The sequence below is a fragment of the Amblyomma americanum genome, chromosome 1 (assembly GCF_052857255.1).
Source record: "Amblyomma americanum isolate KBUSLIRL-KWMA chromosome 1, ASM5285725v1, whole genome shotgun sequence".
NCBI classification, from domain to species: Eukaryota; Metazoa; Arthropoda; class Arachnida; order Ixodida; family Ixodidae; genus Amblyomma; species Amblyomma americanum.
In genome coordinates this window covers 103,841,841-103,895,864 of record NC_135497.1, presented here as the reverse complement: position 1 = coordinate 103,895,864, position 54,024 = coordinate 103,841,841, and the positions used below count along the sequence as shown (strand labels likewise).

General features: G+C 48.8%; 2 protein-coding genes and 1 pseudogene across 2 annotated transcripts; 1 reads left to right on the top strand and 2 right to left on the bottom strand.

Moving 5' to 3' along the window:
• Positions 1-1,153: 1,153 nt before the first annotated feature.
• On the bottom strand, positions 1,154-4,670 carry LOC144116205 (uncharacterized). Its single transcript, XM_077650931.1, has 2 exons — positions 4,200-4,670; positions 1,154-1,186 (listed from the first exon to the last, which is right to left on the bottom strand). Exons 1-2 carry the CDS (start codon positions 4,668-4,670, stop codon positions 1,154-1,156), a joined length of 504 nt encoding a protein of 167 aa, XP_077507057.1.
• A 20,021-nt stretch (positions 4,671-24,691) lies between these two features.
• On the bottom strand, positions 24,692-26,919 carry LOC144134722 (uncharacterized). The gene has a single exon (XM_077667570.1). The coding sequence runs from the start codon at positions 26,801-26,803 to the stop codon at positions 24,782-24,784; it is 2,022 nt and encodes a 673-aa protein (XP_077523696.1). The 5' UTR covers positions 26,804-26,919; the 3' UTR covers positions 24,692-24,781.
• Positions 26,920-28,922: 2,003 nt separating this feature from the next.
• Positions 28,923-31,765, top strand: LOC144116165 (uncharacterized; annotated as a pseudogene).
• Positions 31,766-54,024: the final 22,259 nt, after the last annotated feature.

Here is a 54,024-nt window from a genome sequence, read left to right as displayed (position 1 = left end):
CAACCACGCTGAATTGCCTCATATTTGGTTATAGCAGTGGTGTACAGCTGGCGTGGGCAGAACTTGTTCTAAAGTTCCTGTCCCGGCTGAAGAACAAAGCTTCCTCCCTGCTTACTAATGATCGCCCTCTGAAGAGGGGGCGGACCGATGTCGCATCAGTTTTTCAACAAAAAGAAGACAACTTTTCCGAAGTACCGCATCGTCCACAGTAAAAAAACAGAAAAGCCAGCCAGACAAATATCCCCGTTCCTTGTTTCAACAGTTCTTCGATTCCTTGGGCCCTCAGTACAAAATCGCAAAGTTGGCTTGTGGTGACCTGCTCGACGTTACTCAAATATCAAAGCTTGGAAACCTTGAAACTTTTGGAGATATTCCTGTCTCTGTCACAACACACAGATCATTGAATACAGTACATGGTGTCATCTCAGACAATGACTTTCTACACCTAACAGAGGAAGAGATGCTTGAAGGATTTTCTCCGCAAAATGTAACCAACGTCTATAGAATTACAATCCGCAAAGACAGCAAAGAAATTCCAACAAAACACCTGGTCCTGACGTTTGCCTCTTGCACTCTACCCGAGTCAATCGAGGTAGGCTATGCAAAAATCTGCGTTCGCCCATATATACCCAACCCTAGACGCTGTTTCAAATGCCAGAAGTTCGGTCACTGCTCACAAAGCTGCTGCGGCCGTAACACCTGTGCTAAATGAGCCTCAAATGACCACCAATCAGACGACTGCGATGACGAGCCACGCTGTGCAAACTGCAAAGGCGACCACGCTGCTTATTCAAGGTCTTGTCCTGCCTGGAAGAAAGAAAAGGAAATAATTACAATAGAGACAAAAGACAATGCCACATTTATAGAGGCAAGAAGGCGTTATGCAATGTCACTTGGCACTTTCTCCTTCACACGCCACACAAACTTCGCGGATGTGGTGCGCGGCGCACCACAGCGGCCTTCGGCACATGCCCAGCTCACAATAAGTGAGTTGGAGGCATAATCCGCACTCCTGGCAGATGCAGCGAAAGCTGCTATGCCACCCCCACAAACGGGCCCGCAAGGCTTCCCCCGTTCGGGAGAAGTCCACTACCCCCCTGCCCGTGGGTTCCCCGCAGAACTCCAGCGCCTCCACCGAGGCGATGGATACAACTCAAAGCTCGCAACGGCAGCGGGGCTCCCATGACTGGAAAAAAGAAAAAATCACGATAACAGGCCCTCAACAAGGAGGGACCTGATGTTCTGAGTACATCCCCTTAAAAATTTATAATGCCTTCAAGAGACCAATTTGGGACCTTTACTCAAAAATATTTTTAAAAAGTATAAAGTGTTTCGTCATGACCGTGAGCAGGCAAATTGGCTCTCTGGAGGCATTGCTGTTGTAGTTCAGAGCAGTGTTGCAACGCATGAAATCAAGCTCCAGACGAATTATGAAGCCGTTGTAGTCACTGTCATTAGCTTTAAAACAATTACCATATGAACAGTGTATTTTCAACCACACCTCACAGTAACACTCCATGACCTAGAAGCACTTTTTAGTCGGCGACCAGAGCCATATCTGGTAGTTGGAGATTTTAATGCGCACCTCATTTTGGGGGAGCAGACAGACGGACACTAGAGGCTGGGTTTTAGAAGATTTTATTCTATGCGACGACGTTTGCCTGCTTAATACGGGCAAACCCACATACTGCACTCCGTCCTCAGGAAAGATGAGTTGCATAGACTTCTCTTTTAGCTCTCCATCCGTTTTTACCGATTTTAAGTGGGATGTTCTTGATAACCCACCCATCATTCGAACAAAACCATGCCGTTGGAAACTGCACTTAGTGGACTGGCCACTATTTCAAGAAAAGGCCTGTCTGGAGAAAATATTTTTGGTTTATCTTAGCATTGACGAAATAAATGAAATTTTTACAACATGTATCATTGCGGCTGCACGTCTGGCTATTCCGCAGTCATCAGGACTAGTACTCCAAAACCACAAGGTTTGGTATAACCAAGATTGCAGAGAAGCAAAAAAGAATCAAAACAAAGCCTGGGGAACTTTCTGAAGATACCCCACACACAACGACCTCATAAATTTAAAAAAGGCAAGAGCAGAAGCACGACATATCTATCGCAATGCTGAAAAAACTTTGTGGAAAAACTACGTATCATCCATAAATAGTTCAGTTACACCAAAACAAATGTGGGAACAAGGCCGCAAACTTAATGGCAGCTTTTCTCCTTTCACAATTCCTTTTCTAATATCTCTGGATAGACAAACTTTAGCGAACAGGCCGACAAACTAGGCTAACACTTCTCCAAAGTTTCGAGCTCCTTACACTACACACAATTATTTTTAAAGTACAAGAACACAACTGAAAAACGACTGCCGACCAGTGGCAGTGCAAATGAACATTACAATAAATTAATTACACTACAAGAAATCCGTTCTGTACTTTCGGCCGGCGAACTGACAGCACCAGGCCCAGATGAAATTCATTATGAAATGCTTGCACACCTCTCCACAGATGCTGTAGAAGCTCTTCTGCGATTCTTCAATAAAATATGGCAGTCTGGAAAAATGCCAAAGGCGTGGAAAAACGCCATAGTTGTGCCTTTTCTGAAATATGGAAAACCACCAACTTCGGCTGGTAGTTACAGGCCAATAGCACTTTAGAGTTGTCTTGCTAAATGTTTTGAAAGTGTGCTAAATATTAGGTTAATGTTCATCCTTGAATAGTGCAAAAGTCTTGATATATGAACTCACTATGGCAAATAAGTCCATGTATTCTGTACATGTTGAGGACCTTCAAATTTCATGCACATCTTCCAGTTTATGAACATGTGAAAGACAGGTACAGCTTACACTGAACAAACTAGCGACTTGGGCAGACCAAAATGGATTTAAGTTCTCTCCACAAAAAACAGTTGCCGTCCTTTTCTCAGTTAAAAGAGGCTTGCAGATTGATCCCACCCTGCACTTGAATGAAACTGTTCTACAAGTAAAACGAGCATAAATTCCTAGGTATAACTTTTGACAGAAAGCTCACATTCCTACCCCACATAAACACCCTCAAAAAGAAAGCTTCCCGATCGCTGAATATACTGAAGATACTCTCACGGAAACACTCGGGGTCCGATAGGTTATGCCTTTTACAGATCTACCGCTCCGTAGCACGGTCCACTTTGGACTATGGATGCATTGTGTATGGGTCTGCAAGACCATCATAACTAAAAAAACTGGATCCTATACAAAACCTGGATCACCAGTTTATCAACTGGTGCATACAGAACATCCCCCATAAACAGTCTATATGTCGAAACAAATCAACCATCTCTTGCAAACAGAAAAGCAATGCTTACCTGTGCATTTAGTAGAAAGACGACTGACGCCAACCAGGTTAATTTTCGAAAAACGCGCCGTTTCGGGACCGGCTCGGTCCCTTCTTCAAGGTGTGACTATAGGCGAGGCGCAGCTTGGCTTTTTAAGCCCTTGTGTTGAATACCTCCAGGTCAATGGCCGCAAACCATGGATGTAAGACGAAGGAAGTGTCCCCAGGGGGTGAATAATATTCCTTCGTGTCTGTTGTATGTGCCACGACTCCAGCAGAAGCCTCCTGCGCTGGTTAGCTTCGGTCTCCAGTAGAATAGTGCTGTTAAAGTCATCTTGAGAACACAGCGCTTGCAGACAAAGGACCAGAACAAGAAGGACACACACCTGTGTGTGTGTGTGTGTCCTTCTTGTTCTGGTCCTTTGTCTGCAAGCGCTGTGTTCTCAAGATGTACCCCAACCAACTCGCCCAGCAACAAACCTCGCTGTTAAAGTCAATTCGGTGGTCACATTCCTCGCAGTGTTCGGCCACTGCGCTGCGCTGACGGTTCATTTGTCGGACGTCCGCTTTGTGTTGCCTCATTCTTTCGGCGAAATTCTTCGTTTCTCCCACGTACGAGGCCCGGCAGACTCAGCAGGGAATCTTGTATACAACCCCTTGGGCCCTTTCTTTTGGGTGACAGTCTTTCGGGCTGGGGAGTAAGCATCCGATTGTGGTATAGCCGGTTTGTGCGTTGTTAGCACCCCTTCTTTGCCGAGAATTCGAGCCAGCGTCTCGCTCACGCCTTTCACGTATGGTATGCAAGCACGTTTCCGGTTCTGGCATCTGCTTGCAGAAGGAATAGAGCTGTTTTTGTTTTTTCTTTTTTGCTTTTTTGCTGACGCTTCGGATGAATGAACTGGGGTACCCATTTTTCTGGAGATCGGAGACTACTCGGTTCTCGGTTCTTTTTTCTTCATGTGAAGAACATATGGTATCGGCTCTCTTCAATAAAGATGTAATCACAGATGCCTTTTGGGGAGTGGGATGATTCGAATTGAAATGGAGGTACCGTCCCGTGTGGGTTGGTTTTCTGTATACCGAGAACCGCAATCCATTGTCGTGCCTTGTGACTAGAACGTCGAGAAAAGGCAGACTGCCCTGCTGCTCACGTTCAACTGTAAATTGTATGGCCGGTTCAGTTGAATTTAGATGGATTAGGAGGTTTTCTACTTCTGACGTTTTCACCACACAAAAGCAGTTGTTTACATATCGAAGGAACAACTTTGGCTTGAGATTGAAGGTGGCAAGCGACCGGCTTTCGATGTCTTCAATGGTTAAATTAGCCATTGTGACCGATATCGATGCCCCCATCGGAACTGCCATGGTCCAGTCAAGGCATGCATGAGATTCCACAAATACACTTGTATTGGGAAGATGTTCGCCCTGACAGCTCAACATCGATTAGACCAGGGGCCTGAAACTCTTGTTGAGAAAATTGTTTCCCACTGGCCATAAGCTGGAAAATAAAGAGGTGGGGGGTCATTCACAATGGGTTTTTGGAGGGGGGGGGGGTTGTGTGAAGAACTTGCATTTTGCTGTGTGTAAAATAAATTGCCAAGACCTTGTCAAGAAGAGGCTTTCGTTTTTAATTGCGGGAATCGCCTTTTCAGCTCTAAGTGTGCTGCTGGCTTCAGGTGCGCTCGGCAGCGATAAGGGATGCAATATCTGGCATTAGATCTTGTGCGGAGTTAATTCGCGTGGTGGCTTCGAGGTGGTCATCCATCATCATTGGAATAGAGTATATTTGTTCATTTTCAATAAAGAGGAAGGGCTCGTACAAGCATGTGCTCCCGAACATGGCAAGATCCTTTTCGCTTGGTGCCATAGAGTTGGGAAAATTGAAAATTGTCTTGTATAAAAAAAGCGGAACTCTCGGGCACATGCATCTAATGTGGTGCTTGTTTGGAGTTCAGTAAGCTCCATTTACAACTTGGGCTCAACATTGTCTGCTCTCACAGTCTGGAGAGGCTGTAGATGTCTTGAAGCCAAATTTTGAATTCTTCCTCAATATTGCGAAGCAAATCTGGAAAAACATCGGAAGATTCTTGGGCATTGTGTCCTAGTGTCTTGAGAGGTTGAAAGTCATCCAGCTTATTTGCTTTAATGTGGTGTTGGCAGAGTTGTAATTTTGCCTGAAATGCAAACACCCTCGCTTATTTTCATTATATTTGTTTCCTATGACATTTTACGTTCCAGATGTTCAGGTGATCACATATGTCTGAGAAATGGAAGGGAACGAAGCCACTTCTCAATTGACAGGTCAGCAATTGGCTCAGTTTTCTCCTTCAGGAAGCTGACGATTTCTTCCTTGAGGTCCAAAAATCTAGTAATTTTCCACACCTCAACCAGCACACATCTGTGTGGTGTGGGATCTTATCGTTGCATTCTTCCTCTTGTAACAGAGAGGCAAACAGACTGTAGTCGAGCGCTATTGAAGGAATGACATTCATTATGTCGTACACAATGTTCATGATAGATTTTATGTTCAATGTCTAGCTACATTGTGCTTCTTTCTGCAAGATGCACCACGAACTTTGAGAGATTCCGAGCCCTTCAAGCTTTGTTCGCAAACGTCTTACAAGACCGCTCCTGCTTCGAGCATTGATGGAGCACTGCGGTTGCCACACACCGTTTGCTTCTAACGCAAGCCGGTCCATCCAACTCCTTCAAGCACCGAAATGATGTCTGCCCCTGTGATGGTGCCTTCCATCAGGACAATGCCCTGTAGTTCTGTCTCGGTGAGATCTTTGCCTACATGCCTAATGAACATGTCACACTGGGCATTATCCGTAATATTGGTGCTTTCGTCAATGGCTTGGAAGCCATGACATTGGTTCATTAAGGCATTATTTTCAATGTTGTGGTCTGTTTCAGTAATTCTCTCCATAACCATATTTGATGACAGGCTTATCTTTTTTTAGTTCCTAATTCATGCTGGGACAGATAGCACCTGTGGCTTCAAGCATGCAGTTTTTCACAAACAATCCTTCAGTGTAAGGTTTTGCAGTTAGATGGAAAATTATGAAGCTTCCTCTCAGTTTCTTCCACTGTTTTGGTAGGCTTTTGGAATTCCTGTTTTCTGAGTGACTTCTTTCCAGGTATTTCATTGTATTTGTAATGAGATGGAACATGAAGTCGCAACATTGTATTTCTTTGGCAGACAGTCTGATTGCAGATCAAACAGCCTTGTCCCGCGACTCTATGAAAAAAAATTGTTCAGTTTCGCTCAGCTAAGCATGGTTATGCAAGCGAAATGTATTATGTTTGGGTGCTGTAGTTTAACCCAGGCTAGGCTCATAAAGACGAACTCATTTTGCATTGTTTAGCATCATATTTTGTTTTGAGTTGAGTTGAGTTTAATGGCGCATAAGCGACTAAGGCTATCATGCGCCAAGCTCAAGGTATAAGAAATTGTTTTCTGTATAATTTTACAAAGGTATAAAAAATATATGGGTGTAGAATGCCTAAAAGGTAATACCCTTCTGCCCAGTATTGAGAGCAAAACAGGATATTAAAGGTTTCAAAGGAGGCTGGTTACCCTCATCAGCCGTCCTTGGCTGGGCAAGGACTGGAGGCCCCCAACCAATCAAGATAAAAACCTCAGCCCTTTTCTCAGAATGCAAAAGTGGCTGAGGTGCATCAGGCAAAGTACTGGGTCATGTTTTACATATCTTTAAGAACACCAGCTTCTGTTAAAAATCTAAAAACACAGGACATGTCCACAATTGCATTTTCACCTAAAATTAGTGATGGATGAAAAGGGATGCGTTGGTTACAAAACGGAGAGAAGCACTTTTTCCGTAGCTTTTCTAGTTTAGAACATGAAATTAAAATGTGACTCACTGTAAGTTCGTCTCCACATGTACAAACTGGTTTGTCTTCTTTTGTTAGCAGGAAGTTGTGAGTAATGTGTGTGTGGCCTATACGGAGGTGACAGATAATGACTTCGTTGAAACGTTTCTGATGCACACATGACTTCCATTCACCGAGCACTGGTTTTATTAAGTGTAGCTTGTTATTTAATTCGCTGTCCCAGGAGGACTGCCAAATTTTCCTTGCCTTACATTGTAGTAATTTCATACAATCTTTATAGGGCACATTTGCATTCTTTATTAGCTTGCCACAAGCTTGAGCAGCACACAAATCTGCTCTTTCATTGCCCTTTATGCCGACATGACTTGGTACCCAACAGAGTCTAATGTTTTGTCCTTTTGCTATGGCTGTTGTAATGTTGTGTATAAGGTCTCCAAGCAGCGGAGTTATTGCATTTCTGGAATGAATGGCTGTAAGCACACTTAGCGAGTCTGAGTAAATAATACTGTTGGTGAGGTTCTCATTTACTATTTTTTCTATGGCTACACAGATAGCGTAACATTCCGCAGTGAAAATTGAAGCACACTTGGAAGTCTTACTATTTTGTACCAATTCCCGTGTACCGCTGCACTTCCAACGTAAGTGTCTGTTTTGGAACCGTCGGTATAAAAGGCTGCGTAATTACTGTATTTTTCTTCAAGTGTGAGGAATTCTTGTATGATATGTTCTTGCGGGATTTGTTTTTTACGGAAGCCTGTAAGAGTGAGATCACAGATCTCCGGAAAGTTGTACCATGGCGGAAGTGAACCTCGTCTTCGAGAAATGCTTGGCAATATGTCTAGTACGCCAAGGTTCTGACATGTCTTCGAAACGTTAGAGCAGTGGACGGGTAGCTTGCGGTTTATTGTTAAAGAGTACTCTGGATGGGCACTCTGTAGCGATGGGGTAACAGATATGTTTGTGTAGTGAACGAATTTTTAGAATGTACGAGCATGTGAGCATGGCTCTTCTGTCTGTAAGTGACGGCTCGTTGGTTTCAACATAAAGACTGCTTATAGGTGACGTCCTGTAAGCACCAGTTGAAAGGCGTAAACCTGAATTGTGCACTGGGTCGAGTCGTTTCAAATAAGATGGTCTTGCTGAACCATATACTATACTGCCATAGTCTAAGCAGGATCGTACCACAGAGCGGTAGATTTTTAGGAGGCTTGCCGTGTCAGAACCCAAGTGTTTATATGAAAGGACTTTGAGTATATTCAGTGATTGGGAAGTTTTCTTTTTTAATGCATTAATATGAGGCAGGAAAGTGAGTTTTTTGTCAAATGTTATACCTAAAAATTTGGGCTCATTTTTTACGGGCAACTCGGTGTCGTTCAGATGTAGGGTCGGATCCGCCTGTTATCCTCGTTTTAATCAGAACAGAATTGCCACTGATTTTTGTGGGGAAAACCGGAAACCATTTTTATCTGGCCATGCTGCTAGTTTATTTATTGTCAATTGTAGTTGTCTTTCACATGTCGATACACTGGAGGATGTGCAAGCTATTTGAAGGTCGTCTACATAGACCGAGTGCATAACGGACCTTGGGATTATTTTCGTAAGAAAGTTCATTTTCACAACAAAGAGAGTTGTGCTTAAAATGCAGCCCTGAGGTACTCCGTTTTCCTGAATGAAATTTCTCGAAAGGGTTGTACCCAGGCGGACATGAAATGAACGATTAGATACGAAGTCTTTTAGGCAGTTCAACACTCTTCCTCGGATGCCAAGCTCGGCAAGGTCTTGAAGAATCCCGAACCACCAGGCCGTCTCGAATGCCCTTTCTAAATCGAAAAATACAGCGAGACAGTGTTGCTTAATTATGAATGAAAGCTTCTCGAACAGTATTTTCAAGACGGACTAGGTGATCTGTTGTGCAGCATCCCTTTTTAAAACCACACTGATGGGCATCAAGAAGTTCACAGGATTCAAGAAAAAACGTTAATCTTATATTAAGGACACTTTCAAAAGTTTTTGAGAGGCAACGAGTCAGGGCTATGGGTCTGTAACTACTAGGGGAGGTTGGGGGTTTTTCAGGTTTAAGGAACGGTACAATAATAGCTTTTTTCCAGGCTTCGGGTATTTTCCCTGATACCCATACTTTGTTAAAGAATCTTAAAAGTGTCTCTACAGCAGGCTTGGAAAGATGGGCAAGCATTTTATAATGTATTTGGTCGGGTCCTAGAGCAGTTTTCTTACCGGCAGACAGTACAGTGCTGATTTCTTGGAGTGTAATAAGAGTATTATATTTTGCATTAGTACCTACAGCGAAGTGCTCCCCCTGTATGTCTGCCTGTTCCTCTAAACTCGTTTGCGTGCCGGGTGTTGTGAGAAGAGAAATTGTGAAAGGTGAGTAGCGGCCATTTAATTTTCGAACTTGCTCCCACATTTTTTTTGATGTGGTTGAGCTGTTTATAGAAGAGACGTAAGTTTGCCATGATGTTTTCTCGGCCTTGCGCCGGATACGCCTCGCATGTGCTCTCGCCTTTTTGAAAAAGATAAGGTTCTCATGAGTTGGGTATCTGCGAAAGACTCCCCAGGCTTTATTCTGTAGTTTTTTTGCCTCCTTGCATTCTCGTGTGTACCAAATTTTGTGGTTTTGGCACACCACTCCTGTGGATTTAGGAATTGATACATGTGCAGCAGGAATGCATGTTGCGAACATTTCATTTATGTCATCTATGCTGTGGTTTTCTAAAATTATATCCTGTAAACTTGCTTTTTCTTCAAACAATGCCCAATCAGCTAAATGTAGTTTCCAGCGCTGCGGTTTTGTTGGAATAATTATTGGCGAGGATGAGAGACCTATTAAAACAGGGAGATGATCGCTTCCATATGGATTGTCTAAAACACTCCAGTTAAAATCGCTAAAAACAGACGGTGAACTAAAAGACAAATCTAAAACACTCATTCTTCCTGAGGATCGGGAACAGTATGTGGGTTTACCCGAGTTCAGCAAACAGACATTAGTGGATAGAATAAAATCCTCGATGAGCTGCCCTCTAGCGTCCGTTTTCTCGCTTCCCCAAAAACGAGAATGTGCATTAAAGTCGCCAACTACCAGGTATGGCTCTGGTAGCTGATTTAAAAGGCCCTCTAAGTCAAGGAGTGTTAATTTCAACTGTGGCTCAATATATGCAGAGCACACTGTAATCGTTTTATGTGCAAGCAGAGTGGCTGCTACTGCCTCAAGTATTGTTTTTAGTTTAAGCTCACTAGCCGGGACACCGTTTTTGATTATAATTGCCACACCTCCTGACAGCCTGCTCGCCTGTTCTCGGTCGCGGCGAAAAACAGCATAATTCTTAAGAAAATTATTGTTTTGAGGCCCTAAATTTGTCTCTTGTAGACATAACGCAACAGGAGCATGTGCTCCTAGAAGATCTTTTATGTCACTGTAGTTATTCATAAGTCCTCTACAGTTTCATTGCATTATGAAAGCCATCTTAATTTTGTTTTCCTATGTAGTTAAAACTAGATCAAGTTATTTGTGGCCCTTTGATTCGGGGTCTGTCTTTTTTTGACCGATCCAGAGAGCTCTGCCGACCACCCGACGTGGATGGCACGGGGCTGCCCTGGGTCGTGTCCATCGCCTCTGCAGAGGCGCTGGACGACCGTGCGGAGGGCACGTGGACATTAGAGTTGGACCTCGACCTGTGGGAGGAGGTCTTGGGGGCCACGGACACGGGGGTCTGCGATCGAGGCCTCTTTTTGGGTTGGCGGGGTAGTGTTACCTACTCCACCTGGGGGCGCGGATGGCCCCACCACAGGCTCACTGCGAGTGGCCTGGGCAGGTGCCGAAGCCTGTTGTGGTGCGCCGCGCCCACGCACCACATCGGCAAAGTTTGTTTTGGCTGTGAAGGAGAATGTGCTTGTTTGTGTGCATCGCCTTCTTGCTTCTTTGAACGAAATGTTTTCAGTAGTTTTGAGTGTAATTATTGCCTTTTCTTTCTTCAAGGACGGACACGCCCTGGAGTATGCAGCATGGTCTCCCTCACAGTTTGCGCAGCGTGGGGCGCAGTCGCAGTCATCAGAAGAGTGATCTTTTGAAGCACATTTTGCGCAAGTTTTACGACCGCGGCAACTCCCTGAGCCGTGGCCGAACCTTTGACAGTTAAAGCATCGTCGAGCGTTAGGAATGTAGGGTCTCAGATTTATTTTTAGATAACCCACTTCAATTGAGTCTGGGAGAGTACTATGTGCAAATGTCAAGACTATGTGCTTTGTTGGTATTTCTTTGCCTTCTTTTCTTATTTTTATCCTGTGGACATCAACAACGTTTTGTTCAGCAAGCCCTTCTTTGATTTCTTGTTCAGTGAGGTCCAGAAAATCATTCTCTGAAATTACACCCAAGACTGTATTGAGGAATCGGTGGTCAGATATGGATACAGGGATGTCACCCATGAACACAATGTTGGAAAGTTTTGAGTGTTGGATGCTATCTCGGAGTTCCAGTAAGAGATCTCCACTGGCCATTTCTGTAACTTTGTAGCCAAAGCCCAAGGCACTCGTCAAACATTTTTCTACGATGAATGGGGAGATTATTCTAACAGATTTCTCACTTTGCTCACTATGAATCACATGAAACTTAGGAAAACTTTGTTTCTTTTTTGTCATGAAATTTTGAGTTACCTCGGTCCACCCTCTCTTGTGAGGGCGATCAGTTGCTGAGAGAAGGTTTGCCATATGATAAGTGTGTTTTTCGGCTACGGTGCCAGCCACCCACCATGGAGCCCAACTTGGGGACGGGACAGGAACTTGCAAACAAGTCCTACCCTCGCCAGCTGTACACCCCAACTATAACCCAATATGACGCAACTCAGGGTGGTTGGCCACACAAGGTTAACCCTCGCCGCCAGGAAAAAGGGAAGAAACTAGAAGTGAGTAGGAGACAGGAGAGTTGTGAGAAAGGGGTAGGAAAAGTGAAAGATAGAGGGGAGGATAGGAAAAGGCGACTGCTGATTTCCCCCGGTCGGGTCAGGCCGGAGGTGCCGTCTACAGGAAGCTGGGGCCAAAGTGGTGTGTTGCCTCCGCCGAGGGGCCTTAAAGGTCCAAACGCTCAGCATCGGCTCAACCACCAGGATCCCCTTTCCCCCGGACACGGCGATGCCACGTGCGGCTAGACGCGGGTGCTCGGGTCCGTGGTGATGCACTGTTCACCATCATCCCTTGTGGGGATGTCCCTGCGGATGCTCGGGAACCCGCGGTGTCGCCACTCACCGACGCCTGCAAGCTGCAGACGCCCCCCTGCGGGGATCTTATTTTGTTTTAATCCTGATCGTTTTGTCTTACAGACGCGGCAGTGCATGAAAGTCGGTTCTCTGTAGAACGCAGGTGCACTTTAATGCGTTTTAATGGCACCCTGGTTGTACGCCCGCCGTGTAGAGCTCCGGCAGATGTGCGTTGTGCGGAGAGGAGAAAAGGAGGCATCCCAGGTGTGCTGCCTACTCCCTCCATGACGTCACTCATCTTGACCGAGTGGAGCGGGAAAACGTCTGCTCGCGTCGCATGCGCAGGGCATGTTTTTTTTTTAAGCGAAAACTTTTCTTGCCGCGAACTTGCGATTTCGCCGTGGCGGTGCTCCGAGGAGGCACATGACTCCACAACGCGCGCCTCGCCACGGATCCGAACCGGTCTCGCCGGGCCGGCGGCGGCTCGAACACTCGGCGCGAACTAGAGATGCTCCATTGAGTCTCTGCCACTGCGTTCAGAGTGTGCCGAAGCCGTACGTCGAACGCGTCGGCTGTCAAGCGCAGTTGGAGTATGGAGGGTCTCGCATTGGCCGACGTGACGTCGCTGTGCAGCGCGCGCGTTACACCGGAGTTTAAACGCGCCTTAACAGATCCTGCGCTTAGCAGCTAACCAACGCATTCGGCGGCGGCATCTATGAAAGCCACTGAGCCCCCCCCCCCCCACCCCCCCCCCCCCACACACACACTTACTGAATAAAAAATAAACCTGTGTCGAGGCTCGGAATCGAACCAGGGCCTTTGGCGTTTGAGGCGGAGACGCTGCCACGACGGCTCAAGCTTTAACCATGAATAAAGGCACCTCTAGTGAATGCACTCTTCTGATGCAGAAGTCGCCGCGCTTTCGCTACGTATATCCTGGCCTAACAGAGCTTGGCCATGCATCAGCATTTTTTTAAAGGAAATGGCGCAGTGTCTGTCTCACATATCGGCGGACACCTGAACCGCACCGTAAGAGAAGGGATAAAGGGGAGTGAAGGAAGAAAGAGGTGCCGTGGTGGAGTGCTCCATAATAATTTCGTCCACCTGGGGATCTGTAATGTGCACTGACATCGCGCAGCACACGGGCGCCTTAGCGTTTCGCCTCCATCGAAACGCAACCGCCGCGGTCTGGTTCGAACCCGGGAACTCCGGATGAATAGCCGAGCGCCCTAGCCACTTAGCCACCGCGGCGGGCAGACATGAAAGTGGGTTGTGCATAGAACGCAGGTGCACTTTAATGCGTTAAACGGAACGCTGGTTGTGTTCGATGCAACGCCCGCCGTAGAGAGCTCCGGCAGATATGCGCTCTGTTGCGGAGAGGAGGAAAGGGGGTATCCCAGGTGTGCTGCCTACTCCCTCCGTGACGTCACACATCTTGACCAATAGGAGCGGGCCTGTGCACGCAGGACGTGATGCTCCGACTGAAACATGACATAATCGACTCGTGTTCTAGAAACGCCAAAGTAATTCTCGGCCTAGACTTGACAAAGGCTTTTGATAATGTCAGACACGAAGAAATCCTCCGCGGTCTCCATGAAATCTTTTCCTTTCCCCAAAAACCATTTATTATTATTATTATTATTATTATTATTATTATTATTATTATTATTAAATCGAGGTAGGCGCGCGAACATACGATTACAGCAAGGATTTTTTGTCAGACAGAACTGCCGGCATGAAGTTCCAAGACATTGAATCTCCCACACACTGAAGTTAGGGAGCAGGGGCACGCCGCAGGGCTCGGTTCTCTCCCCATTCCTCTTCAACGTGGCGATGAGGAGCCTCCATAGAGAAACATACTTGCGTAATTATATTTCTTTATGAAGCCTCCCCGTAGCTCTGAGGAGCATAGAGGGGCTGAATTTCAGTATGTGTGCAGATGGCATCAACCTCCCCAGCAAACAAAGTACCTCCCCAGGAGCGCCCAGAAAGGATGGAATGTCCCTGTCCCAGTACAACATGTATCGAACATTTCCAGGCCGTAGAGGCAGGACATAGAAACACAAGCAAAAGGGAAGTGCGCCCACTAATGTCCTAGAAACGTTTTTTCGATGGTGTTAAGCAGAAACAAAAAAAAATAGCATTTTGGTCCCAGAAACGTAACTGGGAGAACGTTTTTGGGACCAATGCTTTTCAACAAAAAATACAAATTGACTCATCCCTCCCTTTTTTCTCTCCCTCGCGCCAAAAGCTACGGGGAGAGAAGGTTTTGCGCTTGCACTCGCCGTTTTGAGAGATCAGACAGTTTTGTTCGAACAGCCGAAGGAAGCGCAGTTCACCCCGCATCTCTCTCGTGGGCCGTCGGCTCCATGCTGCGGGCAGGCAGGCGACGGCGGTCTGCCTTTTCATCGCATCGCCGGGAGCGGCGGTCACCAACGTGCCCGTCTTCAATAGTGTTTCCAACTTCTGCACGGTGTGGCGTTCCCTGCAGGCATCTCCAACTGCCAGCAGTCCTCGTTGCGCCGCTGTCTAGCAGAGGCACAGTAATGGGCCTCCCGTCGCTCGCCCGGCTTCCTCGCTGGACGGAAGCCATCTTGCGCAGCCCCTAGCCGCTCGCGCGCAAGCCCCAGCGCGCAGCAGCTCTTGCTCTCATCACTAGGCTGTCGTGAACTTCGTAGCTGCGGATTCATGGCAGCTTTCCCGCGCACCTCGGCGTGCCCACATAATTCCTTTTGGAACTGGTGCAGCGGCGCGCGGCGCATCGCAAATGTTTTGCGCAGCTTCACGGCCCTACACCATAATGGCGCTCTTACAGGCGTCGTTCGCGGCAGCGGATTTCAAGGCAATGGGCGACTCCTAGCGCGCACTCTGCATCCCTCAGCGCCTCCGACGACTGTCGCGTGTTGTTGGTAGCAGCGTAGCCGTCCACTGCGGTCATAGGCGGGAGAGATCTTCGGAAGCCCACTAGACTCTTGCTGCGAGTGCCCATGGATTAACCTGCTCTACCTACATTGCCGTCCTGTCGCAGCGGTATAGTTTGTGTTGTGTTTGCGTCGCTGACTCCCATCCCACCCCCACCGGATTACTTGTGCATTGATCACCCTGATCTCGCCTCCCACGCCGTATTGATGCAGCACGCGTGGTCTCGCCTCCCACGCCGTATTGTGCAGCACGCGTGGTCTGCTGTACCATGGGTGCGGCGAGCCAGGGCTCCTACCTCAAGACGTCCCCCCTTTCCATTCGGCTCCAAGCACTCTTATCTCCACACTTAGTCACAAAAATAAAACTGTGGTGTAACGAGGATGTAACGCGTACGTTTGAGCGTTCGCAGTGCCGTGAGAAGGCGCAGGACAGAAGGCTACGTTGAACTCATATATATAGTTGCAGCATTTTATTTCATACCCGGGTTTCTATTGGCAACGTCGTCAAGGTATGTGGTTTATGCTCGTTTTTTTATTTTCGCCTCGTAGAATTAATTTTTTTTCCTGTTTTGATAACAGGCTCAAGATTACTCCGAGGCTCGTGTGAGAGGCAAAGCGAAATTGAGGTTTCACCTTGCAGAATATCCGTAACCTGAAACCGCGTATCTGTATCGTACGCCCATATCGTCTTTTCTCTTGGCACCCAGTTTGCTCTTTACATGCGTTTGGTTTTGCGTGTGCATATATGCTTTTGTACCCTTTAGAATGTTTGCTTAAGGTGCATCAACTTTCAACCTGTATTATGTTTTTATTGCTCCATTTTTTTTAGATTTCTCAGAGGCAGAGAAAATTTTAGACATTATTGTATGCTGGTGTCGTAGTGCTCCGTACATTGTGGGTTAAATGGTGCATACATATGCGTATTCTGTTTGTATTCATTTAAATGCAAAGATCACATCTAATAAACTGAGATTACATCTGTATTGCGCTGCGATTTCCTGTTATATGGGCGGGATCGGGCGACTTTTGAATTCATATTTCCTTTGTGTGTAAAATTCTAGCACATTTCATGTTCGTGTGGCGGGAGCAGCGCAGCACGAAACAGAAGAGAGAGGCGGGAATCAACGCTTACTAACAACCAGATTTTTAATCCATGTTCGATCGAATATATACATCCCGCTCGTGAAATAAGGACAGGACAGAAGCATTAAAATGCATAAGATGTACACGTGGTAAAAGATTAGGACAACGCACGCAGAGAATCAATTTCGCTGTCACGAAACGCTATCAAAAGTATGCTGACGCATATACGTCCCTCCTTTGCCCGATGTTGAAGGCTTCTTCAATCTCCCTGCTGGTCCGCTGATTAAAATACGACGGGATGACCATTGTGTTGATAAGCTGCGGAGCGAATTCATGCTATCTGCAATGTTTGGTTAATTCACTGCTGATGGCACCCTTTAGGGATATTTTGTGCTCTCGAAGCCATTCATTCAAACAGTACCCTATTTGACCGATGTAGGTGCGTCCGCATGACAGAGGTATTTCCTAAACCCCGCTTTTCACACATTCCACATGTTTTTTCAGGTGCTTTTTCTTGCATTGATTTTTTTCTTTGCTCGCTGTTGGCTCGTTATTGGCCGCAAACTCGCGATTTCGCTGTGGTGGTACTCCATCGAGGCACGTGACGTCACAACGCGCGCCTTGCCGCGGAAGGTTACTGTGCTTCTCGCGCTCGCCGCGCCATCTGGCATGACATCACACCGCGCCTCTCGCCGCCGCCATTTGGTAGGACGTGACACCGCGTTCCTCGTCGTTGCGCTCGCCTCCGCTCGCTTCGACAGCTGCGTCGCATGCGTGGTAAGATGTCACAGGATTGAAAAAGAGAGCTGGCGTGCGCCGCAACCGCAGTTGAGGCGACATTATGGACGGCGACAATTCTGATAAGCTGGAGGAGGCCTGGAATCGACAGCAGAACGATATGAAGAGGAAACGAATCGCCCAGGAAACAGACGAACAGCGCGCCGAACGACAGGCTAAACGCCGCCGTGAATATGCCGCCGCGAGACAGGCACGTTTAACGTCCGGTGTCTCGACCGCTAGCAACAGCGACAGCAGCCGGAGGAGAGACCTGAGTCCTGCTTCACTGAAGACGGCCCGTGATGAACGGTGGAATGCGACCAAGAGACCTCAGCGGCGGGCTCAAGAAACCGAAGAACAACGTGCCGCTGAGCCTAGAGAATAGGCGTAAGAGTGACGCGGCCCCTTCAATCCTTGGATAGCCTCGGTGCTGAAATCAAACATGGACCTACAGGTCAATATGGACGTTTATGCCGGTCCTTCATACGTTGTAGAATATGTGAACAGGGCCAACCGGGGAGTTTCACACTTGCTTTCGCTACATATATCCTGGCATAGCCGAGCTAAGCCACTGCCATTTTTAGTATAAAGGCGAAGGAGTAAGCGTTCCTCCGACTTCGTGAGGCCCTTACGGTAGCGCTCGCTTGCGTTGGAACTGAAGCCAATTTTATAGATAGCGATAGCAAAACGGCCATCTATAATTTTGGAAAGGGTAGGATCTCGCCGGAAGCGGCAAGGATTCTGGCCAGTAGACGGCTAAACGTAAAAATTAACCTACTTGGACTCCACACGCGTCCGTTCCTGCAACGACGGAGCCCACGAGTTAATAATAATAATAATAATTGGTTCTGGGGGAAAGGAAATGGCGCAGTATCTGTCTCATATATCGTTGGACACCTGAACCGCGCCGTAAGGGAAGGGATAAAGGAGGGAGTGAAAGAAGAAAGGAAGGAGAGGTGCCGTAGTGGAGGGCTCCGGAATAACTTGGACCACCTGGGGATCTTTAACGTGCACTGACATCGCACAGCACACGGGCGCCTTAGCGTTTTTCCTCCAAGGCGCCCGTGTGCTGTGCGATGTCAGTGCACGTTAAAGATCCCCAGGTTAGCCCAGCTCTCTACTTCTGGGTAACTGTGGAGCCGCCCGACTTCCGGAACATGGACGAGCGTCTGCAAAATTATATGGAGATTGTCGAAAAATATAGGTTACAGAGGAGACTGGTGCCACCACCGGATAAAAGTCTAAACAATAAGGAGGCAATCGCATGGCGGCGCCTCCAAGCTGGGAACTTCGTAAACCCGGTCTGGGCATGTCATATTCAGAAAGATGAGGGAAAAAACGAGAAATGCAAACACTGTGGGGCGAGAGGGACCCTCAACCACATAATCTGGGAATGCGCTAGCTCCCCAGGGTCTAGAGCAAATATAAATTGTAGAGAAACCTGGGAAGCCCTGCTGCGGAGCGAGGTCCCTGCTCCACAGCAACAAGCCATCCGCCTGGCGGAAGAAGCCGCGAGGAGTCAAGACCTTTTTGCCTGCTTCTAATCGTGGAGGTCTCGGCCCCCGTCACCCAGACCTGTGTGTTGTGGACAGGTAGTAGGGGCCTCCTTATCTGGTGGAAAATAAAGTTGGTATCATTATCATCCGAGAGGAGCAGGAAAGCGTCTGCCCGCGTCGTATGCGCAGGACATGAAAGTGGGTTCTGCATAGAACACAGCTGCACTTTAATGCGTTCAGCGGAACACTGGTTGGGTTCGATGGATGGATGGAAAAAAAATTATTTTTCGGCAGAACGCATGTGCGGACGATTCCGTGCTAGATGGAAATCAACGCATGGCTGACGGCGGCCTGGGTGGCCCACTCTACGGCCCTGGTCTGGACGACTGGGTCTGAGCTGGCCAACACGGTCTCCCACTGCTCGAGAGAAGCATCACGCATAATATCCGCCGGTGGCGGCGCTATTTGCTACAGTTCCATAATATGTGGTCATAGGTTGCCACTTCCTGACACCGTCTGCATTCCGGCTGAATGTCCGGGTAGGTTTTGCTTAACACATATGGGTTGAAGAACGATCTCGTCTGCATTCTTCACCAGAAGCATTCCTGCGCCTTTACCAATTGCTTGTCCGGGGGCGGGTAAATTCTCCGCTCAAGTTTGTAAATGTTAGTAATGTCGTGAAAGGACACCAGCCCATCCTCGCGGTACATCCGGGTAATGTCCCGAAAGCTGGTGACCGGGTGCGGTAGCTTTTCCGGCTCGTGCTCGGCACAGATTGACATTTCTCGGGCATGGTAGTCGGCGATGATGTTGCCTGCTACCTGCGAATGAGCCGGGACCCACACGAGCTCTATGGCTCTTCCCAGAGGCTTAAACTTGGATAGAATCGGTCGGGCCGCGAAGGAGATTACCCCCTGCGGAAGCTTCCGTAGGCTGTTTTTGAGTCTGTGACTACGGTGTCCACGCTCGGTTGTGCTAGGGCCACGGCCGCTTCTTCGGCAACTGCGGGGTAACCATCACGCGGGGCAACTGCGGGGTAACCACCACCGCTGCACGGTAACTGTGTTTTCAGAGCGAGGCGTCCGCGTAGAGGACCCTGGTGTTCTCTTGCAGCTTCCGGGCTATGGCTTTGGCCCGCGCGGTGCTCCTCTCGTCGTCCTTGCCCGGCGTCATGATCAGGGGAAGGGGTTTGGTCTGAATGGTCGTCTTCCAGTCCTCCGGAAGGGCCGCCTTGATGGGGACTGGCTCGATCTGCCATCCTATCTTGCCAAGGACGGCTCGTTCGTGTTCCGTGTGACTGAGCCGGATTCTCTGATTAGAGAGGTGGGCTTCGATGAGCTCCTCCACCGTGTTGTGGGCGCCCATGTCTAGCAGTCTTTGCGTGGACGAGCATATGGGCACGCCCAGTGCTTGCTTCGTTTCCTTACGAAGCATCGTGTTTAGGGTGTCCCTATTCGCCTTCGTCAGCTGGAGATACGGGGCGGAGTAGGCAACCCGCGACACGACGAACGCGCGTACCAGGCGCATGGCATCGCCCTCTTTAAGGCCTCGGTTTCTGTTAGATGCCCTCCGAAGCATACTTAGTATCTGTTCGGCTGTAGTCTTGATCTTTTTGACGGCGGCATGTGCCTTCTCGTCGCTCTGAAGTAGTAGGCCGAGAATCCTAATCTGCTGTGTTGGCTTGATGGCCGTTCCGAACGTCGATGGGGATGGTCACGTTAGGCGGCAGCTCCTTCTTGGATTTTCCCGGTTGGATCATGAGCAGCTCTGATTTCTGGGGAGCGCAGCTCAGTCCGCACGACTTTGCGTACTCGTGCACGGTCGTTGGCGCCCGCTGTAAGGCTTCCTCCGTCAAAGCATCGGAGAGGGCTCGGGTCGTCCACACCGTAATATCGTCAGCGTAGAACGCGTGGCACACGCCTTCGAGTTGCTTGAGTAGATTGGGCAGGGGCAGGAGGGCCAGATTGAAAATCAGGGGTGACAAGACCGATCCCTGAGGGGTGCCCTATCGCCGAGCTCGACAGGGTCTGACTTCTCCCCTACCCTGATGGTCGCCGTTCGGTTTGACAGAAAATCTTTTATGTAGCCGAATGTCTTTCGGCCACACCTGATCTTGTTCAGACTCTGCAACACGCTCGTGGGACACGTTGTCAAACGCTCCCTTCAGGTCGAGGGCGAGTATCCCGCGCGGCGCGCGCCTCACTGCGGGCTTGACGACCAGTTCGTGGAGTTGGGTCAACACGTCTTGGGTGCTGAGATGTTATCTGAAGCCGTACATCGTCTCCGGCATCTGATCCGTTTCTTCGAGGTGCTTCTGCAGCCGGCGAAGGACCATGCGCTCCATCACCTTCCCCACGCAGGACGTGAGAGAGATGGGCCGCATGTTGTCTATCGTGAGGGCCTTGCCGGGCTTTGGAATGAAGCGGACCTCGGCGTCCTTCCATTCCTTCAGCAACTGTGAGCTCTCCCAGGCTTCGCTGATGTGCTCTAGGAGGCCGCGGGCCGCTGTACTGCTCATGTTACCGAGTAGTTTGTAAGTTATGGCGTCCCTGCCGGGTGCACTTCTCTTGTTACTGTCATCTATCGCTGTCCACAGTTCCGTCCTGGTAAACGGCCAGTCCAGCTCTTCGTTGCCGGGTCCTTCGTACCTCTCGGGCACCGGGTACTGGCCTTTCTTTGTCTTTAGGTGCTTCGCCTTCAGGTCTTCCAAGAGCCTGCGTCCGTCTCCCTTGTGCGTGTTCAATACTTTGGTGAGGTTGCGATTGGTCGCAGTTTTGCTTGTCAGCGGGTCGATCAGATGCCTCAAGAGACCACGTCTTCCCCGTCGAGAGCTTGCCCTGCAGGCCATCGCAGGTCTTGAGCCAATTTTCCCTGCATAGTTTGGCCGCATACTCGGCGATCTGTTTGGTCAAGACTACGATACGCTTGGCTAGATTTCTGTTGTGTCTCTAACGTTTACACCGCCGCGTTAACGAGTGCCGGGCCGCCCACTGCAGTCTGGCGTCCACGTACGGTGTCTGCGACGTCGTTGCGATTTCTTGGGTAAATTTTTGGAGGGCCTTCTTCTGGTCCTTCGCCCATTCGGTGTAGGTCTGTTGTGTTTCAGCTTGTCACGATTCTTTCTTGGATGCCTCTTCTTGTTCTTGGGTAAACTTTCTCATCTTGTCCCAATCCGCAATCCGTGCCGTCCCCAGCACAGCCCGATATCGGGAGCCTCGGATCGTGATGCCGATCACGCTGTGGTCAGACCCCAGGTCCACTTCTTCGCTTTTCCAGGAGACGTCTAGCGTGCCCGATAACCACGACAAGTCTGGCGTGGTGTCCCTCGCGACACTGTTGCCACTTCTGGTGGTTACGTCCGGCTCGTTCAGGAGGGCCATCTCGTGATCCTCCTGTTAGAAACGACGCTTAAGATTAAATTAATGTTACAAAATACGCGCTGAAGAAATGAAACGATCAAACACTCATGTGAAGGGAATACAAAAGGATATATTTACAAAAACTTATTTACACGCCAAAATACATACTCGCAAATTCGCACACCGCTCGAGCACAAGCACCGTTGAGCATCGCACAAACACTGTGGTCCCTTCTCGTCCGTCACTTGGCTGAGTCGCCTCACAGCGCCGCAGGCTACCGCGCACTTGCACTGCACCGGGAGCGCACACACACACACAGACACACACACACACACACACACCCACGGGTACACGTGCACGGGCCCACTTGAAAGGAGACGCCGCAAGGCCCTCCAGTTCGCACCTCGGGTAGCGGGGCATTGCCCGCGGCCCTAACGACTACACCAATAAGCTAACGAAGCGGGCGCTCATCGGTCTTTTCGCAGAACGGAGGGTGGCGCCAAGGTCGCCCCCGCACCGAAAGCACACATGTGGACACAAAAGAACGCTCGCTGCACGGAACGACACTGGCGGAGAAAAACAAGTATATGAGAAATGGCCCTTTCTTACACTCAATTGCTTTGGCCAGTGCTTTTCCTCTCTTGGACTGGAACTGATAACCCCACGTTGTGTGAGGGGCATTAAAGTCGCCGAGGATCAGGAGCGGTCTGGTCTTCGCGAACCCTTTCGCCTGGCTCACGATGCGGTCACGATGCGGTATTCTATAGAACTGTACTAAGAGAAGATGGGAAGAAAGCGTAATGGAGAATACGCAAGCATGCAATATCCTTTTTTCTGATGACAGCCTTGCTAAGTAACTCATAGGGCCATATTGCAGAGCATGATCGAAGACAGATAGGCAAAGCAGAATGGTGGGTATAAAATTAATACGAAGAAATCTAAAGTAATGTTCAACACTTTCGGACGGCAACAGTTTATGATAGGCAGCGGACCTTTGGAAGTGGTACGGGATTACGTTCATTTCAGGCAGGTAGTAGTGCAGATTCGGACCACGAGAGTGAAACAGCTAGAAGAATAAGAATGGCGTGGAGCGCATTGGGAAGGCACTCTCAGATTTTAAAGCGAAAGCTTTACTGGCCGCGAACTTGCGATTTCGCCGCGGCGGTGCTCCTAGGAGGCACATGACGTCACAACGCGCGCCTCGCCGCTGATATTTCTCTCTCTCTCTCGCTCCCTAGTCACTACTGCGCATGCGCCACTAGTAGCACCGAGCCACAGGTGTACCGCCGCTGCGCAGCGCGGCGCCTTTCCTCAAAATCCAACTTTCAATTTTCAGTTTTCTATTTCTTTCCCTCCCTTTCTTCTTTCACTCCCTCCTTTATCCCTTCCTTTACGGCGCGGTTCAGGTGTCCAACGATATATGAGACAGATACTGCGGCATTTACTTTCTCCAAAATCCAATTACTATTATTATTTTCCTCCCTCCTTTATCCCTTCCTTTACGGCACGGTTAGGGTGTCCACCGAGATATGTGAGACGGTTACTTCGCCATTTCCTTTCCTCAAAAACCATACAAAAAGAGTGAGCCGACGGCGTTCATAGAGTTCATTGGCGTTGACAACTTTGCAAAGGCCGTTCATTTTCACGAAAGGAAAGGTGCACAACCGGCTGTGTGGGTCAGTGGAGTAATAATAATAATAATAATAATAACTGGTTTTTGGGAAAGGAAATGGCGCAGTATCTGTCTCATATATCGTTGGACACCTGAACCGCGCCGTAAGGGAAGGGATAAAGGGGGGAATGAAATAAGAAAGGAAGAGAGAGGTGCCGTAGTGGAGGGCTCCGGAATAATTTCGACCACCTGGGGATCTTTAACGTGCACTGACATCGCACAGCGCACGGGCGCCTTAGCGTTTTTCCTCCATAAAAACGCAGCCGCCGCGGTCGGGTTCGAACCCGGGAACTCCGGATCAGTAGTCGAGCGCCCTAACCACTGAGCCACCGCGGCGGGTATGTCAGTGGAGATCTCAATCTCGCTTTCATGTACGTGGCGTTGGTGTCGAACTGCAAAAGCCACCTCTGATTGCGTTCCGCACACTATAAACAGCGCGCCCTCCCTGCCACCCTGGGAGGTGGCATGCAGGTAATGGTTGATCGCGAGAGATTGATCACCAAATGAACGCTTCGGCCTCCTATTGCCGCAGTGCCGCATGTCAGCCACAACGCTGTCAGCGCTAATGCATTCAGGACATCTCTCTCTCTCACCACCGCCACATGTATAAAAGCACGAATGAGGCGTCCGCATATCCAGGGAGCCAGTCATACGCCGTTCCTTTGCTCAAAGCCATCGCGTCTAGAGTGTAAGAAAGGGCCATTTATTATACACATGTTTCTTCTTTCCGCAAGTGTCGTTCTGTGCAGCGAGCGTGCTTTTGTGCCCACACGTGTGCTTTCTGTACGGGGAGCGTCCTTGGCGCCGCCCACCGTTCTGCGAATGCCCCCGCCACCCGAAGTACGAACTGGAGAGCCGCGCGGCGTCTGCTTTCAAGTGGGCCCGTGCACATGTGCGCGTGAGTGTGTGCGTGTGTGTGCGCTTCCGGTGCATTGTAAGTGCGCGGTAGCCTGCGGCGCTGGGAGGAGACACAGCGAAGAGACGGTGGTGGTGGTGGTAAAAACGTTTATTTCCTCTGAAAAGAGGGAGTTACATGGAGGGTGCTCAGGAGTCAGGCTTAGTGCCCTTCCCCTCACAATCACTAGGTGGAGTCCCTAGTACGGGACCCCAGTGGCTTCCGCTGCCGCCATAGCTCGTTCGACCATCGCCTTTTGGGCTTTCAGGTCGCAACAGGCGAGTAGGGTCGCCTCCCAGTCCTCCCGGGTGGGGTTTGGGTTTGGAGTAAAAGCAGGGTTGGAGGGGCACGCCCACACTATGTGGTAGAGGTTCGAGGACCTCTCCCCACAGTGCGGGCACTCCCCGGAGAAGGCAGGGTCAAAGTGCTTTAGCGAGGCCGGGCACATCATGGTGTTCGTGACAAGGCGGAGGAACAGGCGTTCCTCCGCTCTCGTTAATCCTTTACACGGGTGGGGGTACAGTTTATGTCTATCTTTGTATAATTGCGTTATTTCCTTGTAAGTGTAGGTCGGCGTGGCTTCCGCTACTTCTTCAGAGGAGGCGGGGGACGAGGTTGCCCGGTTAGAGAGCGCGCGGGCGGCTGCATCTGCTGCCTCGTTTCCTCCTAGCCCCGAGTGGGCCGGAGCCCAGACTATGAAGCGGTGGGATGGACCCCCTACGTACGAGCTGTTTTGCAGCAGCCGGTAGGCCAGGTACGGGACCCAGCCCTGTTGGACGTTCCGACACGCCCCTCGCGAGTCGGTTGTGATTGTCTTGGAATCGGAGTGTGTTGCCGCTAATGCGATGGCGACTTCCTCTGCTTGAGTGACGCTTCGGGCTTTGAAGGTGAGCCCGTTCACCGTGTTGGACTCGTGGATCACTGCCGCCGTGTACCACCCGCCTTGGTGCGGGCCGGATGCGTCCACGTAGTATACCCCGGGTTTCCTTCCGTAGTGGTGAGCTAAGGCCTCTGCCCTGGCCCTGCGTCTACCCTCGTGGTCGTCCCTGGACATATTAATTGGGAGTGGTCTTACGTGCAGGGCGTAACGCCACTCCTGAGAGAGTCTTACTCTCTCCTCGGTTAGAGTCGTGTGTTCTATGTGCAGACGGGCTAAAAGGCGGCGTCCTGACGGCGTCTGCGATAATCGCGTGTATTGACCTGTGAGGTGGGCTTCTCTAAGTTCATCGAAGGAGTTCGTCATACCCAGACCTTGGAGTCTCAGGTTAGACGTAGTTATCGGGAGGTCGAGGGCCTTCTTCGCCATTTTGCGTATTATCACCTCGATGATGTTCTGGTCGTGTTTGTTGAGGCGGAGATAGGGGGTCGAGTACAGGATTCTGCTTGTTACAAAGGCATTGGCCAGCCGCAAGGCGTCTTTGCTTCGCAATCCCCCTTTCTTGTTCGAGACTCTGCGGACCATTCGGCCCACCTGATCTCCCACCTTCTTTAGTTTGTCGAGCGTGGTCGTCGCCAGCCGACGCTGGTGGATGAAAAGACCTAGGGCTCTAATTTCTTTTCTTTCGGGTATCGGTTCCGATCCAAGTCTCAATTCTATCTTGTTTGTGCATTTTTTGTTGGGGCGAATGTGCACGAATTCGGATTTTTGAGGGGAGCAATGAAGGCCACATCTTTTCGCGTACTCGTTCACCGCGGTGGCCGCCTCCTGCAGGCTGGCCTCCATTTCACCGAGAGAGCCCTGCGTGGCCCAAATGGAGATGTCGTCCGCGTACAGCGCGTGCTGCACACCCGGGACTTTCTCCAGGTGGACCGGCAGGTTCTTCATTGCCAAGTTGAAAAGCAAGGGGGATAGCACCGCTCCCTGTGGCGTCCTTCTCGTGCCTAATAGAAAGGGGCCGTGTTCCGCGTTCTGGATCCTCACGTAGGCCTGTCTGTCCGTGAGGAAGCGTTTTATGTACTCGAAAGCGTTCCTGCCGCATCCCGTCTCTGATAGGTGTGTGAGGATCGCCTCGTGTGTCACATTATCGAAGGCTCCCTTCAGATCTAGGGCCAGCACTATCTTATCCCCGTTCGGATGTTCGATCGGGTTTAGTACCTCCCTGCTGAGCTGCAGCAGGATGTCCTGAGCCGATTTATTTGGCCTGAAGCCGTACATCGAGTCGGCGAAGACTCGCTTGTTTTCTAGGTACTCAGATAGTCTATCTCTGACCATAGCTTCCATCAGTTTGCCCACGCACGAGGTGAGAGAAATAGGTCTTAGGTTATCCGTATCTATGGCCTTGCCCGCCTTGGGGATGAAAGTTATCAGCGCCGTCTTCCACTCCGTGGGAAGTGGAGCTTCGCCCACCCAAACCGAATTAAAGTGTTTTAGGAGGGATTCGTATGCGCGGTCCGGCAGATTGGCTAGGAGTTTTACCGAGATCCCGTCCTTTCCTGGCGCGGTCCCGCGTTTCATCCTCGCTAGAGCGGCCTTGAGTTCGTATATTTTGAAAGGTTCGTCCAGCTCAGCATTTTGGGCTCCACTGTATCTGTAAGCTTCTCCCCTTGGATCTTGGGTCGTGCTCAGGTACTGGTCCCGAAGCTTCAGTGCGAGCTGGGCCGTATTTCCTTGAAATACATGTACCGCTCTCTGCAGGTGCTTCTGCGTCTCGGTGCGCGTCTGGTTGGGATCTATGAGCGCCCGGAAGAGGCGCCACGTGTTTTTGCTAGACATCTGCCTAGCGGCCGCGTTGCACCTATCTACCCAGTTCGCGTCCGCGAGTTGCGCCGCGTACTCCGCCGCTTCTTTAGTGATTGCCGCGATCCGAGCTCTTAGCTTTCGGTTATGCTTCTGTCTACGCCATCTTTTGACCATGCTGCGTCTGGCTGCCCAGAGGTGGAGGAGGTGGGTGTCCACGTCCGTCACCGCCTCTGAGAGCTTTACCTGCGTCTCCGTCGAACACAGGTTGATCAGCAGCTGTTTTGTCCAGGCTTGATAACCCTGCTCCTGGATGGAGCTTACCTCGTATTCCTTTCTAAATTTCGTCCAGTTCGGCAGCATAGTGTGCCCCGTAGGCCTGGTAAGGGGTTTCGTACGGATCGTTATGGTGATCAGGCAGTGGTCACTACCGAGAGTTTCCTCCGTATTCGTCCACTCCACTCGCCTCGCGTTTTTCGTGAAGGTTAAGTCGGGACACGTGTCCCTCTGCACCGAGTTCCCTATCCGCGTGGGGCACGCCGGGTCAGTGTGTAGGGTTAGACCTAACGCGGACGCCGCCTCCGCTAGCTTCCGTCCTCGTATGTCTTCTCGATGATAGCCCCATGAGGGACTCTGCGCGTTGAAATCTCCCATTACTAGTAGCGGGTCTCGTCCTGCTTCCCTGATAGCTCTGCTCAGGAGTGTGGAGAAGGTTACGTTTTTTGCTTTAGGTGGGCAGTACACGTTCAGGATGTGTAGCGGCGAATCCTCCTTTTCAGTGGCAGAAGAGTCACCATCACGTGCGAAAAGCTGGTTTGTAATTCCAGATCTACCAAATTTGCAGTGAAATTTTTGTGCACAAAGATGCACGTTAGGGGGTCGAGTTGGAACGTTTTGTAGTTTGTGAGGCTCACGTTCCCGCCAGGTTCCTGTACGGCCACTACTGCCGGAGTATGCTCGTACGTAGACAGGTGCATCCTAAGATCCGCTCTCTTAGTCCTCGATTTCAAGCCTCGACTATTCCACTGCGTTAATGTTATGGGACTCTCTTTAGTTTGTCTCGCCATGTTGTATCTGGAGATTGTTGTTATTCTGGAGGGGAAATTGCTCCTGGTGGTCTTCCTCCTCGTCCTCGCTCAGCACCCTACGCATCCTGTAGGCTCGGGGATTCTGGAGTCTCCTCGTGTTAGCGTATTTGCGAACCGTCATCGCTTTCGCTATCTGTTGTGAGACTATGGTGGGAATGGATTCCTGGACCCTTCTCATCATAGCGTCTAGTTTATTTGCAAGTCTAGGTTCTGTGTCGCTTTCCATCGCCTCCTCTTGCTGAGGTGGCTGGGGGGTTTAGCTAGCGCACTTTCTAGTTTGCTCGTTAGCACCGCGATCTGCGCTTTTAGGGCTGCTATCTGGTTTCGTAACTCGGACGACAAGGAACGAGTGCGTCTAAGAGAGAGTGTGTGTGTGCGATGCTGGACGGTGCGGGTGCGCGAGCGGGTGCGAATTCGCGAGTAACTATTTTGGCATGTAAATAAGTTTTTGTAAATATATCCTTTTGCATTTCCTTCACATGAGTGCTTAATCGTCTCATTTCTTCAGCGCGTATTTGATAACATTAATTGAATCTTAAGGGTTATCTCTAACATTAATCAGAAGTGGGATTGTAACTGCGCGAACCGGACTGGAGACTGCGAATTCCAGAGAGCGAACTGTAGTTAATCACGACCATGAGCGAGACACCTTCAGGAGCGACAGCGGGCACCACCGACGGTCAAGATGGAGGAAAAGTGAGCGACAGCATTTCAGTGAGCGACTTCCTGAGCGCGATGCGGGAAAAAGACCGTCTGTTGGCCAGTCTGCTGGAAAGGCTCGCTCTACCAGCGTCATCAGGAGCGCCAGGCGTGGCAGCAGCAACAACAACCTATCAGGTGATGCCTGACCTCAGCAAGAACATTTCTGACTTCGATGGCAGCGGCGATGCGGTGTCGGCGAAAGAGTGGCTGGGAAACCTGCAGACCACCGCTACACTGCACCGATGGCCTGAACCATTCAAGTTGGAGACTGCTAAGTGCCACCTTGTGGGACCTGCCAAGGACTGGCTGCGTTCTCGCAAAGAAGTGAGTACGTCGTGGGAAAATTTTGACTACCACTTCCGCCGCACCTTCTGCGGCCAGACACGAGCGGCAGAACGATGGAGGAAGATGCAGAAGCGAGTGCAGCAGCGCAACGAAAGCACAACAGCCTACTTCCATTCAAAGGTGCGTCTTTGTCGAGAGGCCATCCTCGATTTTTGTGACACCCGGGAGCAGGTGCTGACCGGTCTCCGCTCAAGGCAGCTCTGTACTATGCTACTTGGACGCACCCACGAGGACGACGACGATCTTCTCCACGATATTATGGAATTTGAGCGTATCGACCGAGAGCGGGAGCAAAGGTTTGGCGGCACGCGTGAGAAGAGGCAATTCACGGCGGCCACCGAAAGGGTTGCAGAAACACCACCTGCGCGGAAGACTACGTACGATCGATTTGGCAAGGACAGGAGACCACCCCTGACCAACGAAAGAGGCCAGTTCAAATGCTACAACTGTGGGCGATTCGGACACATCTCCCGCGATTGTCCAGGAGAAAGGCATGAGATGAAATGCTTACGCTGTGGGAAGAGCGGCCACACGCAGCGTCATTGTTCGATGAGCCAAAGCAACGAGACCAACACAGTGACCGACACCGAACGGAAAATCGCCCCTGGAGCGCTACTGAAGTAGGTCATGCTGAACGGGACGACGACCCTCGTCGGCATGATCGACAACGGCAGCTCTGGATGCCTCCTGCGTGCCTCTGCGGCTGCACGTTGCGGTGCGAGGCTGACGAAGGATGCCACGGCCCTCTACGGTTTCGGCAGCCAAGGCACTCCTTCAGCCAGGGCGATCGGCAAGTGCTACACAGACCTCGAGATCGACGGTGTCAAAGGCGAGAACGGTCCTTTTCTTGTAGTGCCAGACGATACTTTGACAGTTGACTTGCTTGTCGGGAGAACGTACACAGAACTACCTTACGTGGCCTACGCCAGGCTGGGTGGTTGTTTGCGCTTCTGGCACAAAAGTGTATGTCCGTTCTCTCACCTGGAGCCGTTGAATGAGCCCAGACTGCGTGTGAAAGCGACTAGAGAGACCGTCATTCACTCTAACTCCATTAATTGGATAACCTTATCATCAGATTCCGATTTGTCAGGCCCTGTTTTGTTCTGTACACTTGGAAACGAAATTCTTGTCGACATGAGAGAAGGGGAGATTAGTGTGCCGATTTTCACGAGCGGAGACAAAGACTTGCTTGTGAAAAGGGGACGGCGACTCGGGCGCGTCATGGAGGTTGACGTTGTGGAGATACCTGACAGCCAAAAGCAACCTGCCCGCGTGAGCGAGAGCGATGCAACTGAGCCCAAGGTTTTCTGCGTTGCGACAGAGCGCAGACCAATCGAGGATCAGCAGCTTGAAGTGGGGCCCTCAGTAACGAAGCAGCAAAAGGCTGAACTTCTTGGCCTTCTAAATAAATATCGCGACTGCTTCGCCAACAACATTAGCGAGCTGGGATGCACTCCTGTGCTTAAGATGGACATCACGGAGACACCTGGAAGTTCGCCTGTCGCGGTTAGGCCGTACCGAACAAATGCCGCGGAGAGAGAGACAATTCGTGAGATTGTTGGAGAGTGGAAAAGAGAGGGTATCGTAAGCGAGACCTCGTCGCCTTACGCGAGCCCAGTGATCCTAGTGCAAAAAAGAACGGCGAGAAGCGTTTAGTCGTCGATTACCGCCGCCTGAACGCGCAGAGATTGAAGGAAAAGTACCCGCTCCCTAGCATGGACGAACAGCTTGAGAAACTGTCTGGGGCGAAGCTGTACACTGTGCTGGACCTTGCTCATGGCTATCTGCAGGTGCCACTCAGCGACGAAGCAAATAGCAAAACAGCTTTCATAACACCTGATGAGACAGGGCAGTTCGAAAGGATGACGTTTGGGCTCACAAACGCTCCATCGGTGTTCCAGCGCCTGATGAATCGAGTCTTGGGGCCTTTGAGGGGCACGATCGCAATGTGCTATTTGGATGACGTGCTCATTCCGGCACGGAACTGGAACGAGTTACTCGTGCGGCTGCGCCAGGTTCTCGAAGCTTTCAAAAGGGCGAATCTAACCCTGAGACTTAGCAAGTGCGCCTTCGCTAAGGACAGCGTTGAATTTCTGGGTTTTCGCCTCAAGGAGGGAACGGTGCAGCCCGGAGAAGCTAAGGTGCAGGCAATAGAGCTTTTCCCTGTACCGAAAAACGCTCATGACGTCAGGCGGTTCTAGGGGCTGACGAGCTTCTTTCGGCGTTTCATCGCGAAATATGCTCTGATTGCCGAACCTCTCACCAGGCTCACCAAGAAAGAAGAAAAATTTGTATGGGGCTCTGAACAAGAGGAAAGTTTCCAGGAGCTCAAATCACGGCTCATGTGTGAACCTGTACTCCAGCTGTATGACCCGAAAGCGGAGACTGAGTTACATACCGATGCATGTGCGAAAGGACTAGCAGCAATGCTGCTCCAAAAGAAGGGTGACAAATGGCATCTCGTCTATTGTGTTAGTAAAAAGACGACGGACGCGGAAAAGAATTACCACTCGTCTAAGCTCGAGTTAATGGCAATTGTTTGGGCAGTGGATCGCCTCAGACCGCTGCTGCTGGCAATACACTTTACAATTGTTACCGACTGCCAGGCTTTGGTTTACCTCAACGCGCAGCGAACCCAAAAGCCGCAAATCGCAAGGTGGTATGATTTGATCCAGGAGTTCGAGTTCACAATCAAGCACCGCCCGGGAACGCGAATGCTCCACGTCGACTCTCTCAGCCGTGGTCCCGTGGAAGCTCCTCAAGACACGATGAACTCCCTGCTAGAAGAAAGGTTCGAGGTGTGCGTGGCGTGTGACCTTGCCGAACAAGTAATGGTTCTTCAGAGAGGCGATGAAGAGCTGCGAGAGCTTCTAACCATTCTGGAGAAACCGGAGAGCGATCGTACGAAGGAAGAGAAGGCAAGAGCGAGGGGTTACAACGTGAGGGAGGGAAGACTCGTGAGAGAGATAGAAGAGGACGCAAACGTGAAGTTCAAATTCGTACCGCCAAAATGCATGCGAAAGGCAGTTGTGGTGCAATCGCATGATTTGATGGGACACTTCGCACTGGAAAAGACAGTTTCCAAAATCCAAGAGAGCTTTTGGTTCCCACGAATGAGGAACTACGTCCGGAAGCACATTTCGCAGTGTATCGAATGCATTTACAACGAAGTACCTGCTGGCAGACGAGAAGGTCTTTTACACCCAATTCTGCCGGGCAAACGACCGTTCGAGGTGATACATATGGACCACATGGGGCCATTCGTCCCAAGCAAGAAGCGCAACCAGTACCTCCTTGTGTTCATCGACAACCTCACCAGATTTGTGAGACTGATCGCTACACGCGACACATCAACCAAGCATGTGCTCCGTGCGCTAGAGGAGTTCGTTCTCGAAAGAGGTCTGCCAAGGACAGTTATTAGCGATAGAGGCAGTTGCTTCACGTCGCGCGCCTTTGCGGAATTCTGCACTGCACGATGCATACGTCACGTGCTTAACTCGACGCGCCACCCGCAAGCAAACGGCCTTGTGGAGAGAGTAAACCGGACAGTTCTGCCCGTCATCGCAACTTCAATGAGCGACCCAAAGCAGCGCGATTGGGACGAAAAACTTTCAAAGGCAGAACGTGACATCAAAAATGCCGTAAACAAGACATCAGGCAAGACACCCTTCGAAATGCTGTACGGGTACCAGCCGGAGTTCCACAGCACCGCCTTGAGAAGAATTGTCGGCAGCGACGAAGCCCAATGGGAAAACCCCGAGGAATTGCGAACACGAGTTCGACAGCGCATCATCGCCGAGCAAGAGAAAAGCAAGGCAGCGTATGATCGAAGGCACTTCCCGGCACGTCTCTACGATGTCGGCGACATCGTGTTCATGACTAAGGCTCCTGAGCAGACCGGAAAACCGACGAAGGCCCAGCGTAAGTACAGAGGACCGTTGGTAGTAACCCAGGCTCTACCCTCTGATACATATCGAGTGACAGAGCTCGATCAGTGCAAGAATACTCGTTTTGCGACTACAGCTCACGTGTCACAGCTTAAGGGGTGGACGTCAACGCACCCGCAAGACCGCTTAGAAGACGACGAGTCATCCACCGAAGAGGAAGACACTGCGAGAGAAGTGGAGAGTGTCCCGCAGCCACTCAGGCGTTCGGAACGCAAACGCGCAGTGCCGAGCTGAACTATTTTTCAGGCCACATCCAAGGATGCGTGCTACTAATTTTACCCACTTGTCTACTGCCTGCATCCGTTCTATTCTAGTTTTATTCATACGTCTGTATATGTTTCATGACTGTTTGCGAAGTGTTTGTGTGTTGTACAGTTTTGTTCACTTCTATTAACGAGCCCGTTAAGTTTTGTCAGAATGCCCGAGTGTAAGAAAGGGCCATTTATTATACACATGTTTCTTCTTTCCACAAGTGTCGTTCTGTGCAGCGAGCGTGCTTTTGTGCCCACACGTGTGCTTTCTGTACGGGGAGCGTCCTTGGCGCCGCCCACCGTTCTGCGAATGCCCCCGCCACCCGAAGTACGAACTGGAGAGCCGCGCGGCGTCTGCTTTCAAGTGGGCCCGTGCACATGTGCGCGTGAGTGTGTGCGTGTGTGTGCGCTTCCGGTGCATTGTAAGTGCGCGGTAGCCTGCGGCGCTGGGAGGAGACACAGCGAAGAGACGGACGACAAGGAACGAGTGTGTCTCAGAGAGAGTGTATGTGTGCGATGCTGGACGGTGCGGGTGCGCGAGCGGGTGCGAATTCGCGAGTAACTATTTTGGCATGTAAATAAGTTTTTGTAAATATATCCTTTTGCATTTCCTTCACATGAGTGCTTAACCGTCTCATTTCTTCAGCGCGTATTTGATAACATTAATTGAATCTTAAGGGTCATCTCTAACAAGAGGAGGAGGAGGAGGAAAAACTTTATTTATATTTGATATTAAAATGTGTTATTAGCGGTCGCGGGCTGTCTTCTTCACCTTCCGATGAGTTATTGCAGCCCGTCTTAACAGGGTTGGGGCCCCTGGTCCAGGGCTCCACTGAGGTATGCCGCCAGGTAGGCTCTCCGCACCAATCCGCGCTGGACGGCCGGGTCCTCGCTAGAGAGCATCCCCTCCCACTGTTCCGCACTCGGGTTTTTGTTTATTGCAGCTAGATCCTTGTTTTTCTGACACACCCACGTTATGTGCATTAACTTGGGTTTTTCTCCACACCACGGACATTTGCTGCTGTATTGCGTGGGGCAGATTTTACTTAAGGTATTTAGATTGGGGAAAGTCCCCGTTTGCAGCAGCCTCCAGCCTACTGCATCTTGTTGGTGTAGGCTGTTATGGGGTGGCGGATATTTGAGTCGCGTTCCCCTGTGATAGTTTAGAATGTCTGAGTAGCTCAGGGGTACCGGGTCTGCTGCTGGGTTATCGGGGTCAGTTTGAGTGGAGGCTCGGTTTGTGTGCTCTCGAGCAATCCTATCTGCCTCTACGTTCCCGGCGATCCCGGTGCGTCCTGGTACCCACATGATTACGTGTTGCAGTTGTTGTTCCCTGGTTTGCGGCATTTTGGCCGATTTAAGGATATGTAGAGCTTTCCGTCCTATTTTGCCATTCATGTAATTTCGGCATGCTGCTTGCGAGTCTGTTAATATTGTTAGAGACCTTCGGATACGGTAGCCCTCCGCCGCCGCCAGGGCGATGGCAGCCTCTTCGGCTTCCTCGGCCGCACAGTCCTTGAATGATGCGCTGGATATTTCCCTGTGTGCAGTTTATTGCCGTTGCTACCATTCTGTTTCTGATTTCTCGAGAATCTTTCGGGTACGCAGCCGCGTCTGTGTAAAGTGTGTTTTCTTTTTCGGCTAGGATTTGTTGAACGTATTTTGCCCTAGCTTCCCTGCGTCCTTTATGCAGGTTTGGATCCATGTTTTTCGGTATCGGGGCTATCCTGAGTGTAGACATTTTCAACGCCAACTCCAATGAACACATTGAACGCCGACATCTTTCGCTTTGTATATTCTGAATTAGCTGAGCTACTCCACATTAATTTTTGAACAGCGGTTTACCAATATCCCTCAGGAGGAAATGTACCCGGGTTCGAATCCGACCGCGGTGACCGCGTTTCGATGGAGGCGAAACGCAAGAGGCGTCCTTGTGATGTGCTATGTCTGTGCACGTTAAAGATCACCAGGTGGCGGAAATTATTCCTGAGACGTCCACTACGGCACCTCTTTCTTCCTTTCTTATTTCCCTCCCTCCTTTATTCCTTCCCGTACGGCGAGGTTCGGGTGCCCGTCGAGATATGCGAGACAGTTACTGCGCCATTTCCTTTTCTAAAAAAACCATTTTTTTTCAAGAAGAAAGTCGCGGTGGTTCAGTCGTAAGGGCGCTCGGCTACTGATCCGGAGTTCCCGGGTTCGAACCCGACCGCGGCGGCCGCGTTTCGATGGAGGCGAAACGCTAAGGCGCCCGTGTGCTGTACGATGTCAGTGCACGCTAAAGATCCCCAGGTGGTCGAAATTATTCCGGAGGCTTCCACTACGGCACCACTTCCTTTCTGCTTTCACTCCCTCCTTTATCCCTTCCCCTAAGGCGCGGTTCAGGTGTCGCCGATATGTGAGACAGATATTGTGCCATTTCCTTTCCCCAGAAACCAATTTTCTAAGAATAAAGTAGCCCCGCCGCGGTGGCTCAGTGGTTAGGGCGCTCGACTACTGATCCGGAGTTCCCGGGTTCGAACCCGACCGCGGCGGCTGCGTTTTTATGGAGGAAAAACGCTAAGGCGCCCGTGTGCTGTGCGATGTCAGTGCACGTTAAAGATCCCCAGGTGGTCGAAATTATTCCGGAGCCCTCCACTACGGACCTATTTGTTCCTCTCTTCTTTCACTCCCTCCTTTATCCCTTCCCTTACGGCGCGGTTCAGGTGTCCAACGATATATCAGACAGATACTGCGCCATTTCCTTTCCACCAAAAACCAATTAATAATATTATTATTAAAAATAAAGTATATAACAGCTGTGTCTTGCCGGTACTTACCTCTTCGGGAACAACGTGAAGGTTAATGAAAGTATCAGTAGTAAGTGGTTTTATTAAAATAATATTAAAAAGGAAGGAAAAGATTTTTGCTAGCCTCGGCATCTCCCATCGATACTGAAGCACCTGAGCAGGGGTAGCGGAAATAAAGGATAGCAGGCAGAATGGAGAAATGAAATGAAAGAGGTTAGGGGACAGGAAGAGAGGATTGGGGGAGAGGTAATATACACAAACTATTGACACATTAAGAAATGTGTCCAGGTTGTGCGCGTGATTAGTTCATGATGGAGCAATAAAAACACGCGCGCAAAACACTATGTTGACTACAACTGGAGTGGTGTCGAACGAAAAGGGTCCAACTTAAATTTAGGACAGCGTAGCGACCTTTTAAGGAAAATGATAGGTGTAACTTTGAGATAGAAAGAAGAAGGGGCAACGAATAAACGGGGCTTAAGGATATAAATCGAAATAAAGAACAAATGGGCGACGCATTTAATGCGAAAACAAGATAACCGATGTTCCATTAAAGTAACGGAGTGGATTCCAAGACAAGACGATCGAAGTAAGGGGCGTCAGGGAGTAAGGTGGGTGATTGAGGTTAGGAAGTTTTTGGTGATAAGGTGGCCGTAGCTGGCACAGGAAAGGGTTAATTCGAGGAATGTGAGGTAGGTCTTTGCCCTGCAGTGAACGCATTTAGCCCATGGGGACAGACAGACAGACAGACAGACAGACAGACAGACAGACAGAGAGACAGACAGACAGACAGACAGACAGACAGACAGACAGACAGACGGACGGACGGACGGACGGACGGACGGACGGACGGACGGACGGACGGACAGACAGACTTTATTGAGCAAGTGATTTTTAGACCTAGCTGGGTCCCTGGGCCACTGCGCGGTCCCACACTGCATCAAGTACGCCATGCCGGGACATGACGTCGGCAGCCCGAGTCACCGCAGCAAGCTGCTATGTCGGTTCTGCAGACATGAGCAGGACCTCCCAGTGAGATGAAGGTGATCATGAAAATTGATTTTAAGGAAAGGAAAGATACTGTACCTTTCCTTTCCTTAAAATCAATTTTCATGATCACCTTCATCCCCATTGGCTAAATGCGTTCACTTCAGGGCAAATACCTACCTCACATTCAACGAATTAACCCTTTCCTGTGCCAGCTACGGCCACCTTATCACCAAAAACTTCCTAACCTGTCACCCACCTTACTCCCTAACGCCCCCTACTACGTTCGCCTAGTCTTGGAATCCACTCCGTTACTTCAATGGAACATCGGTTATCTTGCTTTCGCATTAAATGCGTCACCCATTTGTTCTTAATTTCGACTTATATCCTTAAGTCCCGTATCTTTCTCGCCTCTCAGCTGATGCCTCCACAACTCCGTGAGGAACCCGACCACGGCGGCTGCGTTTTTATGGAGGAAAAACGCTAAGGCGCCCGTGTGCTGTGCGATGTCAGTGCACGTTAAAGATCCCCAGGTGGTCGAAATTATTCCGGAGCCCTCCACTACGGCACCTCTTTCTTCCTCTCTTCTTTCGCTCCCTCCTTTATCCCTTCCCTTACGACGCAGTTGAGGTGTCGAACGATATATGAGACAGATACTGCGCCATTTCCTTTCCCCCAAAACCAATTATTATTATTATCACTCCGTGAGTGAAGGAATGACAAAGGAAATGAACGAAGGATGGAAAGAGGCGCCGTGGTGGAAAGCTGCGCAATAATTTCTGCCACCTGCTGCACTCACGTCACTCAGCTTACGGTCACCTGTTGCGTTTAGCCTCCATCGAAACGTGGCCACCGCGCTAGCACATTGTCTGCAGTACTGCGGGTGTAATCGAGATTTCTCTTCGTCAGTGTTAGTGTTCGTCATTCTGCTTGCTTGCTTATTTAGGCCGGTTTTACTTTGTTTAAATATAACCGACTGCTCTGTATATCTTCAACCACACCTCACAATAACACTCCATTGCCTAGAATCACTTTTTAATCAGCTGCCAGAGCCGTATCTGGTAGTTGGGGATGTTAATGCACACTCCCCGTTTTGGGGGAGCGAACAGACAGACACTAGGGGCCGTATAATAGAAGATTTTATTCTGTGTTTGCCTACTCAATACAGGCAAACCCACATATTGCTCTCCAGCCTCAGGAAAAATGAGTGGCATAGACTTGTCTTTTAGCTCTTCATCTGTTTTTACCGATTTAAAGTGGGATGTTCTTCATAACCCGTGCGGAAGCGATCACCTTCCTGTGGTGATTAACTTTTCATCACCACCATCAGTCATCCCAAGTAAATCACGCCGCTGGAAGCTACACCTAGCAGACTGGCAACTGTTTAGAGAAAAGGCCAGTCTGGAGAAATTATTTTCAAACAATCTTAATGTTGATGAACTCAATGAAATTTTTACAACTTGCATTATTGATGCTGCGCGTCAAGCTATTCCTCAATCGTCAGGAATAGTACGACAAAACAACAAGGCCTGGTACACATAAGAATGCGAGAAGCAAAAAAGAAACAAAATAAAGCCTGGGGAGTTTCCCGAAGATACCCAACTCTTAAAAAACACGAGAGCAAAAGCACGGTACATCCGCTGTAATGCTGAAAAAACATCATGGAGATACCACGTATCGTCCATAAATAGTTCAGTTACATCCAAACAAATGCGGGAACAAGTCCGCAAGCTTAACGGAAGCTTTTATCCTTACACAATTAACAGGTCCGGACACACAAACAAGTATGAAAGAACAGGCAAACATCTTGGGCGAACATTTTTCAAACATTTATAGTTCTTCACACTACACAGAATTATTTTTAAAGTATAAACATGCAGCGGAGAAACATAGACTTCCAACAACTGGTTGCACGAACGAACTGTACAATGGTTTAATAACAATCCAAGAAATATGCAAAGTTCTCTCTGCCGGAAAAAAGGCAGCACCTAGCCCTGATAATATACATTACAAAATGCTGGCACATCTTTCCCAACCGTCTGTGGAAGCACTTTTGAAATTTTTTAACAAAATATGGGTACTCGGAAAACTACCGAAAGCCTGGAAGAAAGCAGTTATTGTACCATTCCTGAAACATGGAAAGCAACCAACATCCCCGAGTAGTTACAGGCCAATAGCCCTTACCAGCTGCCTTGCGAATACGTTCGAAAGTGTGCTCAATATAAGACTAACTTTACTGCTTGAATCTCGCGAACTTATTGACATCCATCAGTGAGGTTTTAAGAAAGCATGCTCAACAGACCATTTAGCTCGCCTGGAAAATACGAGAAGCTCTTATACACAAACAGCACGGTCTTGCCGTCTTTTTTGACCTCGAGAAAGCATACGACACCACCCGGAGGTTCGGCATCCTTCGTGACCTAGCAGAGCTTGGCATCCGTGGCAGGATGTTGAACTGCCTGAATGACTTCCTTTCCGACCGCTCATTTCAAGTACGCCTAGGATCAACCCTGTCTAGGAGCTTCGTTCCGAGAACGGGGTTCCTCAGGGGTGTATTTTAAGCACGACATTGTTATAAAAGTGAGGTACATAGCCAAAGTATTCCCGAAGTCGATTATGTATTCAGTTTACGTTGACGATCTGCAAATAGCCTACACATCTTCAAACCTGGTAACATGCGAGATACAAATACAGTTAACAATTAATAAACTAGTGACATGGGCAGACGGGAATGGATTCCAGTTTTCCACACAGAAAAAAGTGCCCAGTCTTTTCTCGCTCAAACGAGGCCTACAAGCGTAAAAATGAACACAAATTACTAGGCGTAACCTTTGACAAAAAACTCACTTTCCTGCCTCATATAAATGCGCTGAAAAAGAAAGCATCCCGATCCCTTAACATACTCAAAGAACTGTCACGAAAACATTGGGGCGCCGACAGGACATGTCCTAAAAATTTACTACTCTGTAGTACGCTCTACCCTTTACTATGGATGTATAGTGTATGGGTCAGCGAGACCATCATACCTTAAACGACTGGATCCACTACATAACTTAGGTTTGCGTCTTTCCACTGGTGCACACAGGACATCACCCATAAACAGTCTTTATGTATAAACCAACGAACCATCACTTACAGACCGAAGAACCATGCTCACATGCTCGTACATTTTGAAAATCCGTTCGCTTCCCAAGCACCTATTTTACCCCATAGTCACAAAGTGCCCGTCAAGAACACTGTTTAACAACAAAGCGCAAGCTATTAGGCCACTCCTCCTGCGTTTCGAAGAGATGTGCCAAAACCTCGGGGTACTGGACACATTACCTGCCATCGCTCGAAGACGAGGTCCACTGCCTCCGTGGCACAATTTTCCGGCAATCTGCGATTTCACTCTTATGCAGTTCTGTAAAAAAACAAACTCCACAACAACATATAGTACAGTAATTCTTTGCACTCGAAGAAAAATACAGTAGCTTTACGGACTTTTACACTGACAGTTCAAAAACGAGTGTTTATGTAGGAAGCGCAGTGGGACGAGGGAATTCGAAGAAAACAATACGACTTCCACAAGGCTCATCCATCTTCACTACAGAATGTTACGCAGTATGTGTGGCTATAGAAAAAATACTAAGCGAGAATTATTAATTAATTAATTGGTTTTGGGGGAAAGGAAATGGCGCAGTATCTGTCTCATATATCTTTGGACACCTGAACCGCGCCGTAAGGGAAGGGATAAAGGAGGGAGTGAAAGAAGAAAGGAAGAATAGGTGCCGTAGTGGAGGGCTCCGGAATAATTTCGACCACCTGGGGATCTTTAACGTGCACTGACATCGCACAACACACGGGCGCCTTAGCGTTTTTCCTCCATAAAAACGCAGCCGCCGCGGTCGGGTTCGAACCCGGGAACTCCGGATCAGTAGTCGAGCGCCCTAACCACTGAGCCACCGCGGCGGGGCAAAAAGGACTAAGCGAGAACCTCAAGAACACTATTATTTACACAGACTTCTTAAGTGTACTTACAGCCCTCCACTCTAGAAACGCAATCACTCCTATACTTGATGACATCATACACAACACAGTAACAGCCACAGCTCGAGGACAAAGCATTAAACTCTGCTGGATCCCGAGTCACGTCGGAATAAAAGGCAATGAGAGAGCAGATTTGTGTACTGCTCAAGCTCGTGGCAAGGAAATAAAAAAGGTAAATATACCCTTTAATGACTGCATGAAATTAGTACAACAGAAATTAAAGAAAAAATGGCAGCCGGCTTGGAACAGTGAAGTGAATAATAAACTACACATAATAAAGCCGGTTTTAGGTGAATTTAAGTCATGTGTGCACTAGGAACGTTTTAAGGAAGTGATTCTATGCCGTCTCCAAATAGGCCACTCGCACCTTACGCACAACTTCCTGCTAACAAAATAAAATAAACCTGTTTGCAAAGAATGTGGAGATGAACTTACGGTTAACCATATTTTATTGACATGCGTGAAACTAGAAAAACTAAAGAAACGTACTTCACTCAATTTTATCATGAATGCATTCCTTTCCTCTCAACATTGCTCTTAGAAGATAATGCCATTGTTAACATACCTTCCGTTTTTAGCTTTTTAAAAGAAGCAGGCGTAATTGAAAGTATAATTTTTGAGCCATTGGTTCGCTTTAATTACATGATACACCTCAACCGCTCTCATTCCTGAGAAGTAGCCAGGCTGAGGCTTTTTATTTGATTGGTTGGGCGCCTCAGGATCCTTGCCCAGCCAAGGATAGCCGCTAAGGCTGCCTGACCTTCCTTAACGCTTTTACCATTAGTCATTTCCTAGGAAATTTCTTCTCCTCTGTTATTACTAAGCAGTACAATCTTTTTAGGCCATCTACACCATCGACAATGTTTCATATTCCTAAACATTCTACAGGAAACCAATTCTATACCTTGAGCTTGGCGCATGATGGCCTTAGCTGCCTATGTGCCATACAACATAACACACATTTTTTAGCTACCATCAGTGTCAGCCTTACTGTCACATTGTGGGACAAAGGCCTCTCCCATATTGCTCCAATTGTCATGCTCTGTGCCAGCTACTGCCATTTAATTTTCGTGAACTTCCTGATCTCATTTTAGGAGAAAGATGACTGACACCAAACAAGTTAATTTTTGGAAAAAAACACGATGTTTCGGGACCGACTCGGTCCCTTCTTCAAGTGTGACTACGGGTGAGGCGCAGCTTGGCTTCTTAAGCCCTCGTGTGGAAGACTTCCGGGTCAGTGGCTAGAAACCATGGATATAACAAGAAGGAAGTGCCCCCAGGGAGCGATTAACATTCTTCCGGGTCTGTTGGATGTGCCACGACTTGAGTAGAAGCCTCCTCCGTGGGTTAGCTTCGGTTTCCAGTACAATAGTACCGTCAAAGTCAATTCGGTGGTCGCATGTATCGCAGTGTTCGGCCACAACGCTGCACTGACGGTTCATTTGTCGGACGTCCGCTTTGTGTTGACTCATTCTTTCCTCGAAGTTCTTCGTTTCCCCTACGTACGAGGCTGGGGAGACCGAGCATAGGATTTTGTATACAATGCCTTGGGCCCTTTCTTTAGGGTGGTGGTATTTTGAGCGGGGGAGGCGTCCAATGGTGGCAGTCAGTTTGTGCGTTGTTAGCACCCCTTCTTTACCGAGAATGTGAGCCAGCGTCTCGCTCACGCCTTTCACGTATGGGATACAAACACTTTTTTGCTTCTTGCACGTGCTTGGGGAAGGAATGGATCTGTTTTGTAGCGATAGCTACGTTACGGTAGCATTTCGAGCCCTCAGCGTGCCGGTGGCGGCGCCGCCACCCTGTGGCTGCGCCGCCACGCTGTCACGTGGCGCGAAGCAGCTGCCAGCGGCGCGGCGCCGGGGCTTATCCCGTGGTTGGTCACGTAACCAAGTTTCACTCAGCCAGCTGTAGCTATCGCGTCACTCCAAGTTTAACCAAAGCTAAACCACCGCCAATTTTTGTTTTGTCTTTTGTTTTTGGCTAATGCATCGGATGAATGAACTGGGTTTCCCATTTTTTGGAGATCGGAGACGACTCGGTTCTTCTCATTTCTTTTTTTCATGTGAGGAACATATGGTGTCAGCTCTCTTCAATAAAATGTAATGACAGATGCCTTGTGGGGAGTGGGACGGTTCGAGTTGAAATGGAGGTACCGCCCCGTGTGGGTACCTTAGCTTCCTCTGCCAGGGCAGCAGGGCAGTCTTTTCTTGACAGATCTACTCACAAGGCAGGACAAAGGCTTGCGGTTCTCGGTATGCAGAAAGCTAACCCACACGGGATGGTACGTCCATCCAAACTATCCCACTCCCCACAAGACATTTGTCTTGGATTTTGAGTAGCAGTTTACCAATATCCCTCAAACGAAAAGTATACAACAGCTGCACATATCTCACCAGCACTCGCCTATGGGGCAGAAATTCGAAGGCTAGCGAAAAGAGTTCAGCTTAAGTTAAGGACAACACAGCTAGGTATGGAAAGAAAAATGATAGATTTAACATTAAGACCAGAAGTTGGCAAAGTGGATGAGGGAACAAACGCAGGCTAATGACATCTTAGTCGAAATCAAGAGGAACAAATGAACTTGGGCAGGGCCTGTAATGTGAAGGCAAGATAACTGCTGGTCTTTGAGGGTAGCAGTGTGGGTTCCAAGAAAGGCAAGTGTAGCAGGGGTGGCAGAAAGGTGGGCGGATGCGATTAAGAAGTTTGCGGGCATAGGATGGGCACAGTTGACAAGGGACAGGGTTAATTGGAGAGACATAGAAGAGGCTTTTGCCCTGCAGTGGGTGTAGTCAGGCTGATGATGATGATGCTGAAATGCATTGAACTATGTTTTGTTGCAACATGTGTATTTTGAAGGGGGCTGAAATTTTATTTCTGGTCTTAAAAAGATGTCGAAAAGATGTCATCAGAATTATTTCATATATATGTTTAGGTGGGGCTACACATTTCAGTTGTAACTAGGCATCAAACAATGAATTACAATTTTTGAAGCGAAAAGCTTCGCTACGCTAGTCAACACCGCGCTTCGCGCGAGCAGGCTTAATGTCGGAGCACGAGTGACGTCATGCACGGTGCAGGTGGCCGCCGCCGACTCCGTCACCTGACCTTTCGCCGCTGCCGCGTTTCTCTCTCTCTTGCTTCCTAGTTACTACTGCGCATGCGCCACTAGTAGTACCGAGCCACATGTGTACCGCCGCTGCGCAGCGCCGCGCCTTTCCTCAAAATCCTGCTTTCAATTATCAGTTTCTCTTTCTTCTTGCCCTCCCTCCTTTATCCCTTCCTTTACGGGGCGGTTCGGGCGTCCACCGAGACATGTGAGACGGTTACTGTGCCATTTCCTTTCCTCAAAAACCAAACAAGTGAGCCGACGGCGTTCATAGAATTCATCGGCGTTGACAACTTTGCAAAGGCCGTTCATTTTCACGAAAGGAAAGGCGCACAATCGGCTCCGCGGGTAAGTGGATACCTCAATCTCGCTTTCATGTACGTGGCGTTCGTGCCCAACTGCAAAAGCCTGCTTTGATTGTGTTCCGCACACTCTATAAACAGCGCGCCCTCCCTGCCACCCTGGGAGGTGGCATGCAGGTAATGGTTGATCGCGAGAGATAGATCACCGAATGAACGCTGCGGCCTAGCTATTGCTGCAGTGCCGCATGTCAGCCAGAACGCTGTCAGCGCTAATGCATTCAGGCCACATCTCTCTCACCAACGCCACATGTATCAAAGCACAAATGAGGCGTCCGCATATCCAGGGAGCCAGTTATGCACCCTTCCTTTGCTCAAATCCATCGCCATCTATAGAATATTGTCAACGCCAATGAACACAGTGAACGCCGACGTCTTTCGCGTTGTATATCCTGGATTAGCTGAGCTAATCCACATAACTTTTTTTTTATTGTAAAGATTCTCCAGTCAACCTTCACGTAGTTTGATGCATTATAAATGCATTCCGAGTCCTGTGAGCAAGTGTTTATGTGTCTGGTTGAGAAATAATTGGTGATGCTGCAGTAAAAAATGACGGGTTATGTACCATGCAGATTTCTGATGTCAAATTAGCCATGTAAAGCATTCCAACATCCTAATGCAGCGAGTAATTTCAATTTATGAAGCAACTTTCTGATAGCTGGCTATAGGTAAAGCACAATGTGTCATACCTGCACAATGTGTCTTGCTGTGCGTGCTTGTAAGGCTTTGAGGCACTTTGTTTTACATAAAAATTTGGTATAACCATTATGTGAATGGTGTTATAAGCTCTTATTTCCATAGGAAATTTGGCTCCAATAATGTTCGAATGCAAAGAATTCAACTTATTCCTATATGGGTACTAGCCATGCAGCTAGCCCTGGAATTCTGCTTATCCATGTGGAACGGTATAGCTTCTAAATATGCTTCTTTTTCTGCAGCTCGTGGCATCAACCCGGAGGCGGCCAGCATTTGTCTCTGAACATCCTGTCGGTGGAGCCGAAAGTGTGCAGTGTCCTTTGCCAGCTCGAGAAGTTCAAGATAAAGTGGCAAGAATGTGCAGCTGAGATTTAGTTTCATTTTACACAATAACTCTGCTGCTAATACAAATATGTTTGTGTTTTTATATGGCTAATTGTCTGTATAACTTCTGTATACTACTTGTATCATTTTTATCTAATTAAAGCTTTTTGAGAACATTTCATTTCAATGCAATAGTTATTAGATATCGCCTAGCAAACTGCTACACATCTACCACTCTATTAGCTTATTTTCAAAGTGCCATTTTTATGCAGTGGGCATAGTCAGGCTAATGATGATGATGATGATTAGGGCTTGTTTTATATTTCATTAGATGCCCACATTACTTCCTTTACCATTTTCTTTATGTAATTCGGACAACAAAGTGCATTGCACAGAAAACACCACAGTTTTCCTCTAAAGATCTTTGGTCTTTGTGGGCATTCTGTGCAAAAGGCAGTTTTTATGCACTGATTGCTAAGTGTAAGAACCTACGAGAGCTATGTAAATTTACAGTTGGATAATCTGGGCCATAAGAACATCATGCTTGGGGAGACTCAAGTCTCATCCTGTAATTTGTTCTCGATTTCACTGCAATACCTCTGATGGCAACTGGTATTAGTATTACTGCTAGCTGGTTGTGTGCTACATCTGCTGTCAGTATAATGCTAGCAAAGTTGCCAAATCTTATAAATTTTAATGATGTTTAATTCCCTTAACTCTGCGGATGCTTAATTCCTATGTAACCCGTGCCTAGGCAACCTGGGCCCAAAAACAGGATTTGTATGCATACAGATTTCGTGGCGCACACGACACATTTACATTAAATGTGTGTCTTGCACGTGAACGAAGAACATGACCTGCTCCTGATTGGAACATATGAGTGTGTAATATAAAGCAAAACAATGCATTCTAGTCTGGGCGCCTCACTGAAATATAACCAAGCCTTTAAAAAAGACTAGTGTCCTAAACAAGTGAAACCAGCTGAGGGCTGCTTAGAGTTGCGTGACCTAGTCTGCAGTGTGTAACAAAAGTAAAAACAGCGCTAATTTTTACACAACCCACACAGAAAGACCAGACAGGACGGGCGCTGACTCCAACTATGTTTATTGAAAGCCACATGTTGCATATATATATAGCCCGAAGAAGGTGAACGCATGCGCATTTCTTACATGGTAAAAAAGGAAAAAAAGGAGAAAAAACCAACAACATAAAGCACACTCACACAAAAGCTACTCATCATTGCGTATCATTTAGCAATCTATGCTTATTTCCTCGTAGGGAGATGGAAGTGGTGCTGACGCACATGCCACCTCTCTCTTTGATAAAAAAAGGCTTCTGCCAGTTCCCAAGCTAATCTATCTTTGCTTCTAGCTAGAATTTTAATCTCGCCAAGTCGTGGTTAACAGTTTTTTTTTATCAATGCAGGAGCGGCAATGGGCGGGTATGTTTTCGGACGAATCTGATGCGTTCCCTAACGACCTTTTACGTTCCCCTGCACGCTGTTTACGCGGCGTCCAGTCTGGCCAACGTACACCTTGCCACATGCAAGGGGGATTCATACTTGGCAGCACAAAAAACGAGGACAAAAGCGAACGAAGAGACACAATACAAGCGCAGACTATCAACTGAACTTTTATTCACTGAAAGGATGCTTTATAGGCGTGATAAAACACAAAAACAACAAAAGGAACCGCCACAACCGATGTACAAAGAAATCAATGACATTTCATTCCTGCGTGATAAGGAACACAACATCAACAGGAAAGCCAAATTCAATCTCATTAGGCCAACTCCCCGTACTGTCTACTTGCCCCCAAGAAACTGCGCAGGAAAGGAACTTCCTTATCCTGCAGGCTGACCGACTGTGATGCGGCACACGCTTCTCTCTCTTTCTTAATCAAGTAAGCTTCTATCAGCTCCCGGCATACCCTATCCCTGTGCCTGAACAAGATACTTATCCTGTCAAGGTGAGGAAAGCAATCTTTGCAATCCCTGCAGTGCAAAGCGAGGTTGGAGGACACAGCACCTTTTAGAGATCTGCGGTGTTCCGCTAGACGCTCATTGATACATCGACCAGTCTGGCCGATGTAATTCTTACCACATGAAAGTGGAACGCGATACACAACACATGTGTCGCAATCTGTGAGCCTCTTTCTGTGGGCTATCGTGCAATCATTCACTGCGCGGTTACCACCATGCTCAATCTTTTTGCGCACAGCACTGCACACACCACCGAGTTTGTTCTTCGCGGTGAAAACAATTTTCGCCCCGTACCTCGCCCCCACTTTTCTTAGGCGATGTGAAATGCCGTGCACGTAGGGGATTCCTACCAATCGTTTTTCCGCACCGTTCTCTTTCGCGATGACCGGGGGCCTGCCTGACCTGGCTAAGATCCTTTCAGTGACCCTAGCCAGAGTCTGATCAGGAAAACCTGCTTCCTTTAACCTGCGCATTTGTCCCAGGAAGCTTGTTCCAACCTTGTGGGAGCAGGATTTTGAGAGAGAAGCTTTTAAGGAAGAAGTAGCAATGCCGGCCTTTACCAATTTCGAATCACCAGAACTGTGATTGAGGAGGGGCTTTTCCGTTCGTGGGCGATACTCCCAGCACACACCACTCGCGTGGCAATCAATCCTCAGGTCTAGGAACTGGATGGAGCCTGACTGTGGTAATTGAAATGTGAACTTCAGACCGCCGCCCCTTTCCTTGAATATCTTGACGACGTCCGGGATAACCCCGGGGGAGATATCCTTTAAGAAAATCAAAAAATCATCCACGTACCGGAAGACTCTCCCTGCAAAATCAGCAAGATCTTCCGCTAGTTTTACGTCCATTCTGCTTAGGAAAATGTAGCTCAAGACAGGTGTGACACGGGATCCAATGCAGACGCCGTACCTCTGGACGTACGCTTTTTGGCCCCACCCAACGAAGGTTGAGTCAAGGTAAAACGATAGGAGCTCTAGGAAGCTTTCCACTGAAACACCACAATCCGCCACAAACACAACCTCGTCACTATCCACGGTGATGCAGTCCTTCACATACTCCATAAGCTGATCATGGGGTAAAGAGTAAAACAAATCTTCGAAATCTATGCTGAAGGCGAAATGCCTCTCTCCCTCTATCTGTGACAGAAACTTCACAACACCTGCAGAGTTCTCCACCAAAAATGGGTCGGCCAACGTGAGAGAACCAAGATGACGCTGAAGATACCCAGAAACGGCATGCTGCCAAGTGTCCCGCTCCGAAACAATTGCCCTGAAGGGAACGTCCGGCTTATGTGTCTTGGCTGTGAAAAACAGGTCTAGAACGGTACCTTTGCTATTACTGACCATAGCACCCAGTCGATCGAGGTTCATCCCTTCCAGGATGACCTTGGCCCGTTTCTTGATGGCAGCAGGCCTCAGAGCCACTTCTTTGAAGTTCTTTTCAATTGCCTCCCCTGCGTTCTTCCTGAAAACTTCTTCTGGCGCTAGGACAAAGAACCCCTCCTTGTCAGAAAGGATGGGCCTTAAGCCCTCAGCCGCCAAATAGGTTACCAGCTCTTTCATTATTCCTGCAGTTCTCGGTTTTCTTTTTTGGTCCATTACGATTGCGGAGCACTCGTTGACGCACCTAGATTTATCAGCGTCGGGAACAACCCGGGAGACCGCGCGCGAGAGCGCCAGCAGCTCGAGTGGCGTCATGGCAGGTTCGAAGCAGAATTTAGGACCCAGTTCCAGAGTTCGTCGGTGACGGTCGTCAATCACCCTGTTCCCTAGGACGGTAATCTTCCCCGTAGAAGCGGAGGCTTTCTTCCTTGTTGGTAGCCTAGGACGAATAGTGTTCCACAAGAACTCCGTTAGGCTGTCTGCTGTTTTGGACCAATCCTCGTACATCCGGAGCTGCTGCCGCTCATTCACACCTATCCCGCTGTGGACGCGAAGGCAAAGCCTGTAGAAGCGTCGTACTTGTCTCCACCACTCCGACTGTAGAATACGGCAGAAACGTCCTGAGTGGCCAGTGGACGGCTGCAGCCACCCGCACACAGCTTGGATGTCAGAGGGGCAGAGCTGTTGCTTTATGTGCCAAGATGCCGCCCTTGCTTTACACACGCATACTGCTATGAGAGCCGTCAAAACTAATGGGTTGTAAAGGTTAAAAGATACACAAGTAGACAGTACGGGGCAAGTAGACAGTACGGGGAGTTGGCCTGATGAGATTGAATTTGGTTTTCCTGTTGCTGTTGTGTTCCTTATCACGCAGGAATGAAATGTCATTGATTTCTTTGTACATCGGTTGTGGCGGTTCCTTTTGTTGTTTTTATGTTTTATCACGCCTATAAAGCTTCCTTTCAGTGAATAAAAGTTCAGTTGATAGTCTGCGCTTGTGTTGTGTCTCTTCGTTCGCTTTTGTCCTCGTTTTTTTGCGCTGCCAAGTATGAATCCACACCAACTAGCCCAACTTTCTGTTCTTATTAGCAAGAGGGATCTCGTAGACCACTCCCGTGGCACACCTTACGTAGGGCTTCGAGTGCTTCTTTCCACACTCATGGAGATGCTAACCTTGGGGCACATCGTGGCCAATTTGCAGGGGACGGAGAAGACCACGGGGACTCCGTACTAGTTGCCAACTCGTTTTAAATTGCGGGACACCTGGTGAATATACGGTATCACGACTGGTTTGGCTTCGCCGAAATCTTCTTTCCGGCATTGCCCCTTTCGCTTACCCTGAAGTTTCTGCAGCAGTGCCTCGGTCACGGCAGCCAAGACGTGGTCAGGGAACTCTGCTTTACGCAGGCTATTCACCTCACCCTGGAAGCTCGCCCGCGTCAAATGAGGGCAGGACTTGAGGAGTGTTGATTCCATAGAAAGGGTGGCAATAGCCTTTTTAACAGTTTTGGATTGAGCCGAATCGAACTGTAAAAAATCTTTCTTGGCCCTAGGAAGGTAGCGCCACCAAATACTTCCGTCCCCCAGCTTAATGTTAAGGTCCAAGAACTGGAGGCAGTCCTGTTCAGGAAGTTCAAATTTGAGAGCCCCATTTTCCTTCCCATGCTGTGCGAACATTTCTAATTTTTTTTCATGGCAGTCTCCTCATAGCCGCCTGTGTCATGTCTCTTTAAAATCACTAAAAAATGATCAACATATCTAAAAATCTTCAGGACAGTTCCATCGTCAGTTACTGATGCCAAAATGTTGTCAATGGACGCGAGAAAAATGTTACATAAAACTGGCGCGACACATGAACCGATGCAAATGCCCTGGCGTTGTAGGAACCGCAGGTTGTCAAACTGGATAAAGGTGAACTTAATATAAAACTCTAAAAGAGACATAAAATTGTGAACGCTTACCCCTGCCTAGTTTTGAAATGCAATAGTGGCGCTTGCTTTCATACATTGTCGAACAGCAATGAACAGGTCGCTATGGGGTCGCTTTTGACGGCTTCCCCGCTTGTGACGGCTTTCGAAGCGTCAACTGCACTGGATTTTTCGTGATATTAGCACAGAGAAAGGAGGAAAGCTCTGCGGAAGTAAGCTGCAGTGCGCGCAAGCCCACACTGCAGCGCAGTAAAGCGGCGTTGCCTGTGGCAGAAGAATGCTAATGTGTTGAAATGCGCTCTCTCGCACTTGAGGTTCGTAAACACTTTCTTTCTGAAGCGCTAGATGAGTCAAGGCAACTACATGTACTCGAAGAACGCCGTGCGTAACATCTTGAAGATTAGCCACTCGGACAGAATGCGATCTGTACAGATGCAAAACAAAAGGCGCCGTAATGCTGATGCGCGGTTATAGGGCAGCTGCTGGAAAACAAGACCCGCTCTATCTGCCGCAGATACATGATTGTGTCTCACAACAAGTGTTTGACTGGTAGTTTTAAATGCTGCTATTTACGATGCTTAATGACTACACCGTTGTGTAGTCTGGCCTTGCGATCCTGCAACCAGTGGCAAATCTATAAATCATCGCTCTCAGCGTCTAAATAGCGTCTACGTCTATCACACCTGCTGCTACTGTAATAATGAGCTCAGTTCACTAGAAACTTTCAGACATCCCACTTGACTTAAACAAGTGCTAAAGTGAAGCGGCTTCATTTATGTCATATGTACTGTGCATTTCGTATGCTTGTGCACTTCTAGCCCTCGGCCTGTGTACAGCGTTTTGCACCTAATATACTATTAATAACTGAAGGAGTTCACATTGCTACTGGTGGGAGAATGGCTGAAATATTTTTTTTTGAGCATGTGACGGCGACGCCGAATCGCTTTACGACTTGCTGCCAACGAAGTGTGCACTGCACATCTTCGAAGACTTCGCCGGCAGCCGTTCGATTCCATCGGCGCATATAAAGGTGACATATTGGCCAGTTAGCACTCGCAAAATGAGCGCGAACATAACGGTGCTGAACAGGTCGTTGAATACTCGTTTCATGCGTCATAAGCTGCATATGTATATGCTCTGGTGTTGGGATCGCAACCGGGCTGAGAAGCTGAAAACTTAGTTCCAGGAAGGCGATTCTGCCAACTCTGTGCACATATAACGACGCAGCAGCTCATGAGAAACATTTGGAGGATTAGGCGCAGAAGCAAAGAAATTCGCAATGCACGCACTGCTTTCACCGCTGGATTGGTAGCACTTGAGGCACTTGTGCTGGGGACCTCACTGTGGCGCTACCGTCTTCGTGCACGCTCCCAATAACAATTACCAAGTGGTGTCTTTATGCGCTTTTATTCCTCCCCCCCCCTCCCCCAACCCCCTTTTCTATCACACAGTGCGGTTTATTTTGTCTTTAACGGCTTTTTCGCTTCCATTTTTTTTTTCCGCATCGCTTCCGCTAGTGCATCAGCTGTGCACAAGATTTGTGCTTAGTGTACTGCTATTTTTTGTGTTTTTTCACCCAGTTAGTTGCGTTCTGTTTCATGCTTTTTTGTTCAGCTGGGTTGCGTGACTTGCGGCTATTTGTTTTTAACGCTTTGCCTCGTTTAGTTTCCTCCAAATGACTTGTTTTCCTGCGTTTCACTAGCAGCGATTGCCGTCCCGTAGGGTCTCACTTCTCGCCTTCCTCTCCAGGAAGCAGTCGGGCGTTGTGCCGCGCTTCTTATGGCCAGTTGGCAGATTCTTCTTTTCCTTCTTGCATTTCCCCGCGTCAATCTTCACGTTTTCAAGCCAAATAAACAAATAACGAGCAGCTTTACTAGGTACTCATTAAAAGTACGCTAAGCAAATGAAGTGGCCGTGAAACGGGGGAGACGTATTGAAATATTTATTTGCTCTGCTGCATTTTTTATGGTGATCTCTTAACCAGTGCCAGTTGCGTTAAATGTGCGTGCCAAATCTGTACTCAGGGAACTCGTAACCCAGCGCCATACGGTGCGTCATTCGCGCTCAACTTTCTTCCAGCGCAAGCGCAAGACAAAACCATTCATTGTGCACCTTATTCTACTTTTGTTTTTTTTCAGAAATTGATCACACGCGGGAAACAATATGCTGTGGGGCTGAAAATAATTCACACATTCAGGCACGAAGTAAAAAAAAAACAGAAATATGGTTGGAGCTCGGCAAAAGGATGCTATCACTGCCCTTTGCTTTTTTTTTAGTTCACACGCTATGGTCTTTAATTTACAGGCACAGAGGTCAATCTCCTCCGTTCACTTGGTTTCTTTGGCGATCGCTAATGTCTGAAATGAATTATAAATTTCAGGAAACAAAAGAAAAGAAGTCATCGGAAAACCGAGAGACCATCTGGAACGCTTTTTTTTATTGGTTTTTCATAAAGCTCGCTTCCAAAAGTGCCAGCGCGCGCTCACGAAGCCTTGAGTGAGACTTCTCGGGCAGTTTGTTCATTGCTGCCTCAAGTTCAAACTTCGCGAGAACGAACATGGACGAGGGAAGCAGGACGTTCAATAGAGGCACGCGTATAGACTTCCAACGTTACTCAGGAAAACCGGACGGTATGCCATTATTTATTAGACTGCACATGTCGCACAAAAGAAAAATATAGTCATCACACGCTCTTTCACCGTAGAACAAAAAAAAACTAATAAATTGGCACCAAAACGGAATGAAGAGAAACGGAAACAAATCAGAAGCAAAAAAAAAAAACTTTGAAATCGAATACCATGGTTTTCAATGAACATTACAGAAAACTGAACGAGGGCCGGTCCAAGCAA

Excerpts from the sequence above, each read along its gene's own strand:
- LOC144116205 (XM_077650931.1), bottom strand. The coding sequence starts at position 4,670 with ATGGGGGCATCGATATCGGTCACAATGGCTAATTTAACCATTGAAGAC. Across the intron at positions 1,187-4,199 it reads CCAGTTCATTCATCCGAAGC|TCATGGGAGCCCCGCTGCCG; the intron begins GTCAGCAAAAAA and ends TCTTTTTTCCAG.
- LOC144134722 (XM_077667570.1), bottom strand. The coding sequence starts at position 26,803 with ATGGAAGCTATGGTCAGAGATAGACTATCTGAGTACCTAGAAAACAAG.